General features: G+C 37.0%; 3 protein-coding genes and 1 non-coding gene across 19 annotated transcripts; 1 reads left to right on the forward strand and 3 right to left on the reverse strand.

Moving 5' to 3' along the window:
• The first annotated feature begins 4,490 nt into the window (after positions 1–4,490).
• LOC112781393 (small nucleolar RNA R71) lies at positions 4,491–4,598 on the forward strand. The gene has a single exon (XR_003192171.1). It is a non-coding gene; the product is annotated as a small nucleolar RNA R71 (small nucleolar RNA).
• Positions 4,599–32,792: 28,194 nt separating this feature from the next.
• LOC112779254 (protein TIC 22-like, chloroplastic) lies at positions 32,793–36,286 on the reverse strand. Its single transcript, XM_025823504.3, has 3 exons — positions 35,913–36,286; positions 35,745–35,819; positions 32,793–35,605 (listed from the first exon to the last, which is right to left on the reverse strand). Exons 1-3 carry the CDS (start codon positions 35,952–35,954, stop codon positions 35,486–35,488), a joined length of 237 nt encoding a protein of 78 aa, XP_025679289.1. The 5' UTR covers positions 35,955–36,286; the 3' UTR covers positions 32,793–35,485.
• A 714-nt stretch (positions 36,287–37,000) lies between these two features.
• LOC112776242 (uncharacterized) lies at positions 37,001–41,993 on the reverse strand. Of its 16 annotated transcripts, none has more exons than XM_072227487.1 (5): positions 41,527–41,959; positions 40,253–40,774; positions 39,262–39,315; positions 37,684–39,138; positions 37,001–37,569 (listed from the first exon to the last, which is right to left on the reverse strand). In XM_072227487.1, exons 4-5 carry the CDS (start codon positions 39,101–39,103, stop codon positions 37,157–37,159), a joined length of 1,833 nt encoding a protein of 610 aa, XP_072083588.1. In that variant the 5' UTR covers positions 39,104–39,138; positions 39,262–39,315; positions 40,253–40,774; positions 41,527–41,959; the 3' UTR covers positions 37,001–37,156. The 16 variants fall into 16 exon arrangements, with proteins under 16 accessions (XP_072083588.1, XP_072083586.1, XP_072083589.1 ...); XM_072227485.1 differs by having other exon boundaries at positions 40,253–40,780; positions 41,527–41,950; XM_072227488.1 differs by having other exon boundaries at positions 40,253–40,780; positions 41,435–41,935.
• Positions 41,994–65,739: 23,746 nt separating this feature from the next.
• On the reverse strand, positions 65,740–67,011 carry LOC112778656 (uncharacterized). Its single transcript, XM_025822955.1, has 2 exons — positions 65,919–67,011; positions 65,740–65,798 (listed from the first exon to the last, which is right to left on the reverse strand). Exons 1-2 carry the CDS (start codon positions 67,009–67,011, stop codon positions 65,740–65,742), a joined length of 1,152 nt encoding a protein of 383 aa, XP_025678740.1.
• Positions 67,012–72,089: the final 5,078 nt, after the last annotated feature.

Consider the following 72,089-nt stretch of genomic DNA (forward strand, 5'->3'; position numbering starts at 1 on the left):
GGGCTGAGCTTTAGCTTTCCACGTGCAGAGGCTTCTTTTGGAGTTGAACGCCAAGTTGTAACGTGTTTTTGGTGTTCAACTCTGGTTCGTGACGTGTTTCTGGCGTTTAACTCCAGACTGCAGCGTAGAACTGGCGTTCAACTCCCTTTTGCATCGTCTAAACTCGAGCAAAGTATAGACTATTATATATTTCTGGAAAGCTCTGGATGTCTACTTTCCAACGAAATTGGAAGCGCACCATTTTGAGTTCTGTAGCTCCAGAAAATCCACTTTGAGTACAGGGAGGTCAGAATCCAACAACATCAGCAGTCCTTCTTCAACCTCTAAATCTGATTTTTGCTCAAGTCCCTCAATTTCAGCCAGAAAATACCTGAAATCATAGAAAAATACACAAACTCATAGTAAAGTCCAGAAATGTGAATTTAACATAAAAACTAATGAAAACATCCCTAAAAGTAACTAGATCCTACTAAAAACATACTAAAAACAATGCCAAAAAGCGTATAAATTATCCACTCATCACAACACCAAACTTAAATTGTTGCTTGTCCCCAAGCAATTGAAAATCAAATAGGATAAAAAGAAGAGAATATACTATAAATTCCAAACTATCAATGAAACATAGCTCCAATCAGATGAGCGGGACTTGTAACTTTTTGCCTCTTGAATAGTTTTGGCATCTCACTTTATCCATTGAGGATCAGAATGATTGGCATCTATTAGGAACTCAGAGTTCAGATAGTGTTATTGATTCTCCTAGTTCAGTATGTTGATTCTTGAACACAGCTACTTTATGAGTCTTGGTCGTGGCCCTAACCACTTTGTTTTCCAGTATTACCACCGGATACATAAATGCCACAGACACATAACTGGGTGAACCTTTTCAGATTGTGACTCAGCTTTGCTAAAGTTCCCAATTAGAGGTGTCTAGGGTTCTTAAGCACACTCTTCTTTTGCTTTGGACCTTGACTTTAACCACTCAGTCTCAAGTTTTCACTTGACACCTTCACGCCACTAGCACATGGTTAGGGACAGCTTGGTTTAGCCACTTAGGCCAGGATTTTATTCCTTTTTGGCCCTCCTATCCACTGATGCTCAAAGCCTTGGATCCTTTTTATTATCCTTGCCTTTTGGTTTTAAGGGCTATTGGCTTTTTGCTCTTGCCTTTTGATTTTAAGAGCTTTGGCTTTTTCTGCTTGCTTTTTCTCTTTTTTTTTTCGCTATATATATATATATATATATATATATATATATATATATATATATATATATATATATATATATATATATTTTCTGCAAGCTTTGTTCTTTGCTGCTTTTTCTTGCTTCAAGAATCATTTTTATGATTTTTCAGATTATCAAATAACATGTCTCCTTGTCATCATTCTTTCAAGAGCCAACATATTTAACATTCTTAAACAACAACTTCAAAAGACATACGCACTGTTCAAGCATTCATTCAGAAAACAAAAAGTATTGTCACCACATCAATATAATTAGACTAAGTTCAAGGATAAATTCGAAACTCATGTACTTCTTGTTCTTTTGAATTAAAATATATTTTTATTTAAGAGAGGTGATGGATTCATAGGACATTCATAACTTTAAGACATAGTTACTAAATACTAATGATCATGTAATAAGACACAAACATAGATAAGCATTTAACATAAAGAAAACAAAAAACAGAGAAAGTAAGAACAAGGAATGAGTCCACCTTAGTGATGGTGGCGTTTCCTTCTTGAGGAACCAATGATGTCCTTGAGCTCTTCTATGTCTCTTCCTTGCCTTTGTGGCTTGATCCCTAGTGATTTTTGGTATTCCTATCCTCAGTTGCTTCCAATAATTATGTGGAGGGAAGTGCATCCCCTGAGGTATCTTAGGGATCTCTTGATTTGCAGCCACATGTTCTACCACTGAGCTATAGACCCTTGAGATGAATCTTTCCATCTCCGATGACTCGGAGGTGGAAGCCTTGGTCTTCCCTTCCCCTTTTCTAGAGATTTCTCCGGTCTTAGGTGCCATCAATGGTAATGGAAAAAACAAAAAGCTTATGCTTTTACCACACAAAACTTAGAATGTTGCTCGCCCTCGAGCAAAAGAAGAAAGAATAGAAGAAGAAGAAGAAGATATGGAGGAGATGGAGGGATGTGTGTATGGATGTGAGTGGTGAATGGAAAACAGAAGGGATGACCATAAATGGAGAGAGAGAGAGGGTGAGGTGGGTGGGGATCCTGTGAGATTCACAGATCCTGAGATGATCCTGTGGTGTCCACAGACCTGAGGTGTCAAAGATTTACATCCCTACACCCATTAGGCATGTAAAACGCCTTTGCATACAATTCTGGAATTTAAACGCCGAATTGATGCTTGTTCTGGGTGTTCAGCGCCCAGATGCAGCATATTTCTGGCGTTGAACGCCAGCCAGATGCTTGTTTCTGGCGTTCAGCGCCAGCTTTTCTCACTGTGCATTTCTGGCGTCTGAACGCCAGGATGCTGCTTGTTTTTGGCGTTCAACGCCAGAAACATGCTCTGTTATGGCGTTGAGCGCCAGACAGATGCTCCTTACTGGCGTTTAAACGCCAGTAAGATCCTTCTCCAGGGTGTGATTTTTCTTCTGCTGTTTTTGATTCTGTTTTCAATTTTTCTATTTATTTTGTGACTCCACATGATCATGAACCTAATAAAACATGAAAGAACAACAAGAATGAAAATAAATTAGATAAATAAAAATTGAGTTGCCTCCCAACAAGCACTTCTTTAATGTCAATAGCTTGACAGTTGGCTCTCATGGAGCCTCACAGATGTTCAGAGCTTTGTTGAGACTTCCCAACACCAAACTTAGAGTTTGGATATGGGAGTTCAACACCAAACTTAGAGTTTGGTTGTGGCCTCCCAATACCAAACTTAAAGTTTGACTGTGGGGGCTCTGGTTGACTCTGTTTTGAGAGAAGCTTACTGTGCCTCTTTTCCATATTCACAGAAGGATAACCTTGAGTTTGAAATACAAGGGAGTCCTCATTCACTTGAAGGACTAGTTCACCTCTGTCAAAATCAATCACAGCTCTTGCTGTGGCTAGGAAGGGTCTTCCAAGGATGATGGATTCATCCTCATCCTTCCCAGTATCTAGGATTATGAAATCAGGAGGGATGTAAAGGCCTTCAACCTTTACTAACATGTCCTCTACTTGTCCATAAGCCTGTTTTCTAGAATTGTCTGCCATCTCTAATGAGATTTTAGCAGCTTGTACCTCAAAGATTTCCAGTTTCTCCATTACAGAGAGTGGCATGAGGTTTATTCCTGACCCAAGGTCACATAGAGCCTTCTCAAAGGTCATGGTGCCTATGGTACAAGGTACTAGGAACTTTCCAGGATCCTGTTTCTTCTGAGGCAATCTCAGTTGATCCAATGCATTTAGTTCATTGGTGAACAGGGGAGGTTCATCTCCCCAAGTCTCATTACCAAACAAATTGGCATTCAGCTTCATGATTGCACCAAGGAACTTGGCAACTTGTTCTTCAGTGACATCCTCATTCTCTTTAGAAGAAGAATACTCATCAGAACTCATGAAGGGCATAAGGAGGTTCAATGGAATCTCTATGGTCTCTAGATGAACCTCAGAGTCCTTTGGTTCCTCAGAGGGAAACTCCTTATTGATCACTGGACGTTCCAGGAGGTCTTCCTCCTTGGGATTCACGTCCTCCTCCTCTCTTGTGGGTTCGGCCATGATAGTCAATTCAATGGCCTTGCACTCTCCTTTTGGATTTTCTTCTGTATTACTTGGGAGAGCACTAGGAGGAGTTTCAATGATCTTCTTACTCAGCTGGCCCACTTGTGCCTCTAAATTTCTAATTGAGGACCTTGTTTCATTCATGAAACTTACAGTGGCCTTGGACAGATCATAGACTAAGTTTGCTAAATTAGAGGTATTTTGTTCAGAATTCTCTGTCTGTTGCTGAGTGGATGATGGAAAAGGCTTGCTATTGCTAAACCTGTTTCTTCCACCATTATTAAAGCCTTGTTGAGGCTTTTGTTGATCCTTCCATGAGAGATTTGGGTGATTTCTCCATGAGGGATTATAGGTGTTTCCATATGGTTCACCCATGTAATTCACCTCTGCTATTGCAGGGTTCTCAGGATCATAAGCTTCTTCTTCAGAAGATGCCTCTTGAGTACTGTTGGATGCAGCTTGCATTCCATTCAGACTCTGAGAAATCATATTGACTTGCTGAGTCAATATTTTATTCTGAGCCAATATGGCATTCAGAGTATCAATTTCAAGAACTCCCTTCTTCTGAGGCGTCCCATTACTCACAGGATTCCTCTCATAAGTGTACATGAACTGGTTATTAGCAACCATGTCAATGAGTTCTTGAGCTTCTGCAGGCGTTTTCTTTAGGTGAATGGATCCACCTGCAGAAGTATCCAATGACATCTTAGCTAATTCAGATAGACCATCATAGAATATATCCAGGATGGTCTATTCTGAAAGCATGTCAGAAGGACACTTTTTGGTCAGTTCCTTGTATCTCTCCCAAGCTTCATAGAGGGATTCACCTTCTTTCTGTCTGAAGGTTTGAACATCTACTCTAAGCTTACTCAGCTTTTGAAGAGGAAAAAACTTGGCTAAGAAAGCCTTGACCAGTTTATCCCAAGAGTTCAGGCTATCTTTAGGTTGAGAATCCAACCATATTCTAGCTCTGTCTCTCACAGCAAAAGGGAAAAGCATGAGCCTGTAGACTTCAGGATCTACTCCATTAGTCTTAACAGTATCACAGATCTGCAAAAATTCAGTTAAGAACTGAAAAGGATCTTCAGATGGAAGTCCATGGAACTTGCAATTCTGCTGCATCAGAGAAACTAATTGAGGTTTCAGCTCAAAATTGTTTGCTCGAATGGTGGGGATGGAGATGCTTCTTCCATGTAAATTGGAATTAGGTGCAGTAAAGTCACCAAGCATCCTCCTTGCATTATTATTATTTTCGGCTGCCATCTCCTCTTCCTGTTCGAAAATGTCTGAAAGGTGCTTGCTGGATTGTTGTAATTTAGCTTCTTTTAGTTTCCTCTTCAGAGTCCTTTCAGGTTCAAGGTCTGCTTCAACAAGAATGTTCTTGTCCTTGCTCCTGCTCATATGAAAAAGAGGGAACAGAAAAATAATAATAATAGGGATCCTTTTTACCCAGGTATAGAGGTTCCCCTGTGTGAGTAGAAAAAGAAAAGAATGTAATGTAAAGAAGAGAAGAGGAAAAACTCGAACACAGAGAGGGAGGTAGTGTTCGAATTTTTGGATGGGAGATAAGTGTTAGTAGATGAATAAATAAATAGAAGGAGATGAGAGAGAAGGATTTTCGAAAATTATTTTTGAAAAATGGTTAGTGATTTTCGAAAATTAAAAAAGAAATAAATTAAAATTGAATTTTGAAACAATTAGTTAATTAAAAAGAATTTTTGAAAAAGAGGGAGATATTTTCGAAAATTAGAGAGAGAGAGAGTTAGTTTGGTAGTTTTGAAAAAGATAAGAAACAAACAAAAAGTTAGTTAGTTAGTTGAAACAAATTTTGAAAATCAATTTTTGAGAAGATAAGAAGTTAGAAAAGATATTTTAAAATCAAATTTTTGAAAAAGATATGTTTTAAAAAGATATGATTAAAGAGATATGATTTTGAAAAAAGATAAAAAGATATTTTTGAAAAGATATGATTGAAATTAGTTTTGAAAAAGATTTGATTTTTAAAATCACAATTAATGACTTGATTCACAAGAAATCACAAGATATTATTCTAGAACTTAAAGTTTGAATCTTTCTTAACAAGTAAGTAACAAACTTGAAATTTTTTAATCAAAACATTAATTGTTGATGATATTTTCGAAAATTATGAGATAGAATGAAGAAAAATATTTTTGAAAAATATTTTTATAATTTTCGAAAATAAATAAGAAAAATGAAAAAGATTTGATTTTTGAAAAAGATTTTGAAAAATATAAGATTTTTAAATTGAAAATTTGATTTGACTCATAAAAGCAACTAGATTTTTAAAATTTTTTTGAAAAAGTCAATCAAATTTTCGAAATTTATGAGAGAAAAAAGGAAAGATATTTTTTTGATTTTTTGAATTTTTATGATGAGAGAGAAAAATACTAAAAATGTTCAATGCATGGAAATTTTAGATCAAAACAATGAATGCATGCAAGAATGCTATGAATGTCAAGATGAACACCAAGAACACTTTGAAGATCATGATGAACATCAAGAACATATTTTTGAAAATTTTTATATGCAAAGAAAACATGCAAGACACCAAACTTAGAAATCTTTCATGTTCAGACACTATGAATGCAAAAATGCACATGAAAAACAAGAAAAGATGCAAAACAATAAAATATGAAGATCAATCAAGAAGGTTTATCAAGAACAACTTGAAGATCATGATGAATGCAATGCATGAATGCAATTTTCGAAAAATGCAAGATGAGTATGCAATTGACACCAAACTTAAAAATTGACTCAAGACTCAAACAAGAAACATGAAATATTTTTTTTATTTTTATGATTTTCTAATTTTTTTGGATTTTTTGAAAATTATTTATGAAAAAGAAAAATAAGGATTCTAAAAAATTTTTTTAATATGATTTCCAGGAATCTTGCACTCTTAGTCTAAAGCTCCAATCTGAGGGTTAAACATGGCTTAATAGCCAGTCAGCTTTAGGATGTAAATCAGGTGGATCTGGAACAGCAGCAGGTGGATTAGCAACAACTAGCTTGCTCTTGATAATGTTGGGTTGGAAGCCCAGTCCAAATGAATTTAGACATGGCTTTACAGCCAGTCAGGCTTCAACATGCTTCATGAAACACTAGAATTCATTCTTAAAAATTTAGAATAATTTTCGAAAACAGATGAGAAATTTTTTTGAAAGATTTTTGAAAAATTTTGAAAAATTTTTGGAAATAAAACAAAAAGAAAATTACCTAATCTGAGCAACAAGATGAACCGTCAGTTGTCCAAACTCGAACAATCCCCGGCAACGGCGCCAAAAACTTGGTGCACGAAATTGTGATCTCAGGCAACGGCGCCAAAAACTCTGTACGCGCGTCTTAATAAATCGTTTTTCATTCACAACTTCGATACAACTAACCAGCAAGTGCACTGGGTTGTCCAAGTAATAAACCTTACGTGAGTAAGGGTCGATCCCACGGAGATTGTTGGTATGAAGCAAGCTATGGTCATCTTGTAGATCTCAGTCAGGCAGATATCAAATGGTTATGGAGTTTTCGAAAATAATAATAAATAAACAGATAATAAAGATAGAAATACTTATGTATATCATTGGTGAGAATTTCAGATAAACGTATAGAGATGCTTTCGTCCCTCTGAACTTCTGCTTTCCTGCTGTCTTCATCCAATCAGTCTTACTCCTTTCCATGGCTGGCTTTATGTAAGGATATCACCATTGTCAATGGCTACTTTTCATCCTCTCTGTGAAAATGGTCCGATGCGCTGTCACTGCATGGCTAATCATCTGGAGGCATCACCGTGGTCAATGGCTGCATCCTATCCTCTTGTGAAAATGGTCCAAATGCTCTGTCACAGCACGGCTAATCATCTGAGGTTCTCGATCATACTGGAATAGGATTAACCCTCCTTTTGCGTTTGTCACTACGCCCAGCACTCGCGAGTTTGAAGTTCGTCACAGTCATTCAATCCCAGAGTCCTACTCGGAATACCACAGACAAGGTTTAGACTTTCCGAACTCTCATGAATGCCGCCATCAATCTAGCTTATACCATGAAGATTCTGATTAAGAGATCCAAGAGATACGCATTCAATCGAAGGTAGAACGGAAGTGGTTGTCAGGCACGCGTTCATAGGGAATGATGATGATTGTCACGTTCATCACATTCATGTTGAAGTGCGAATGAATATCTTAGAAGCGAAATAAGTTAAATTGAATATAAAACAGTAGTACTTTGCATTAAATCATGAGGAACAGCAGAGCTCCACACCTTAATCTATGGAGTGTAGAAACTCTACCGTTAAAAATACATAAGTGGAAGGTTCAGGCATGGCCGAGAGGCCAGCCCCCAAAACGTGATCAATATGATTCAAAGATGAACTAAAAATCATAAAATGTCTAATACAATAGTAAAAAGTCCTATTTATACTAAACTAGTTACTAGGGTTTACAGAAGTAAGTAATTGATGCATAAATCCACTTCCGGGGCCCACTTGGTGTGTGCTTGGACTGAACTTTAGCTTTCCACGTGCAGAGGCTTCTTTTGGAGTTGAACGCCAAGTTGTAACGTGTTTTTGGCGTTCAACTCTGGTTCGTGACGTGTTTCTGGCGTTTAACTCCAGACTGCAGCGTAGAACTGGCGTTCAACGCCCTTTTGCATCATCTAAACTCGAGCAAAGTATAGACTATTATATATTTCTGGAAAGCTCTAGATGTCTACTTTCCAACGAAATTGGAAGCGCACCATTTTGAGTTCTTTAGCTCCAGAAAATTCACTTTGAGTGCAGGGAGGTCAGAATCCAACAGCATCAGCAGTCCTTCTTCAACCTCTGAATCTGATTTTTGCTCAAGTCCCTCAATTTCAGCCAGAAAATACCTGAAATCATAGAAAAACACACAAACTCATAGTAAAGTCCAGAAATGTGAATTTAACATAAAAACTAATGAAAACATCCCTAAAAGTAACTAGATCCTACTAAAAACATACTAAAAACAATGCCAAAAAGCATATAAATTATCCGCTCATCAGGTGATCTCTCTTTTTTTTATATATGCAATTATGCAGTATGCAATATGAAGTGCTAATGTAGATGCTATGAATACTTCCAGGTTCAATGAAAATAAAATAAAATAAAAACAAACAACATGAAATAAAATTGAAAAAGAAACTATCGTACTATGGTGGGTTGTCTCCCACCTAGCACTTTTAGTTAAAGTCCTTAAGTTGGACATTTGATGAGCTTCCTGTTATGGTGGCTTGTGCTTCAATTCATCCAGAAATCTCCACCAATGTTTGGAATATCAGCAGCCTCCGGGGTCCCAAACTAGGCATGTAAAGCTTTTGAGCAGCTTCAAACAGATTCTCAGGCTCCCGGGGTGACGAATGTCAGAATAGATTCTAGGATCCCAAACTTTGCTTTTAAATCCGCCTTTGTCTTGATCTATATTCTTCCATCCAGGCGGTTTAGAAATTGTATTCTCACCAAGATGACCAAATGTCTTCCGAGACCCATTCAATTGGACTTGATACCAATCCTTGCACTTCGAATTGAAGCGTGGAACCTTATTGAATCTTGCACACCAGCTCTGAGTACGAGCCATTTCCCTCTTACTCTTAAAGCCGCAGAGAGCTCTAAGCTGGCCATCTGTTTCAAGCAAACCATATTCAAGTGGAAAAGTATAGATAAAGGTTAAATATTGTACCCACTTGAAGCTTGTATTAGGTGGTACTGGCCTTGGGATACGTGTTTCCAGTGGTTCTGTAAGCTCTACTCCCTTGTATTCTTCTGTGAATTCCTCCACTTCTTTGCAAAATTCTTCAACTGCAATTGCGTCTTGATCAAAGTCTTCTATGTCTTCCTCGTTACTCAAGTCATAAGCTGGAGGTTGAGAGAAATCTACTTCGACATCATCTTCGTATTCACTTGGATAAAGTTCTTTAGGCTCAAGGAGTTCAGTTGCAGATGCAAGTTCATGACTAGGAGAGGTTGATTCATGATCATCACTGCTTAAGAAATCAATTTCTTGGTCTGTTCCGTCCAATTTTTCACAAGGTATATGCTTTGGAGGTTGTGCACTATCCTCCTTGGCATCAAATTCGAACTTCTCGACGGAATCCTTTACAGTTCTCGATTCCCATGGACGTTCATCATCTCCTAAATCTTCAACCACTTCTTCCTCTATAATTATTATGGCTTCCTCCACTTGCTCCAATACAAAGCCATGCTCCTCATTGTCCATCGAAGTTTCTAGTGTCTCCTTCATGCTACACTCTTCTTTTGATTCTCCACATGTAGCCATGGGAGTACTCTGAGTGCTCAGATGTTGGGAAGCTAATTTCTTTACCACCTCGGTTAAGGCAGTAGTGAGTTCCACTACGTCCCTTTGCATCTTCGCTTGCCCTTGAAGAAGAACACGAAGTTTGTCATCCATTGGAGGTTGGAATGGATATGAGGGTTCATTGGTTGGGAGGGTTCATAATAAGAATGTGGTGGTTCTTGGGAGTAATTGGATTGGAATTATGGTGCATAAGGGTCATATGGTGGTGAATGGTGAAAAGGAACTTGTGAGTGGGGTGGTTCAAAGCTATGTTGACAGGGTAGTTCATAAGCACAAGGTGGAACTCGTTGGTAACTACAACGGGATCCACCGTATCTATTTCCTTGGCATGCATTGTAGAATGGTCGTCGTCTGTGATACTGTGGAGGGTGTTGTTGCCTAAAGGGTTGATCAAGTCCTCGTGGCTATATCCATCCTTGACTGCTCTGACCTTGATGCATCCCTTCAACAATATTAGAACCAAACTCAAAGCGAGAGGGGTGAGAACTCATGGTAGCTAATAAGAATTAAAAATAAAAACAGAAACAAATAAACAAGCAGAAAAAAAATATTTACAATAACCAATAATAAGACACACGTTTGCAATTCCCCGGCAACGGTGCCATTTTGACGATCTGATTTTCCTATCGGTAAAGAAATTCACAAATATATTATCGCGTTGCACGTATAGCTTCTAAACCAACAGAAAATCCTTTCGTACAAATGTTTTGGTTGTCACAAGTAACAAAACCCAAATAAATTTATAAACCGAAGTATTCAAATGACGGGTCGTCTTCCCAAGGAATTGCAGGGAGGTGTTCTTACTATTAGCTATGGAAAAGGTAGAATTTTGGGTTTTTAAAATAAAGAACAAGTAATTTAAATGGCAGGGAAAATAAATTAATAATTAATAAAACTCTTGGCAAGGTTCGAAAATTTGGAAGTCCTATCCTAGTTATCCTTATCGATGGTGATGAGAATTTGAGTTTTAATCCCACTTAGTTAACCTTTACCAGGAAAAAGGAAAGTCAAGTGGACTAATTAGTTTGTTCCTCAAGTCCTAATCAATTCCTAAGAAAGGACTAGAGTTAGTGGGATTCAATTCAATTAGCAAAAATAACAATTCTCAATTATGTTGAGTTTGATAACTCAAGAGTCTCCAATTAATCAATTAAAGCCAAGAATATAAAAAGGCTAAAGATAAATCTGAAATAGCTCAATTGCATTAATAAAAGAAAATCAATCTAAATATAAAGAGTTCATGAGCCAAATTGGTAACATAAGTCAGATACGAATAAAAGCACTAGAATAAATAAAAATATAAAAGGAATATTGAACCTGAGAGGAAGTTGAAATCCTAAATCCTTTAAGAGGAATCCTAATCCTAAAACCTAAGAGAGATGAGAGAACCTCTCTCTCTAAAAACTACATCTAATCCTAAAAATTATGAATGTCTGATCTCTCCTTTTGATTCCTCCATTCTCTGGCTTATATTTTGTGTTTCTGGATTCAGAATTGGGCCGAAAAGGGTCTAGAAATTGCTGGGGGTGTTTTCTGCAGATTCTCCACGTAACGTCTGTCACGCGTCCGCGTGGATCACGCGGTCGCATCATCTGGAGTTCTGCTCTTCCACGCGGTCGCGTTGGTCACGCGTACGCGTAATTTGCGTTCTGCTCAACGCACGCGTCCGCGTCAGTCACGCGTTCGCGTCGCTGCCTTTTCGCGCTAGGCACGCGGCTGCGTCGTCCATGCGTTCGCGTCGCTGTCTTTTTCTTCAAGACTCCATTTTTGTACTTTCCTTCCATTTTTTAATGTTTCCTTTCTGTCCTCTAAGCTATTCCTGCCTTAGGAGATCTGAAAAATGTTTAACACACAAATCACAGCATCGAATGGTAATAAAGGGTAATTAAAATTAATATTTTTAAAGCATAGGAAACACGTTTTTCACATATATCACATAATAAGGAAGGAAAAGTGAAACCATGCAATTTACATGAATAAGTGGGTGAGGGATTAAATAAATCACTTGAATTGGGCACAAAATACATCATAAAATATGGGTTTATCACATATAGTGGTAAGTATTTCCGCCTGTCACGCGGACGACCCGGGTTCGATCCCCGGCAACGGCGCCATTTTGACGATCCGGTTTTCCTATCGGTAAAGAAGTTCACAAATATATTATCGCGTTGCAAGTATAGCTTCTAAACCAACAGAAAATCTTTTCGTACAAACGTTTTGGTTGTCACAAGTAACAAAACCCAAATAAATTTATAAACCGAAGTATTCAAACCTCGGGTCGTCTTCTCAAGTAATTGCAGGGAGGTGTTCTTATTATTAGCTATGGAAAAGATAGAATTTTGGGTTTTTAAAATAAAGAACAAGTAATTTAAATGGCAGGGAAAATAAATTAATAATTAATAAAACTCTTGGCAAGGTTCGAAAATTCGGAAGTCCTATCCTAGTTATCCTTATCGATGGTGATGAGAATTTGAGTTTTAATCCCACTTAGTTAACCTTTACTAGAACAAAGGAAAGTCAAGTGGACTAATTAGTTTGATCCTCAAGTCCTAATCAATTCCTAAGAAAGGACTAGAGTTAGTGGGATTCAATTCAATTAGCAAAAATAACAATTCTCAATCACGATGAGTTTGATAACTCAAGAGTCTCTAATTAATCAATTAAAGCCAAGAATATAAAAAGGCTAAAGATAAATCTGAAATACCTCAATTGCATTAATAAAAGAAAATCAATCTAAATATAAAGAGTTCATGAGCCAAATTGGTAACATAAGTCAGAGACGAATAAAAGCACTAGAATAAATAAAAATATAAAAGGAATATTAAACCTGAGAGGAAGTTGAAATCCTAAATCCTTTACGAGGAATCCTAATCCTAAAACCTAAGAGAGAGGAGAGAACCTCTCTCTCTCTAAAAACTACATCTAATCCTAAAATTATGAATGTCTGATCTCCCCTTTTGATTCCTCCATTCTCTGGCTTATATTCTGTGTTTCTGGATTCAGAATTAGGCCAAAAAAGCGTCCAAAAATCGCTGGGGGCATTTTCTGCAGATTCTGCACGTGGCGTCTGTCACACGTCTGCGTGGGTCACGCGGTCGCGTCATCTGGAGTTATGCTCTTCCACGCAGTCGCGTTGGTCACACGTACGCGTCATTTGCGTTCTGCTCAAGGCACGCGTTCGCGTCGGTCACGCGTTCGCGTCGCTGCCTTTTCGCGCTAGGCACGCGGCTACGTCTTCCATGCGTTCGCGTCGCTGCCTTTTTCTTCAAGACTCTATTTTTGTGCTTTCCTTCCATTTTTGTATGTTTCCTTTCTGTTCTTTAAGCCATTGCTGCCTTAGGAGATATGAAAAATGCTTAACACATAAATCACGGCATCGAATGGTAATAAAGGGTAATTAAAATTAATATTTTTAAAGCATAGGAAACACGTTTTTCACATATATCACATAATAAGGAAGGGAAAGTGAAACCATGCAATATACATGAATAAGTGGGTGAGGGATTGAATAAATCACTTGAATTGGGCACAAAATACATCATAAAATATGGGTTTATCAACCTCTCTCTCTAGAAAAACTACATCTAAAACCTAACTAATGTGAATGAATGTTGTGAATCATTCATTCTCCCTTCCAGCTCCACTCTGCAGCCTCTAATCTTCACTTTTAGGCTTGAAACTGGGTCAAAAGCAACCCAGAAATTGCCCCTAGCATTTTCTGTTTAATGCAGCATGTGACGCTCTATGACGCATACGCGTCAGCCACGCGTACGTGTCGCCGAACAAATTCCTGGTCTCGCGTATGCATCATCCACTTTTGCATGCTTCCTTTCCATCCTCTAAGCCATTCCTGCCCTATAAACCCTGTAAACACTTAACAAACCTATTACGGCATCAAATGGTAATAAGAGAGAATTAAAATTAGCAAATTTAAGGCCAAAGAAGCATGTTTTCAATCTTAGCACAGAATTAGGAAGGGAAATGTAAAAAATGCGATTTATATGAATAAGTATGAGAATAATGGATAAAATCCACTCAATTAAATACAAAATAAATCGTAAAATAGTGGTTTATCAACTCCCCTCTTTGGAGTTGTGTGCCTCTCTGAAGAGTAGAAATATTGATTATTTGCCACTATGTCAATAAGGTCTTGTGCTTCTTAAGGAGTTTTCAACATCTGAAGTGAGCCTCCTGAGGAATAATCTAGTGCTTTTCTTGCTTTTGGAGAGAGACCTTCATAGAAGTTTTGAAGTTGTACACACTCACTGAACATATCTGGTGGGCACCCCCTTATTAATGCTTTGTATCTCTCCCAAGCCTCATAAAGGGACTCTCCCTCCATTTGCCTGAAGGTTTGCACCTCTGTTTTCAACTTGATAATTCTTTGAGGTGGGAAAAATTTAGCTAAAAACTTGTTAACCAAATCATCCCAATTGGTGATGCTTTCCTTGGGAAAGGTTTCTAGCCATTGAGATGCCTTGTCTCTTAGAGAAAAGGAGAATAGAAGCAACTTGTATATGTCTAGATGCACCCCATTTTCCTTGACCGTATCACATATTCTCAAAAAAATAGACAAGTGTTGATTGGGATCTTCCAAGGGACCTCCTCCATATTGGCAATTGTTCTGGACTAGAGTGATGAACTGAGGTTTAAGTTCAAAGTTTTTTGCACGCACACTAGGAGTGAGTATGCTGCTCCCACAATTTCTGGGGTTGGGAATAGTGTAAGAGCCTAACACCCTTCTAGCAGGTTGACCATTATTGTTGGCAACCTCTTCATGCTGATGGTGCATCTCATCCTCCATGACTTGATCTTGATCTTCTTCCAATTCCTTTTCACCAATAACCCTCTTACCTCTTGCTTCTCTTCTCAATCTCAAAAATGTTCTTTCTGGGTTAGGGTCAAAAGAAGTGGATTCACCATTTTTTCTTCCTGGCATACACAAAACACAAACAAACCAAAAAAAAACTAAAAAATATGGTCACTCTAGTGAAAGAGTGAAGCTAGAATTGGGTTAAACCAAATATCAAACAGTTAGTGTGCTAAACAAAATAAGAAAAAAAAATGCTTAATCTAGGTATCCACCAACTTAATCATTGTCAATCTATATCAATCCTCGGCAACGGCACCAAAAACTTGATACGAAAAAAAGTACCACCTATTTATACTAATTCTCAAGCACTTTAGATGGTTTTAAATCATGCTTTCAGGATGGGCTTCGTTGGACTTGAAGCTCTGAGAGCTCTGGCACTAACAAATTCCTTCCATGCGTACCAATGTTCACTCGTGCGTACTCATAATTGCAACAAATCCCCCTGTGCGTACGCTTTCTGCCTCTTGCGTATGCATGCGTGCCTGATTTCTCATTGTGTGTACCCATGATAGGGTGTGCATACGCACAAATTCAGAATTTCCAACTCTACTTATCGTGAACGTAATCGAGGATAATGCCTTCATAAGCCTGGCATTGCCAACGCTAGGATTTTCCTTCCAGTAGCTAGAGTTGGCGTTGTTGGGGAAACGCCTTTGGGATGTGGCATTGCCAACTCCTTTGTAAAGCTTCCAGGAGTTAAAGTTAATGGAGCATAAGATGGCATTGCTAACATAAATTTCAAGTTGGCAACACCCTTGATGCTGAGAGAAGGGAAGGCGTTGTTAACGCAAACTTCAAGTTGGAAATGCCCTTGATGCTGAGAGAAGGGAAGGTGTTGTTAACTCTCAGGGTTAAGTTTCCAATGCCATTTGTCATCCTTCAAGGTTGCAGTTGCTAAAGGAGAGAATGAAGGCGTTTTTAATGCTAGGATCCAGTTGCCAATGCCTTTATTATGCTTGCTCTTTAGCCTTGACGTTGAGAGAAGGAAGGCATTGATACCTCAAAAATCAAGTTGCCAATGCCTTATTTATGCTTGATTTTCAATCTTCATGTTGGGAAAAAAAAGGCGTTGCTAACACCACAATCAAGTTGCCAATTCCTTCGTTTTCTTTGTTGAGTGTTTTTAGGGCTTAAAGATGCCTATTGTCTGAGCTACAATTTCGTTCTCACCATAGACTATTATTAATCGTTAGAAAGCTCTAAATGTCAAATTTCTAACGCAACTAGAAGCACATCGTTTGAACCTCTGTAGCTCAAGTTATGCTCCTTTAAAGAGGACAAGGTCAGGCTGCCAGGGGTCGCTGGCGTTATTGTGAACAACGCCTTTGATTATGGGCGTTCCCAACGCCAGCTTGCTTTTGGGGTTTCAAAGATGCCTGTTGTTTGTACTCAACTTTCATGCCCACTATAGACTATTATATATGGTTGGAAAGCTCTAGATGTCTACTTTCCAATGCACTTAAAAGCGCATCATTTGAAGCTTTACACCTCGAGTTATACTCCATGGAATGTGAAGAGGTCTGCTGGCCTTACTACATGTTGATACTATGTTCATCTTTGCACTTTCGGGGTAAGTTTTCTCCCACAGATTTAGTGTCCATCATGTAGTACCATATATGGTTGGAAATCTCTTGATTCCTACTTTCCAATGCCACTGGAATCACTTCATTTGAAGCTTTGTAGCTCAAGTTATCATTGATGGAGTATGAGGGGTCAAGGTTGCAAATTCTTTTGAATTCTTCTTTGTAGTTGGCGTTGGCCAAGGCAACGCCTTTATATCTTGACGTTGCCAACGCCCTTGCTTCTTCACCTGTCATCAACCACAACAATTGCATCAAAGTTTGCCATTCCATGAATGATCAGAAGACATTTCATTCATTTAAAAGCAATATCATCTTCTTATATTATTTTCATGAAATGACCATTATTCAACTAGTACTTGATGCATCAAAGCATCTAGAAATAAATCATTCAATTGTTTGTTTATTGATAATGAAAATACAAAAAAACAAATTAAAAGCTACTAAAAATAATATGTAAAACTACCAATGATGCATCTGCATGATAATCTCACTTAGTCAATCCTTAACATCAAGAGTAAGTCAAGTGAGTATAATTGTCCTTAATCCACAACTATGGCAATTAGAAGGAGCTGCTGGCTCTGTTGGTGTGTTTTCAGCAGGTTTATGGGGTTGTGGAGTGCTGCAGAATTACAGAAAAGGAATTAAAATTAAAAAAAAATAATTGCACTTCAATTCACAAGAAACACACCGAAATAAGAACCAAATACACCTCTATATAAAAGACATGTAACCTATTAAACCATGCACAATACACCCAAAGACAAACCAAATGCATCAAAAGTATTATTCCTTACACATTAATTGTTTCTTCTTTAAATTCCTCTCTGGGAGACTTTGCAGGCGTTGGTTGATTTTGTAGAGGGCTTGATGTTGTTGTCTCTGATGGAGGTGCACATATTTGAAGTGGAAGTCTAACGAAGACAAAAATAAAAACTTAATAAACATTCATAAAATAGAAGAATAGAAGATTGAAAGTAAATTGGAAAACTCACATGTCTAGCGGTTCGGATTTGAATGGGTCTCTTTCTGAAGAACAATTTTTTTTCTTGAGCTGGTTCATTGAACGGTTCTTCTTATTCCCCCAACCTGAAATACACTAAAATCATCTCAGAATACACATCAAGCATTGAATAGAAATACAACCTCTGTTTTATGAAAACTTACATAGTTGCAGTTTTTTCTTTTTTTTTTTTTTCTCTTTTTGTTCTTGAATAAATCATTAAAAGGCTTTCTTTCTAATATATATATACACATACATATAGAATCAAAAGCAGAACATGGTAACATAAGAATTAAGAAAATGGCAATAGAAACAGAAATTACATGTTATCACTTGGCTTATTTACACTGCTCTGATCTGTTTGTGTTTGAAAGACAGGATCATTTTCACTTGCCAAGTTCACATCTGGCATTCTAAGGACAAAATAAATGTTATTCAGTAAAACTAGAGTAATTAATTACATCAGGATTTAGAAAATTTTATCAAATAAAGGATCTTAGGTTTGCGAAGAATCATAGTGAGTTTCTGTGGGGCGGAGCCAACCTTCTGGTATATCTGTTCTTTTTTCCTGCATCCTGAGAAAGCAAATAATCATTAGCCAATAAAAACACAAAAAAATTGTCAAAATACACCAAAAAGCGACATACCTTTCTACAGGCTTGTCATTTGTTTTCTTTTTTTTTTTTGCTTCTCTTAAAAATTCTTGTCTTTGTTCAGTTCTGACAGTACATGCAAAAGATTATGTTAACAAACAAAATTTTGATGAAAAAGAAAAGATAGCTTTATCATGTATCTTACTCATCATCGGATTCAATTTCTTTTTTAGAAGAAAATTCCTCAATAATGTGATATTTTTTTTTTTTGGATTGCATCTTAATAAGCAAAAAATTATCAAGCAAACAAACACAACAAAATTGATAAAATACTCCTGAAAGTAATGCATACTTTTTTGTAGGACTGTAAACTTTTTTCTTCAATTTTCCTTTTTATTATTCGCTCCAATTCTTTACTTCTAACAATAAATTAGAAACATTCTGTTAATACATAAAATTTTGATATAAAAAGAAAACATAGCATTCCAATGATAATTTCAAAATCTTACTCATCATTAGATTCAGTTTGGCTTTTCGAAGATGAATCCTGAACAATGTGCTTCCTCTTTTTGAATTCCATCCTGGACAGCAAACAATCATGAGGCAATAAACACAGTAAAAATGACAAAATGCACTGAAAAATAATACTTATTTTTTTACTTTTTTTGTTAGTTGTTTTCTTGTTTTTGGTGCCTCCTTTTAGTCTTGTTCAGAATCAGACTCGGAGTCAGTACCACTATTACTTTCTGAAAAAGTGTCCTTCTTCTTTTGTGTCTTCTTCTTTTTCTCCTTCTTTTCTTCTTCTTTCATTCTCGTCAATTTCTCTTTCAGCTGTGTCCTCTTGACGATGTCCTAAAATAGGTAAAACATTAGTTTACATCATATATTTAAAACAAATACACCAAAATTAAAGAAAAAATTTTGTTGAGTTACCATATTACCCTTAATTTCAGCTTCTATCCTCTCAAGCAGCAATTCCTTAGTCAAGTGCTACAACCACGGTAGTCCATAGATTGTATCCGCCGGCTTGTTTTTGTGTTTGGATTCATGAAAGTATACAATCGTTAGAGCATAGAGGCAGCCATCAACGAATTTTTTCTTTTTCAATATGTGCTCACTTATGCCCTTGATGAGGAAGTCGAGGATATGATCACCCTAATTCCACTCACGTATGGTGTCCACACGAAAAATCAGTGGCATGTGGACGGGAGAAACCTTGTTTATTATTGTCGGCAACAAAAACAGCATTTGAATGTAGAGTATGAACGTCCTCTTGAACCTAAGCTGATCTTTGTCACCGTCAACACCGGTCTCCATCGTGGAGTCTGTCAATTGCTTTAATATTTTTTCTTGGAAGTTTCTATAAACTTCCTTGTCTTCTTCACTGAGCTCTTTAAAATTAACTTTTCCTAGAAAGAGCGCCCCTGTAAAAATAGCAAAATAACATCACCAATTACACTCCAGTTCACTTCAAATACACCAAAATACCAGCTATATACACCTCTATTATTTTTTTTATTACATGACATAATATGAGTTCGAAAGAATATATTACAAAGAATGCAAGTATAACAGTTTATATAATAAGTTAATTACCAGATGCATTCAAGCCAAGGGCAGCTCTTATATTTTCCTGGTTGATTCTCAATACACCATACCGGGTGTCCAATGTGTTTCTTATCAAATCAAAAGAATATGCCAACTCATTCAGGAGCTTATGCAGCACATTCATTGGAGGGATGTGCATCAAACCATCAAATCCCAATTCCTGGACGATGACCTTTTTTCCGTTGCTCATGTTTTGGAATTTATCATGTAGGAGTCTTGTCGAACATCTCAAATCATGAGTTTTCTGTAAGCAAATAAGAATCATTTAAATAAACTATATTTATACAAGAAAAAATTGAGTTGGTCTAAGATATATGTGCTTATATTATATTTTGGTGCAGTAGGGTTCTTGCTTGCCATTTTTACTGTAAAGAATAAAAAATAAGGTTAATAGATAACAACATCACCAATTACACTCGAATTTACTTGAAATACACCGAAATATCAGCCATATACACCTCTATTATTTTTTAGATTACATGACATAATATGAGCTCAAAATGATATTCAGGTCAACCAAACATGCATAAAATAACACAAGAAGCACAAGGATATATTCTTTTACTAGTTACACTAGGGATAGGACAACAGCACCAGTTATACTCGAATTCACTTGAAATACACTGAAATACCAGCCATATACATCTCTATTATTTTTTAGATTACATGACATAATATAAGTTCAAAATGATATTGAAGTTAACCAAACATTCATAAAATGACACAAGAAGTACAAGAACAATATTCAAAAATAACAGCATCAATTACACGCGAATTTACTTGAAATACAGCAAAAGTTTCTATTTATACAAACTCAGTTCCTAGAGACAAACCCAGTTCAAGAACAATATAAAACAGTTATCACCGATTGAACAGTATAATGAGAACAGTAATATGTATTTTAAACCAAGAATACATAATGAATCTACTTAATAAATAGAAATATGACTATCTAGTATTTCGCGATCAAAATGAGAAAGAGAAAAGTGAAAAAACTGGACGATTAGTGAAACAGTACCTTGAATAATCTTTTGTTTTTTATTTCTGTGTTTTTTTATGTAGATTTTGAACTTCTCTTGTAGATTTTCTTGAGTTTTTGCGACGATTTTGGCAGTTTCTTGAGAGATTTCAAGCGTCGTTTGAATCTTCAGGGTTAGTGTTTTGATCGAGGAAGAAGAGGAAGCGTCTTTCATAATCTGAGCGCGATATTGAAACGGTTGAGTGAGTGCGTGTTTACACGCTCGTAATGTGAGGGTTGTTTTTGTTGGACTTGGACCAACTTGAATGAACTTATAAGTCAAAAAGACTTGTATGTGTAGCAGTTCTCAAGCATTATGTATTTGTTTCTTCGTAACAATATGTTGGCGAATGTGTTGTTTGTCATTGCTTTTATCTCTTAAGATATTGGAAACTAAGAACTCTATTGGTTCATACTTGTAACTTTGAATGCTTAATTAATTTATAGGGAGTGTATTGCATCTTTTAAGATATTCCAAGGATTCCATAGAGCGAATTGATCTTTTCGTGCAGCTGGTTCTAATGTTGTCAGCATAAAATGCAACCCTGATTGATGCGTGAGCATTTTTTCTATCTTTTCCTAGTGAATTTGCATCTAATTTATTGAGTTTAATTAAGAATTAATTACATTTTAGCCACTATGGATGCTATTTTGAGTTTTGTGCAATTTTATTTATTTTAGGTAGCATTCGGATGGATTTGATGAAGTTTCTGTAGAGAAAGAGAAGAAACCAAGGAGATGACCAGCGAATACCAACGCCGACGCATGGCTCACGCGACCGCGCGGAATGGAGGAAATCGCAATGACGCGATCGCGTGCCTGACGCGAACGCGTGAACTGGAATCTGCACAAATGACGCCAACGCGTCACATACGCCACGTGCAGAAAAATACAAAAAACGCTGGGGCGATTTCTGGGCTGTTTTGACCCAGTTTTCAGCCCAGAAAACACAGATTAGAAGCTGCAGAATGACGAAACAAGTGGTCCCCATCCATCCATTGAAGACTTGATTATTTAAATTAATTCAAATTTAAATTCAAATCTTAAAATTAGGAAAAGATATTATTTTAATTTTAATTTTAGATATTTTATTTTTAAAATTATTAGGATTAGTTATAAAAGGGATTCCAACAGGGTGGTTCTAGAACAACATATTCCACAACATTATTCCATACAAATTTACATTTCATATTCCATGAGAACTAATCCTCCATTGTTAAGGTTAGGAGCTCTGTCTATTGTATGGATTGATAATATTATTTTTCTATTTTAATTCATGTTTTGATTTATATTTCAATAATTGTTTTTGTTCTTTATTTTATGAATTTGGGTGGAACGAAAGTATGACCCATGTTCTATTTGAGTTCTTGTAAAACTTGGAAAAGCTCTTTACTTGAACAATAGCTTGAAAACATATTATCCTGAATTTCTAATTGTTTGTATTTAACGGGATACGTGACATATAATCCCTTTATTTTTGGACAATTAGAATTCTTGTGGCATATAAACTGGAATTTAATCATCACCCTCTAATTGGAATTAATTGACCAAGGAATTGGCAGTTGATGAATTTTAGAGGAGACTAGGAAGGTCTAAGAAATTAAGGTCTAGTCACAGATAGTTTGCCATAAATTAAATCTTGCATGATTAGAATAGTTAATAAGAAAAGTCAATCCAGAAAATAGATAACTCTAAAGCCTTAACTGTTTTCCCCATATATATTTCACAACTCATTTGCTGCTTGTTTTCGGAAATTCTTGAATTTACTTTTTAATGCTTTTTGAACTTCCAACACTATTTTCTGTTTGTCTAACTAATCCTATCAAACGCTATTGTTGTTTAATCCATCAATCCTCGTGGGATCGACCCTTACTCACGTAAAGTATTACTTGGTACGACCCGGTGCACTTGCCGGTTAGTAGTGTGGTTACAAAATTCGCACCAAGTTTTTGGCGCCGTTACCGGGGATTGAAAGTGATTAACAACTATTCGTTGTTTGATAGCTTAGATTAGATAATTTTTTTAAATTTTTTATTATTAATTTTTTTTATTTTGCATTTTTTTTACGTTACTTTTTTCCTTTTTTCTTTACGTTAATTCTTTTTTTTTCCTTTTCTTTTTCGTTTACCCCCTCTTTTTTTATACCGTAACCTTTTCTTTTTTATTTTTATTTTACTTTTATTATTTGAAAAAAAAATTTAAAAAAATAAAATTAAATAAAATTAAATTAAAAAAAATATTTAAATAAATAAAATTGCACTAAAATTTATTTTTTTTATTTTATTTCTAAATTTAAGTTTGGTGTTATCCAGATAATTTTTTTTTTGTTTATTTTTTCTTTTAAATTTTCAAATTTTTATTTATTTATTTATTTATTTAGTATTTTTATTTTATCATTTTACACAGGTTACCTCATAGGGACTTCTCTGCACTCTGACGTAGAGAGTCCCATTTTTTCTTGTTTTCTGCTTGTGTATGCGCAGGAACAGAGACAAAGAACATCTCTTAGACTTTGATCCTGAACTTGAAAGAACTTTCAGGCGACGTTTACAACAAGCAAGATTTTGCGAGACTGCAGAATCCACTATGACAAATAATAACGCTAATGCCAATGTGGTAAATCCGAATGGGGATGATCAACAGAGGAGAGTGCTTGGCTCTTATTCTGCCCCTACTGCGGATCTTTATGGAAAAAGTATTGTGGTGCCTCCTATAACTGCAAACAACTTTGAGTTGAAGCCACAATTGGTCACCCTGGTGCAACAGAACTGCCAGTATCATAGGCTTCCTCATGAAGATCCAAATCAGTTTATATCTGATTTTCTGCAGATATGTGATACTGTGAAGACAAATGGAGTGAACCCAGAGGTGTACAAACTCATGCTTTTCCCGTTTGTTCTGAGGGATAAAGCAAAGCTATGGCTAGATTCACAATCAAAGGAGAGTCTGAATACTTGGGACAAGGTTGTTACAGAGTTTCTCACTAAATTTTTTCCACCAAAGAAGCTGACTAAGCTTAGGTTAGAGGTTCAGACTTTCAGACAGAAGGAGGATAAAACTCTTTATGAAGCTTGGGAGAGATACAAGCTACTGACTAGGCAATGCCCTCCGGACATGTTCTCCAAATGGACCCAACAGGATATCTTTTATGAAGGCTTGGGTGAGATGTCCAAGATGAGCTTAGATACTTCTGCAGGCGGTTCATTGCACAAGAAGAAGACACCAGAGGAGACTATTGAGCTGATTGAATTAGTTGCAAGCAACCAATATCTCTACTCATCTAACAAGAATCATGTGAACTCTGAGACCTCTCAAAAGAGAGGTGTGTTGGAAGTAGAAGCTGTTAATGCTCTTCTTGCTCAGAACAAGCTTATGTCTCAGCAGATAAATCTACTTACTCAACAGATGGGTGGCATGCAAGTCTCAGCTATCAACACTCAAAATTCACCCCAAGATACCTCATATGACATGGCAGGTAACTTTGTGCAAAATGATAATTATGATTATGCTCAACCTTCTTCTGAACAGGTGAATTACATGGGGAGTGGTCCTAGGAATCCCAACAATGATCCATATTCTAAGACATACAACCAGGGATGGAGAAATCACCCAAATTTTGGGTGGAGAGATCAACCTCAGAGACCTCAAAACTTCAACAATAGTTCTCAGGGTGGTTTTCAACAGAACAACTATAATAACCGCCAATTTCAGTCTCAGCAACAACAATCACCTCAGCAAGCAAATTCTAAATCCCAAGAAGATTCTAAGTGGGAGATGATGATGAGTTTCGTGCAAGAAACCAGAGCCTCCATTAGAAACTTAGAGGTTCAAATGGGTCAAATGAGCAAGCAATTACCTGAAAGGTCTTCAAATACATTTCCTGGTGATACAGTAGTGAACCCAAGAGAATATTGCAAGGCTATTCAATTGAGGAGTGGTAAGGTAGCTGGTTCTGAGACTAAGGTCAATGAAGATCTAGTTGAAAAGGAAGCTCCAGAGGAGAAGAAGGAAGAAGTAGAGCACGCCCCTCCTAAACGTGCAGACAACCCATTTCCTGACTCTCTTGACACTTATCCCACCTTACCAAAGGCCCCTGAATACAAGCCAAAAATGCCATATCTTCAGAGGCTTCAGAAGGCGTCCAAAGAAAAGCAATTCTCTAAATTTTTAGATGTCTTCAAGAAGCTGCAGATCAACATCCCTTTTGCAGAGGCTCTGGAGCAAATGCCTCTCTATGCTAAATTTATGAAAGAATTGTTGAACCACAAGAGGAATTGGAAGGAACAAGAAACAGTGGTGCTAACCAAGGAATGCAGTGCTATTATTCAACACACCCTTCCTGAGAAGATGCCAGACCCAGGGAGCTTTGTCATTCCTTGCACCATTGGAGAAGTCGGCATTCAGAGAGCTTTATGTGATCTTGGAGCTAGCATCAACCTCATGCCACTTTCAGTGATGAAAAAGCTTCAAATTGAGGAGGTAAAACCCACTCGTATTTCTCTTCAACTTGCTGATCTTTCTATTAAATTACCTGTGGGTGTAGTTGAAGATTTACTTGTTAAAGTAGGACCATTTATTTTCCCTGTTGATTTTGTTATATTAGACATGGAAGAGGAGGTAAAATCCTCTATTATACTTGGTAGACCCTTTTTAGCTATAGGTAGAGCTCTGATTGATGTGCAAAAGGGTGAATTAACCCTGAGGGTCAATGAAGAACAGGTGGTCCTAAATGTTTTTGAAGCCCTCAAGCACCCCAATGATTCTGAGGGGTGTATGAAAATAGATGTTATTGAACAACTTGTTCAAGAAGTACTGGAAACTGAGGTACTTGATGATGTTTTGGATCCTAATTCTGAGTGTGAATTAGTTGAAGTTGACGATTCACCACCCCAAAAGGAGATTATGAACACGCCAATCAAGGAGGAGGAAGCCCCCAAGCTTGAGCTCAAACCTTTACCCCCTTCTCTGAAATATGTGTTCTTGGGTGGAAATGATTCATATCCAGTAATTATTAGCTCTTCCCTGAAGCCTGAAGAGGAAGAGGCGCTTGTTTCAGTGCTCAAGAGCCATAAAACAGCTCTTGGGTAGACCATTAGTGACTTAAAAGGGATTAGTCCAACCAAGTGTATGCACAAGATCCTCCTTGAAGATGATGCCAAACCAATTGTGCAACCACAAAGGAGAATCAATCCAACTATGAAAGAGGTGGTCCAAAAAGAGGTAATGAAGTTATGGGAAGCAGGTATTATTTACCCTATTTCTGACAGTCCTTGGGTAAGTCCTGTGCAGGTAGTTCCCAAGAAAGGAGGGATGACAGTGATCAAGAATGAAAAGATGAGCTTATTCCTATAAGAACAGTCACAGGATGGAGAATGTGCATAGATTACAGGAGACTCAACACTGCTACAAGGAAGGATCATTTCTCCCTCCCTTTCATTGATCAGATGCTTGAGAGGTTAGCTGGTCATGCTTTTTATTATTTTCTAGATGGATATTCTGGATATAATCAAATTGCAGTGGACCCTCAAGATCAAGAGAAGACAGCATTCACATGCCCCTTTGGAGTATTTGCCTATAGGAGAATGCCATTTGGACTTTGCAATGCTCCAGCAACTTTTCAGAGGTGTATGCTTTCAATTTTTTCTGATATGGTTGAAAAGTTTATTGAGATATTTATGGATGACTTTTCTGTTTTTGATAATTCTTTTGAATCCTGTCTTAAACATTTATCTCTTGTCTTGAAACGGTGTCAAGAATCAAACCTTGTTTTAAATTGGGAAAAATACCATTTTATGGTTACAAAAGCCATTGTTCTTGGACACCGGATTTCAAGTAAGGGGATTGAGGTTGACAGAGCAAAAGTGGAGGTAATTGAAAAATTACCACCACCAACCAATGTTAAGGCAATCAGGAGTTTCTTGGGTCATGCAGAATTTTATAGAAGATTTATAAAGGATTTTTCTAAAATTGCTAAACCATTGAGCAACCTGTTGGTTGTTGATATTCCTTTTGTCTTTGATTCTGATTGTCTGCATGCTTTTGAAACTCTGAAAGCAAACCTTACCTCTGCTCCTATTATAGCTCCCCCTGACTGGGATTTACCATTTGAATTAATGTGTGATGCTAGTGATTTTGCTATAGGAGCTGTTTTAGGACAGAGGCATGGTAAGCTTGTACATGTTATTTATTATGCCAGTCGTGTGTTAAATGATGCTCAAAAGAATTACACAACTACAGAAAAGGAATTATTAGCTGTTGTGTATGCTGTTGATAAGTTTAGGTCCTATTTGCTTGGTTCTAAGGTTATTGTTTATACTGACCATGCTGCTTTGAAGTACCTTCTAACCAAGCAGGATTCTAAACCAAGATTAATTAGATGGGTGTTGCTCCTTCAGGAGTTTGATATTGAGATAAAAGATAGAAAAGGGTCAGAAAATCAAGTAGCTGACCATCTCTCCAGAATTGAGCCTGAAGCAGGAGTACAACCACCCACAGTTGTAACTGAGACATTTCCGGATGAGCAATTATTCCTCATTCAGCAGGCTCCATGGTTTGCAGACATTGAAAATTATAAGGCCATGAATTTTATCCCAAGGGAGTACAGTAGGCAACAAGTGAAGAAGCTATTGACTGATGCAAAGTACTACATTTGGGAGGAACCATACCTTTTTAAAAGGTGTTCAGATGGAATTATCCGGAGGTGTGTCCCAGATGAAGAAAAACAGCAGATTCTTTGGCACTGTCATGGTTCTGAGTATGGAGGCCACTTTGGTGGTGAAAGGACAGCTACAAAGGTCCTTCAGAGCGGATTCTACTGGCCTACTCTCTTCAGAGATTCAAGAAAATTTGTGAAGCACTGTGACAGATGTGCAAAAGCCACAAATCTCCCTATCAATCACAAAATGCCACAGTAGGGGATTCTTGAGGTTGAGTTGTTTGATGTGTGGGGTATTGATTTCATGGGACCTTTCCCACCCTCACATTCAAACAACTATATTCTAGTGGCAGTCGACTATATGTCCAAGTGGGTGGAAGCTGTGGCTTTGCCCACCAATGATGCCAAGGTGGTAATGAGCTTTCTTCAGAGATATATCTTCAGCCGGTTTGGTGTCCTAAGGACACTCATTAGTGATGGAGGAAGTCACTTCTGTAACAGACAGATGGACTCTCTTCTGCATAGATATGGAGTCCGTCATAAGGTGGCAACTCCCTATCATCCTCAGACAAGTGGACAGGTTGAAGTTTCCAACAGGGAACTTAAGAGGATTCTAGAGAAGACCGTCAGTGTTTCAAGAAAGGACTGGTCAAGGAAGCTTAATGATGCTCTCTGGGCATACCGGACAGCGTACAAGACTCCTATTGGCATGTCCCCTTATCAGTTGGTCTATGGCAAAGCCTGTCACTTGCCAGTCGAACTGGAGCATAAAGCTTACTGGGAAATCAGGTACCTGAACCTTAATTCAGAAGCTGCAGGAATTAAGCGAATGCTTCAGTTGAATGAGCTTGATGAATTCAGATACTCAGCCCATGAGAATGCCAAGCTCTATAAGGAGAGAACTAAGCTATTGCATGACAAGAAGATAGCCATCAGAGTCTTTGAGCCAGGACAGAGAGTGCTTCTATACAATTCAAGGCTCAAATTCTTTCTTGGGAAGCTGAAATCCCGGTGGTCAGGACCATTTGTGGTTACCAGAGCTTCACCGTACGGTCATGTGGAAATACAGGAAGAGAATTCTGACAGGAAGTTTACAGTGAATGGCCAGAGGCTGAAGCACTACCTTGGAGGCGAGATCGATCGCCAGAGGTCCACTCATCTGCTGAACTAGCAGAACTGACCGTCAAGCCAGTGACGTTAAAGAAGCGCTTGTCGGGAGGCAACCCGATAATTTCATATCCTTAGTTATTTTTCGTAGTAGTAGTTTTCTTACTTGTTTGGTTTTTATTAAATTCTTACTAATTTTCTGATCATGCAGCTATTCTATCACAGGAACTGAACACCTCAAGCTATTTGAAAAAAAAAAAGCGCACACGACGCGCACGCGTCGCTGACGCGTCCGCGTCAGATGGGTGTGTGTGAAAAAATAAATTTGACAGAGATTTGTGAGGGAGTGGCGCTGGAATAGTGCCTTTGGCACAAATTGTCCACACGACCGCGTCGATGACGCACCCGCGTCATGTGGAAAAACGGCCTCCCACACGTCCGCGTCACTCACGCGAACGCGTGACCTGCAGAATTGACGTAAAAGAGTGTTTGGACAGAGAGTTGTGCTGGCTTGGGGCAAGAAGTGTGCTAAAAGCACAATTTTGGTCACGCGAACGCGTACCCCACACGTTCGCGTCAGTTGCACATATCGGTCATCCACGCGATCGCGTCCCCCACGCGTTCGCGTCACTTCAATAGCGCGCTAAGCGCTCGATTGCGTGACTCACGCGTCCGCGCCGCTTGCGCCGCACACCTCCACCAGTTCACCGCCAGTTTTTAATTTTTTTTTTACTCCCTCTCCCAATCCTAATTCTCTCTTGTTCTTTTATCCTTTTATTTCTTTTTCTTTCTACATAATAATTTATCTCTTTCTATTTTCAGTTCTTCTTTGCTTGAGGACAAGCAAACCTTTAAGTTTGGTGTTGACGCTTCGCTTAGAAGTTTTCTTTTTATTCCTATAGCACCAAAAGGGAGGCAAATCATCATCACGGAGGAGCACAACCTGAAGAATAAAGCGACCGCTAGGATAATTAAGGTGGTTGAGTTCCTTTCATTTTTTCCTCCCTCTTTTTCTATGTTATGTTCCGGTTTTCTGCTATTTTGCTATGTTTGTTGCATGATCCTTTATTAGTTAGAATCCTAGGACTAGTTTAGTTTTCTCTTACTTGCCTTAATTCTGAAAAGATGTCTCATGTATTACTCACTAAGCTTGAATTCAAATAAAAAAATACAGAAGTGATATATTGCATGAGAAATTGAGTAAATTTTAAGGGTAGCCTTATTCACTTAGATGTGGTGGTATTTTCTGTGACTCTGAATGCATGACATGAACAGTGCATATTTTTTATAGTGAAGTTTATGAATGTTAAAATTGTTGGCTCTTGAAAGAATGATGAAAAAAGAGAAATGTTATTGATAATCTGAAAAATCATAAAATTGATTCTTGAAGCAAGAGAAAGCAGTGAAAAACACGAAGCTTGCGAAAAAAATAAAAATAAAAATAAAAATAAAAATCCAAGGCTTTGAGCATTAATGGATAGGAGGGCCCAAAGGAATAAAATCCTGGCCTAAGCGGCTAAAATCAAGCTGTCCCTAACCATATGCTTGTGGCGTGAAGGTGTCAAGTGAAAAGCTTGAGACTGAGCGGTTAAAGTCGTGGTCCAAAGCAAAAAGAGTGTGCTTAAGAGCTCTGGGCACCTCTAACTGGGGACTCTAGCAAAGCTGAGTCACAATCTGAAAAGGTTCACCCAGTTATGTGTCTATGGCATTTATGTATCCGGTGGTAATACTGGAAAACAAAATGCTTAGGGTCACGGCCAAGACTCATAAAGTAACTGTGTTCAAGAATCAACATACTGAACTAGGAGAATCAATAACACTATCTGAATTCTGAGTTTCTATGGATGCCAATCATTCTGAATTTCAAAGGATAAAGTGAGATGCCAAAACTATTCCGGATTACAATTGTAAACCCCACTATAAGAAGAGACATGAGCTTAATCGAATTCTCATTCTCATGCAAATTTACATCCTAAGCTTATATTAGTTTTTGGTTGCTTGAGGACAAGCAACAGTTTAAGTTTGGTGTTGTGATGCGTGAGCATCTTTTCTATCTTTTCCTAGTGAATTTGCATCTAATTTATTGAGTTTAATTAAGAATTAATTACATTTTAGCCACTATGGATGCTATTTTGAGTTTTGTACAATTTTATTTATTTTAGGTAGCATTCAGATGGATTTGATGAAGTTTCTGCAGAGAAAGAGAAGAAACCAAGGAGATTACCAGCGAATACCGACGCGGACGCATGGCTCACGCGACCGCGTGGAATGGAGGAAATCGCAATGACGCGATCGCGTGCCTAACGCGAACGCGTGAACTGGAATCTGCACAAATGACGCGAACGCGTCACATGCGCCACGTGCAGAAAAATGCAGAAAACGTTGAGGGCGATTTCTGGGCTGTTTTGACCCAGTTTTCAGCCCAGAAAACACAGATTAGAAGCTGCAGAATGGATGAAACAAGTGGTCTCCATCCATCCATTGAAGACTTGATTATTTAAATTAATTCAAATTTAAATTCAAATCTTAAAATTAGGAAAAGATATTATTTTAATTTTAATTTTAGATATTTGATTTTTAAAATTATTAGGATTAGTTATAAAAGGGATCCCAACAGGGTAGTTCCAGAACAACATATTCCACAACATTATTCCATACAAATTTACATTTCATATTCCATGAGAACTAATCCTCCATTGTTAAGGTTAGGAGCTCTGTCTATTGTATGGATTGATAATATTATTTTTCTATTTTAATTCATGTTTTGATTTATATTTCAATAATTGTTTTCGTTCTTTATTTTATGAATTTGGGTGGAACGGAAGTATGACCCATATTCTATTTGAGTTCTTGTAAAACTTGGAAAAGCTCTTTACTTGAACAATAGCTTGAAAACATATTATCCTGAATTTCTAATTGTTTGTATTTAACGGGATACGTGACATATAATCCCTTTATTTTTGGACAATTAGGTTTCTTGTGGCATATAAACTGGAATTTAATCATCACCCTCTAATTGGAATTAATTGACCAAGGAATTGGCAGTTGATGAATTTTAGAGGAGACTAGGAAGGTCTAAGGAATTAGGGTCTAGTCACAGATAGTTTGCCATAAATTAAATCTTGCATGATTAGAATAGTTAATAAGAAAAGTCAATCCAGAAAATAGATAACTCTAAAGCCTTAACTGTTTTCCCCATATATATTTCACAACTCATTTGCTGCTTGTTTTCTGAAATTCTTGAATTTACTTTTTAATGCTTTTTGAACTTCCAACACTATTTTCTGTTTGTCTAACTAATCCTATCAAATGCTATTGTTGTTTAATCCATCAATCCTCGTGGGATCGACCCTTACTCACGTAAGGTATTACTTGGTACGACCCGGTGCACTTGCCGGTTAGTAGTGTGGTTACAAAATCCGCACCACTGATCGTGTTGATGGTGGCTACGTACTTAATGGAAACAAGATGTGGTGTACTAATGGTCCAGTCGCTCAAACATTGGTATGTGTCTTCAATCGTTTTTGCATTTTCCCATCCTTTTTGGATTGACTTTGCGCTTGTTTAATTTGCCTTTATAAACGTAGAAGGGCAATGTTTCCTCAAATTGTCAATGAAAATGCTAATTATAGCACATTTGATTAATAGTCTACACAGATGCTGAGAATGTATAGCACATTTGATATATTGAACTGAATCAAGTTGTCTATGCAAAGACAGACATAACAGCTGGGTCAAAAGGAATCACTACATTCATCATCGATAAGGGAATGCCGGGGTACTTATAGTGAACCTAGTCAAATTTAAAGTGTACTAAAGTGTCTGCATTTCAAGCTTAAAGTTCAGTTATTTCTTGAAAATAAATATTAAAGCAGTAATTTTATCAAATATAAAAGGCTGGTTACTGGCTTCTTGTCGCAACTTCGCTGTTTTCTGTGTTATTATGCTTATAATTAGCCTTCAAAATTTGTAGGCAAAACAATGTTTGGGAGGAAATGGATATATGAATGAGTATCCAACTGATCGTCTTCTGAGAGATACCAAACTATATGAGATTGGTGCAGGAACTAGTGAGATCAGAAGAATGATTATTGGACGTGAACTCTTCAAGGAGCAGTAGTGAAATGTTCATTATGTAACAGTAAATGTTCATTCATCAAAGGGAATAAAATTAGTAATGAGAATCCATCATTAATAAAGGAAAGCTATTTTTACCAAAAATGTTTCATTTGTTATTTGTAGTTAATTTCTGAAGCTGAAAAATGATCACACCACCAAACACATTCATAACAATACCAAGTAAATATATTGCACAACACGGAACCATGGCATGAAATTTAGAAATGATCACCATCATTTCATAAAGTATGTAACTCAAGCAGTTACAGGTTAGACAATGCTAATAGTATAGTTCAGATTTTTCTGTGCTTAGGAAGAGTTCATAAGATAAATTATCATAACACAAATAGCATCAAAGTGCATGCAGTTAATAAGATAGAAACAAGGCTAACATAACATAAATGATTCATCTCAATTACAGCCCTGAAACTTTAGACTTTGAGAACTGTAGGAGAAAAATAATTTGGTTGACCCACTGAGGAGGACTTTGAAGGCTCCATAATCATTGATGCCTCTTCCAAACTGCTATTAGTTTCATCGTTGATTATCCCAATTGTCATCTTCTCCACTTCTTCTTGGGAATATATATGGATCTTGCACACCACATTGCAAAACTCACCGCAGCCAAAGATAACATCGCAACTTTTTAGCTTTCATAAAATATAATGCGAGAGATTATAACATGAAATCAATTATGAAGAAAACTTACTGTCATGGATCATCCTTGCACAACCTTAAAATTATATATATATATATATATATCATTTGAAACCGAAATTAATAATTTGATCATTTGAGATTCCGTATCAAACACCAATCCTCGTATGTCTTCGATGGTTAAATCAGTTATCAACTTTTCAAAATCATCAATATTAATTGTATCTGCCTCTACCATATCTACCGTTACATCCACGATATCATCACTTTCATCGGAACTACACTCGTACTCAAAATATAAATCCTTAGTGTGATCACCATCCTTATACGACTCTGTCATCATCATCCATGACTGAACTTAGAAATTTAACAACATTGATACTGTAAACTACTAAATAAATGCTAGAAGAATGAAATAATCAAAATGAATTCCGTTTTTTATGACTAAATAATTAGTCAATCAAATTCTATGAAAGCTAAGAGTTATTAGTGCATAAGAATGTTATTATTTTGGCAACCAAGAGTTACAGGGAAAAAATTATCTGACTTATTAGCTTTCTACATTCTTTTTTTTGAAAACAAGAATACAACGCATTCAGATAAAAATGATCTTATTAGCTAGGAGCATAACAATGTGAAGATATATATGCCTAATAAAGATCTAGTATATCAGAATATACATGAATGTGTGATCTTAATGTACATAATACTAACCTGCTGATAAGAAAGAGAGTGTATTACTACCACACTTAAATGAAATAATCAGGAATAATAAAGTAAAAATCTTGCACCTGAGATGAACATTAAAAAGGGAAAAAATTAGCACATAATTAAGCAATAAATTGACTTGAACCAATTCAAAATGTCAGCTAAATCACAAGCATCAATTAATTACTAAGTACTTTAATTTGAGAATTTCATAGAAATTGACCTCAGCTCAATCACCCAATTCTGCATACATATGCTTTCGAAGAAGCTATCCACAGTTCCACACACTACTGCACATATTTCGGCCAAAATGGGAACTTGTAATTTCTTAGCTTCTTCTTAGTTATTAAAAAGTTCCATTTAATTTGCTTCTCCATTTTTTTAATACAAAGGACATTGAAAATTTTAGTGTTTTCATATACACAAATTTAGTCCTTAAAAAAATGCTTATTCTAAACGAATTCGTAGAGACAGAGAATATGTGCAAAACTCCTTAACACATCCATTTATACTTTGCTTTATTCAATCATCCAAATTTTTTGGTACTGTAGTCTGCATATATAGTACCAACTTTTTATATATCTGTTTCATTATTATTTTATTATAATGATTTCCTTAATGATAAATATATATATATATATACAACTTGCAGGACATGGAGCTGCTGCTTATCAGGTTTGGCAAGAAAGCTGAGTGGAACTTTCTTGAATCAAAAAGATAGAAAGCAATAAACTATAGAAAAAAGGAATTAAGTTTTGTGATTTGTCATTGATCATAAAAGAAGAAATCAGAATCATAGCTTTCTCTCTACAATGAGTTACACTATACATCACTCTTCCTTAACCAGCTGTTGCAATTTGCAAAGAGACTATTTCGGTAATTCTAACTACCTAACTATCACTCCTTTCCTTTTTTTGTTAACAATGAAACAATAATGTAATTAAAAATTGCATAATCAAGCAAGAAAGTGATTCAGATTGCAGAACTTGGAAAATCAAGATTAATCAAAGCTATCTTTTGAAAGACAGCTACAAACTAAAAAGTAAACTCTCTATAGATTAACTAAGCATTCAAAGTTACAAGTAAGAACCAACAGAATTCTTAGTTTCCAGATCTTAAGAGATAAAGTAATGACAAACAAGTTATGCTAACAATCTTATATGCATCATCATTCTAAGTACATTTCTAAAAAAGTTGAACAAATCTAGTTCAAAAGGTCTCTAACTTTATATATGACATCAACCTTTTTTTTTCGACTTCATAAATCATAAACAAAAAAGATAAATCAACTGACTATTATTACATATTTAAATATTTAGAATAGTTTTTAAGTCCTTTAAACTTCCAACATTGATGAGTATTACCACCATTTTCATTGTAGACGCATACAACTACTACTCATCTCTAATTACTGTCTGGTTTTTCTATGTGCACTTCGCTATTCCTCAACTTTTGCCTAAAATCCATACAGTGAATTGTTGTTGTAACTTTCTTACAACACTCTAAACAAAAACTCAAATGAGATATCCAGATTTAAGGCAACTGAGAGGAGAACCTGGAAAACAGGAACACCAGGAAAGCTATTGGCAGCAGAGCCAGATTTCTCCCTCACCTATGTAATGCACAAAGCATAAATCATTACTTCATAACTTGAACCACAAGTAACAGCCCAAACAGGGCTATTAAAAAGTTATATCAACGTAAGGAAATTGAACATCAATACATAATACTGAGAACAAAATAGAACTCACTCGCAGGTTATTCTTTACTTGAGATTGCTCAGGTATCAATCTAAATGCCATGCCATTCACCTTCAGCTGAAAAACCTGTCAGAAACAGTAATTTTAAGATAAATACCAGAATGGATGAAATTGAAATTCAACGACAGGAACGAGAATGCAATGAAAAAATTAGGGAACCTTGTTGAGCGCAACGGGAACAACTTTGGAGCCGCCACGCATGCGAGGGTCGACCGTGAAAACTTTGCGGAGCTGGGCTTGGGCGTCATCTTCCTTGGAGCAGAAGAGGCCGAGACTCTTGCCGGTGAAGGCTCCGGCAACCAGCAAGAACTCCTCCGATGGGTAGCAGAGCACATACACCGGGACATCTTCGATTTTCTCTTATCCTATATTAATTCAGAAATTTTGACAGGGTATCGTGGAGAAACTGGAAGAGAGCTTCTTCTTCTTTGCCAGAGAGAGCAGAAGAAGAACACTGAATCCTAGAGAAGATAAATAACTTTTCTTATTTTTTTTATTTTTTAGATGTTTTTTTGTTTTTTTTTAAATTGTTTAAAATTTAAAAATATAAAACTAGGATTAATTAAATTTTAAATTTTGACCAAATTAAGAGTAGTTTTTATCCAACATAAAAAGAGAAAAGCTATTTAAATCTTTTTGTAAAACTAAATAAAAAATATTTTTTATTTTTATTAAATTATACGGATGTTTTAATAAGATAATGATATGATATATATTTAAAAAAAGAAAAATCAATTATTTACGTAATAATCTATGTATCGTGTTTTAATTTATCCATGTTTTTGTTATACCAGTACATCTAAATTTATCATCATACGAATTTATCATCGTGTTTTAATTTATCCATGTTTTTGTTATACCAGTACATCTGAATTTATCATCATACGAATTTATCATCGTGTTTTAATTTATCCATGTTTTTGTACCGAAGCAAACATCTATATTTTTTCCACAGAAAGTAAAGTGGCTCATAATCCTCTAGTTGAGCGCATAAATATAGAAAGTTCTTTATATTAATGAATGGCTAAAACCAAAAGTTATGATGTTATTCAAGAATCAAAATCCAGCAATAAGAGTTTCGTTACCTCAATTGGTTTATTAAGGCTATTCAAAAAATATATTCTTATTTATAAATCATGCAAAATAGGTCAAGCTGCATATCAATTTGTGTACAAAAAATAAGCAAAATGCACTTCCAGTGTACAATATATAATTAAGAAAAGATAAGCTAATGTACGATATCAAAATTAAAATAAAGTAATTTGAATTGACAGGAATATGATTGGTACACTAAAGACTGAATGGTATGATCTGTTAGTATTAAAGAAAAAAATAGAAAAGTGACAAACTGAGACCGGACAACCTTTTAGACTACTATACATGTCGTATTATGACTTTTTCTTTCATCCTTCTTCTAAAAGAAGTGGTGTTACAATGATATCATATGTTTTCTGATCAGGGACTACTCCCTTTAGAATCATGTAGTCATGCAATGCAATCACCTCATCAGGACTACATTTCTTGAAGTGAGTAACAAGTGTAGTGTATGTTACAAAATCAGGACAAATACCCTGGACAATCATCATCTTCATCAATTCTTTTGCTTCCTCCTCGCAACCACACTTGCAGAGAAGGTTTATCAGTGTATTATATGTTACTCTATTCGCAGAAATTCCCAAGCTCTTCATTTCCATCGTCAAATTAAACACTTTATCAATCTGTCCACCAGTGCAATATCCACTAATCAAGGTATTAAAGGTCGTTGCATCAAATAATCTTCTCTTTCGTAATTCATCAACTATGTATTCTGCAGCATCTGTTGAAGCCATTTTACACAGACCATTAATGACAGAATTGTATATTGTCAAGTTGGGCTTCTCACCCATCTTTATCATCCAATCAAAAACTTGGAGAGCGTCGTTAGTGTTACCTAGTTTACAGTATCCATCAATCATAGTTCCGTATGTATGAACATCAAAAGCAAGGCCACGGGTAATCATGTTGCCCAATAGTCGCTTAGCTACTGCCATGTTTTTCCTTTTGCATATATAGTTAAGAAGTATGTTGTGAGAAAAAGAATCATGTATTAGATTATGTTCTAAAATCTGGCTATGAAGCTTAAGAGCTTCAGTCAGATTTCCATTTCTGCAAAGGCCTTTGGTAAGGATTGCATATGAGTACTGATCAGGCCATATATGCTTATCAATCATGTCAGATAGCAGCAAAGAAGCTTCCTCAATCCCTCCTTCACGATAAAGCCAGTATAAAATCGAATTGTAAACAACATTATTAAGGACCAATCCCCTTTCCACCATTACATCACAGAGCCTCAGTGCCTCCTCCAGACTTCCCCACCTAGCATACCCATCTATCAAAGTAGCATATGCCCGAACACTCGGCTTTTTACCTGCCTTGGCCATTTTATGAAGCATTTCTTCTGCAAGTAATAATTTCCCAGTCTTGCAGAACCCATTGATTATGCAGTTGTAAGTAACAGAATTGGGCCAAACAAAATCCCCTGATATCATAGTCATCCTTTTAAAAAGTTTCAAGGAAAGACCCAAGTTGCCAATCCTGCACGCCGCGTCTATGATTATGTTAAACGAGACTACATTGGGGAAAATTCCACCCTTCATCATCCTATATAACACTGAAATAGCTTCCACTAGTCGGCACTCCTTACACAGAGCATAGATAACCAAATTAAAAGTATTCACATTTTCTATGTAACCAAAAGAACCCATTCCTCTATACAAATTCCAAAACCTATCAATTTCATTCAATTGCAACAAGTGATTTAGGAAATTATTCCAAGCATGAATAGTAATGAAACAACCCCGGCTCCTTAAATTATAGATGACATCATAAGCACCTTCAGTAGCCCCAACCTGAGTACAAGCCCTCACCAATGAATCAAAAGCCGCAATACTAGAGCAACATCTTTGATAACTCTCTATCAATACTTCCAACACAACCAATGGAGAAGTACCATCTTCAGCAATCAAGTTTCTCAGAAGAAACAGGGCCTCATGAAATCTTCTTGACTTCACTAGCACATGAACCAAAGTGCAACAGGAATCTAATGAGTGAGGGAACAACCCTCCAACCCAGTTATAAAAATCTAAAGCCAACTGTGGCGAGTTTTGGAACTCGCAAACAACTTGGCTCACCAAGGAGCTGGTGAGCTTAGGGGATAGTCGCTCCAACACACTCCATCTCTTACGCTTTAAGTTAACACAAATAGCTTTGAAAACAATATCTCCAGAACTTGGGTTTAAGAAACGCTTACCAGCATGAAAAGCTCGAGCCAAAAGGTTACGACTTTTGGATGAAAAGAAGCTCAAATTCATACCATCATCGAATAGCCAACCAAGTTCTACGCACACTGTACTAAAAAAAATACACCCTTTACCCCTTTACAGCGAAAATGCATCATGGATGAAACTAAGGAACATAAGAATATAAAATAGGAAAGAAGTAAAAGTTCAAATTTTAGCTGAGAAATTACCTTGAAAAGCTCCTTCTGCCACCAAAAAAGAGTGAGCTTTTCTTCTCTTAAGAACTGCCAAAGAAAGAGAAGAAGCAATTTTGTTATAGTGAAACATAACCTGAGAAACAATTTCAAAACATCGTTATTGACAGTTGATTAGGGTCTAGAATTTATCCTTTTTATTGGACCTTGAACAGTGAAGCCCATAACTCAAGCCTAATAAAAAAGACAGACTCTAGACTCTAGTCAACTGTCAACAACAACATTCTGAAATTATTTCTCAGGTTATGGTTCACTACAACAAAATTGTTTGTTTTTTCTTTGGCATGTCTTAAGAGAAAAAAGCTCACTCTTTTCTGGGAGCAGGAAGAGCTTCTCAAGATAATTCCTCAGATAAAAAAAAGTGAGTTTTTCTTTCTTAAGAACTATGTGAAGTACAAACATTCAAACAATTTAGATTCTAGTATGTCAACAAGGCATAAATGCACAAACTTGGTAATCAAAGCAATAATCTATATGAACAAGTATCACCAAGTAATAAATACATCATTCTTAATTAATCACCTAAACATGAATCATTAATTCAAATCACATGGTAGCTACAATATGCAATTTAAAATCCAAATTAGTCATAGAGACATATTATCGAACACTTGACGTGCAAAGACATAAACAACACAAAATAACACTAACAAACATTCTTTCAACATCAATTCACAAAATTCAGCATCAATGACACAAATCAGCAACATATTGCACTGGTTCAGCAGAATATCAATCAATCAATCCAAACAAATTGAAATTCAAACTCAAGGAGCATAATAGCATAATTAATTACCTATGAACCGAGACAAATCCTAATAAGATAATCCTGATTTAATCTAAATCAACCTTACAGCAGCAAATCATCCTAACCAAATCCACTTACTAATGAGAAATTAAAATACTACTATTCCTAAATTAACCAAAACAGAAAACAAATTTAAAGAGAATTGACTTAAGAACCTACTTGAAGACGGAGAAAGAAAATGCAGGGACAGGGGAGGCAGTGATGTTGCAGCGGCACTGCTAGTGGTAGCGCCGGCAGCTCTGATGGATGGAAGTGGTTGCCGGCGGCTGGTTCTCGCCGGAAGAAGAAGCAATGCTGCTCTGTTCTGATTCTGCGAACTGTAGGTTCTGTGTTTTGGGAGAGAGACAGAGGGAGGTTGGGTTAGGGAGAGAAGACGAGAGAGGGGAAGAAAAGGGGAGAGAGAGGCGCGGCGGAGCTAGGGCTGCCGGCGGCAGAAACAGCGAAGGAGGGAGTTTGAAAAAGAACGCTTCAGTTGAAGTGGTTCACAGTGATGGGTGGCGTGGAAAAGAAATGAAAGAGGGGGGTCAGAGGTGGTGGCCAGTGAGGGTGGTGCAGCGGTTCGACGATGATGGTGATGGATATGGTGGTGAGGCCGAAGAACAGAGAAGAAGATGAAGAAGAAAAAGGGCGAGGAAGAAGAAGAAGGCAGCCAGTGGTGGTTCTGTGGTGATGACACTAAACCTGCAACTAGCAATTACAAAACAGCAACAAACATTAGTACATTATAAAACATTCCAAAACAATGATGACACTAAACCTGCATAGTAAATAATCTCAAAGACAATGATCACCAATATCCAGCAAATAAACAATAAATACACAACAACAATTTAGCAAATAAACAAGAATAAGACCTAAATAGAAAATCCAACAAATTAAGTTGCAGCAAGCTAACAATTTGGCAAATTAAAACAACAGCAGCCCAACAATTTAGCAAATTATCAACTTAACAAGTACAAGAACAATTAGCAAATTAACAAGTTCCCAATAATAGTTAAAATTTACCAGAAGAACACTAATGCAAGTGGAATAATCATGCTAATATGTTTTCTGCAAAGATGCTATTTGTGCAGCTAAAATTTCCTAATTACTATGATCCAATTATTAGAATTTCACATGCAATCAACTTACTAAGTTTCTAAAAGCTAGAAATTATAAAACCAACCAAAAATATGGTTAAAGCATTTCATCAAACATGGTGAGTGCGGTAAAATTAAAACGAAATAAGAGAATTCAAAGCTTAATTTCAATGTGATAGAGAAGAGAACATAACTATCGTAAGTTTGTAACTTAAATTCAGTCTATGAAAAAATCCAAACCACTACCAAATCAAATAATTACTTATTGTAATAGAAATCAGAAGTTGCAGAGTTTGAAGCAGAGTATTGGTGTTGTGTGAGTGTATCGTCTGGTGGCGGGTTTAGGGAACTCACGGCGGCGAAAAAAGAGAGCAGTTCGACGGCTGGATGGAGCGCACGGGTTGGTCGCAGAGTTTGAAGCAGAGCAACGTGGCTTCCAAATGAACGCGAACCCGAACGGTGAACAGCGATTGAACGCGAACGGTGAACGCCAAGCGAACGTGAACGGCGAAGAACGCGAACGTGAACGGCAAACAAGCAGCGACGGAAGCGCAGCTGAGCAGACAAAGACGACGGACGCCGAGCTCGAGGAACCAGCCGCGATCGGTGACAGCGAACAGGGGTTGAAGACTTGGAGCACGAGGGAAGCTAGATGACGGATGGCGAACTTTGAGTGCGACGGACAGACGGCGGCATGCCACTCCTTGCGGCGGTGGTGTAGGCTTACAGGGTTTTGTGGTTGGGTTTGTGTGATTTCTCTGAATGAAAGAAAGAAAGGGAGAAAGGGAGAAAGAAACGAAGGAGCTTCTTTTTTGTGTAAACCGGCCGGGTTTCAGTTCGGTCCAACCGGCCGGTTCTCTTCGGTTCAATAATTTTTTCCGGTTTTTACCGGTTTACATACTTGACCGGACCGTTAATGTTGCTGGTTCACGGTTGAATTTGTTCGACCGGCTGATCCGGTCCGGTTTTTAGAACATTGCATATAACTCATTTTTTCGATACAAGTTCATATAAGTCTCTTTAATTTAATTTACTTCGCGTGTTACTTTCTAACCAACTTTTCAGTTAACATGCGAATATATAACTGCTTTTTTCGAAAGAATTTCGTTTCCATTTTCAAATTTTTTTTCAGCATTTTCGATCAACATTCTCTTTCATCTCTGCGTTCTCTAATTTCTCTGCGTTCTCTTTTTTCGTTTTTTGCGATCTTCTTCGTTCTCTATGTCTTTTAAATCAACCTCTGAAATCATTTTTGAACAATTATCTCGTTGTTGAAGATAATGCATGACTCAAGTTCAGATTGTTAATTGAGCAAGAGTGAAGTGGATTATTGTTTTGAATCTAATCCAATGACTGAGTTGTGGTTCGATTCTAGTTAATATTTTCGTTATTTGTTTATGATTCTGCAGGTGAAATAATATTATTTTTGTTTGTGAAAATTGATATTCATCATTGACGGTTTAAATTAAATGTAATGTAAGAGTTCTGCATTAAAGAAAACATTATTGTGTATTTGCAGCGACAAATATTCTCCATATACAAGTCAATTTTTTATACAAGTTCATACAAGTCTCTTTAACCTAATTTCACCTCACGCGTCACTATCTAACCAACTTTTCAATCAACACACGAATATATAACTGCTTTTTTCGAAAGGATTTCATTTTTATTTTTTAATTTTTTTCAGCGTTTTCTATCTACGTTCTCTTCCATCTCTGTGTTCTCTCGTTTCTCTTCGTTCATTCTCTGCGTTCTGTTTTTTCGTTTTTCACAATTTTCTTTGTTCTTTGTGTTTTTAAAATCAAGCTCTGAAATCAGTTTTAAACAATTATCTCGTTGTTGAAGATAATGAATGATTCAAGTTCAGATTGTCAATTGAACCAGAGCAAAGTGGATTATTGTTTTGAATCCAATCCTGTGGCTGAAATGTGGTTCGATTCTAGTTAATATTTTCGTTAGTAGTTTATGATTCTGTAGGTGAATAATATTATTTTTGTTTGTAAAAATTGCTATTCATCGTTGATAGTTTGAATTGAATGTAATGTAGGAGTTCTGCATTAAAGAAAATATTTTTGTGTATTTACAGCAAATTTCGATATAAAACTAAGATATTTATGTTTATTATTTAAGAATTTTCAGTCTATGTGTGCTGATAAGTTCTGGATAATTCAAAACTCTTCTTCTCCTCCTTCTCATCTTCTGCTACTTTTTCTTCTTCTTTTTTATCATTATCATTTTTTTATTCATCTTTTTCTTCTTGTTTTACCTTCTCAAGTTTCTTCTTGTTTTACTCTCTTAACAAGAACAAAAACAAAAAAAATCAAACAAAGAAGAAGAAGAAACACATAATGCTGCAAAACTACTTTGAAGATGATGAACTTACATTCATTCAACTAAAAGAAAGAAAGAAATAAGAAAAAAAGAAGAAGGAAAAAATGTAGCATTAAAAGAAATATTTTTGTGTATTTACAACAAATTTCGGTGTAAAACTAAGATATTTATGTATATTGTTTAAGAATTTTCGGTGTATGTATACTGATAAGTACTACATAATTCAAAACTCTTCTTCTCTCTCCTCTTCATCTTTTGCTGCTTCTTCTTCTTCTTTTTCATCATCATCATCTTCTTCATCTTTTTTTTCTTATACATCTTTTTCTTCTTGTTTTACCTTCTCAAGTTTCTTCTTGTTTTATTCTTTTATCAAGAATAAAAACAAAAAAATCAAATAAAGAAGAAGAAACACATAATGTTGTAAAATTACTTGGAAGAGGAGAAAAAGAAAGAAAGAAATAAGGAAAAAAAGAAGAAAAAATGCAACATTAAAAGAAATATTTTTGTGTACTTGCAGCCAATTTCAGTGTAAAACTAAGATATTTATGTGCATTGTTTAAGAATTTTTGGTGTTTTTATATTGATAAGTTCTGCATAATTCAAAACTCTTCTTCTTCCTCCTCCTCATCTTCTGCTGCTGCTTTTTCTTTTTTCACCATCATCACCATCTTCTTCTTCTTCTTTTTTTCTTATTCATTTTTTCCTTCTTGTTTTACCTTCTCAAATTTCTTCTTGTTTTACTCTCTTAACAAGAATAAAAACAAAAAAATCAAACAAAGAAAAAGAAGAAATACATAATGCTACAAAATTACTTGAAAGAGGGTGAATTTACATTCAGTCAAATAAAAGAAAGAAAGAAATAAAAAGAAGAAGAAGAAGAAAAAATGCAGTATTAAAGGAAACATTGTTGTGTATTTGTAGCAAATTTCGGTGTAAAACTAAGATATTTATGTGTATTGTTTAAGAATTTTCAGTATTTTTGTACTGATAAGTTTTGCATAATTTAAAACTCTTCCTCTTCCTCTTCCTCCTCTTCTGCTGCTTTTTCTTCCTCATCTTCTTATTTCATTTTCTCATAATTCTTTTTGAATTCAGTTTCAAAACTTCCTTCACTTTTCGCGACGATTTTTGAGAGATTTTGATCCTTGTTTGAATTTTGAGTGTTGCAGTTTTGATTGAGGGAGAAGAACCGTTTGTCATAGTGATTTTTGCACTATTCAAGAGTTGGGAAAGCATGTGTTTACACGCAATCTAAACTGAGGGTTATTTTTGTTAGATTTGGGCTAACTTGTATAAACTTGTATGTCAAAAAAAACTTGTATGTGTAGCAAGCCTGTTAGTTAAATCGGTTGATTCAATCTACCTAAATAAAAAATATAAAATATAAAATATAAAATATAAAATAATAAAAATTTAAAATATATTTTTTTACTAATATTTAAGAATAATCAAATCTCAAATTCTAAAAATAACTTATACAAAAATAAACATAAAATTTGTCAGTACTATTATAATAATATCTTAATTGACACAATAAGAATAACAATTACATTAATACATCGCTTAATTAATTTACAAATCCAATTATCTAACCATAATATCAATAAATTTTAAAACTAGCATTAAAATAGAATAATAGATCACTTTAATCACAATACTACAGTGTAGATCAAGATGATTAATAAATTTTTAGCAAAGTTTATATTTTTATTAATAATGGTACATAATTAAAAATATAATTAATTTGAAAAATAGAGAATACAAAATTAAAAATTAAATTAGATATCCATAAAATTATTTAATTTAAGGTTTACTATGTAATTAGTTTTTATCATACATAATATTCAAAAGCATGATGGCAGAATGGTAATTAGAAGGTGCTGCAATCATGATGTTCCTTGTTTGAATCCTATCTCTATTCAAAATTTTAAAATAACACATGCTGATCACAAGTCGAGCGCTGGAGGCTGGAGGCTGGAGGCTGGAGGCTGGAGGCTGGATCACCATAGCGCGCACATTCTGCATTGGATCAAAGGTGAATAAGCAGAGTTATAAGCACTATAGAGTACTCGGTGTTACCAAACCAGTTCGATTGGATCAATTTTTGTCGGTTCTCATCAAATTTGACCGATTTTTATCGGTTCTCATTTCTAAACGATCCAAAAAATGAATCAAACCAATTTAGGGTCTAGTTCACAGCTCAACGTGTGCATACAAATCAGGGAAATGGATCCTCTCCATTTTTTTTGTCACTGGAGAGAATAAAGTGTAATCTCCCACCTTTAATTCTACAAGTGGGATCGAAAATAAATAAGAGAGAGAATGCAATGAAGGGTGAGATCTTCCACTGGATACCATCCAGTTTTTTTTCCACTGGAGAGGATCCACTCCCTACAAATCAGGGGCAAGAATGCTTGTGTTGTGTGCATACATAGCGTTATGCGCAGACCAAATCTTTTTTCTTTAAGGTTCCTAAGCATAAAAAGGTTCTTTAAGCTATATTTTTATATTCTAAAGTCAAATTTCAACTCCAAATTAGATAAAGTAACCAAAAACTCAAACAAATTCAATGGAAAAAAATATCCAAATATGAAAAAACGATTAACAAAAGAATTTTTTTCAATAAGTTTGACCTCTAACAAGGTTTTTATCCTCAAACTATAAATTTAATTTTAATACATTGTCAGTGTAAAGTAGTTTTATACGTGCATTCAATTACATAATACCATATCAGTAAAAATAACTACATTTCACATTAACCGCATGAATAGTCATCCAAAACAACAGATGTGATTACACAACTGTGTAAAATGCTTTACACTGTTAATGCATCAAAATTAAACTGCATAAACTATTGATATCATTCAAACATGCAATTAACATTAAAAATCTATAAATTAAGCTAGCAAAGAAGAGAAGTATTTATAAGAATGATAAAAAAAGAAGTGAGGTTTGGATGGTTTTACCATGGTGGGGTGTCTCTTGTAATATCTTGCATTTTTTAAAATTTAAATATGAATAAATTGTGATTTTATCTTATTAAGTTTAAACTTTATAATTTTAGAAATTCTTCTATTAGGAATAATTAAATAAATTTGGAGATAATTTTATTCTAAATCAATTGAGATTCTTAAGTAATTTTATTATAATTGAATATTTTGCATAATTTTAGTAATTTAAAATTAAGAAAGAATTGTATAGTTTAATTTAAGTAACTTTTATTATGAATAAGTTATGACTTATTATTAATTTGAACTCTTTATTTTATAAACTAATCTATTAAGAGTAATTAAATTAGTTTTATGAATATTTGGAGTTAAGTTAATTAATATTCTTGTATAATTTTTATAATTGATTATTCTATATATTTAAAAATTTAAAAAATTCAGTAATGGAAGCATTATATAATTTAATTCAAGTAATTTCCATTATGAATAAATTATGGTGTATTTTATTAAATTGAGCTCTTAGAGATTAATTTATTAGGAATAATTAAATTGATTTTTATAAATACTTTAAGTTTAAGTTAATTAATGTTTAAGTACAATTTTTATTATAATTGGTTATTTTATACGAATTGAAATTAAAGTTTTGGTAATAGAAAAACAATGAAAAGTTATATCATATAATCTGAATAATTGATACTTTCGAGTTTAAACTGTATTTTATAAGTTGTGATTAATACGTTCATTTTATAATTTAAATTACAAAATAATTATTTGAACTCATTGATAAATTAGTAAATAAAATTATACGTGTTCCAGAATTAATGTTTACAGTATTATATTTGAATTCTAAATTGTTATTCTATCACAAATATTTTATAAAATTATTATATTACTCGTATATATTTGAACTTCAAACTCACGAGTGCTGGGCGTAGTGACAGCCGCAAAGGGATAGTAAATCCTATTCATGTACGATTGAGAACCTGCAGATGATTAGCCGTGTGGTGACAGCGCATTTGGACCCTTTTCACTGGAAGGATGGATGGTAGCCATTGACAACGGTGATCCACCTACACACAGCTTGCCATAGGAGGACGTGCGTGCGTGAATCAGAAAACAGAGGAAAGCAGAATTTCAGAAGACAAATCATCTCCAAAACTCCAACATATTCTCTATTATTGCATACAAGTATAATTTATGTTCTGCCCTTTTTCTCCTTGCAATCATATTTGATAAGTGAATTATTTTATTGTCTTTCTGACTAAGATGTATAAGATAACCATAGATTTCTTCAAGCCAACAATCTCCGTGGGATCGACCCTTACTCACGTAAGGTATTACTTGGACGACCCAGTGCACTTGCTGGTTAGTTGTGCGAAATTACATTGTGAAGTAATTTTCGTGCACCAAGTTTATAGGAGGGCCTAAAGGAATAAAATCCTGGCCTAAGCGGCTAAACCAGGCTGTCCCTAGCCATGTGCTTGTGGCGTGAAGGTGTCAAGTGAAAACTTGAGACTGAGCGGTTAAAGTCAAGGTCCAAAGCAAAAAGAAGAGTGTGCTTAAGAACCCTGGACACCTCTAATTGGGGATTTTAGCAAAGCTGAGTCACAATCTATAAGGGTTCACCCAATTATGTGTCTGTGGCATTTATGTATCCGGTGGTAATACTGGAAAACAAAGTGCTTAGGGTCACGGCCAAGACACATAAAGTAGCTGTGTTCAAGAATCATCATACTAAAATAGGAGAATCAATAACACTATCTGAATTCTAAGTTCCTATAGATGCCAATCACTCTGAGCTTCAATGGATAAAGTGAGATGCCAAAACTGTTCGGAAGCAAAAAGTTACTAGTCCCGCTCATCTAATTAGAATCTGAGCTTCACTCAAAAACTCTGAGATATTATTGCTTCTTGACTTATTAGTCTTCTATTTTATTTGTCTAGTTGCTTGAGGACAAGCAACAGTTCAAGTTTGGTGTTGTGATGAGCGGATATTTTATACGCTTTTTGGGGTCAATTTCATATAGATTTTAGTATGTTTTAGTTGGTTTTTAGTTTATTTTCATTAGTTTCTAGGCAAAATTCATATTTCTGGACTTTACTATGAGTTTTTGTATTTTTATGTAATCTCAGGTATTTTCTGGCTGAAATTGAGTGAGCTGAGCAAAAATCTGATTCAGGCTGAAAAAGGACTGCTGATGCTGTTGGATTCTAACCTCCCTGCACTCAAAATGGATTTTCTGGAGCTACAGAACTCCAAATAGCGTGCTTCCAATTGCGTTGGAAAGTAGACATCCAGGGCTTTCCAGCAATATATAATAATCCATACTTTGCTCAAGGATAGACGACATAAACTGGCATTCAACGCCAGCTCTCTGCCCAATTCTGGCGTCCAGCGCCAGAAACAAGTTGCAAGTTGGAGTTCAACGCCAGAAAAGCATCCAAAGCTGGCGTTGAACACCCAAAACAGCCCTAGGCACGTGAAAGCTTTAGTCTCAGCCCCAGCACACACCAAGTGGGCCCCATAAGTATATTTCTGCACTATCTGTTATAGTTTATTCATTTTCTGTAAACCTAGGTTACTAGTTTAGTATAAAAACAACTTTTAGGGACTTACTTTGTATCTCATGACATTTTAGATCTGAATTTTGTACTCTTTGACGGCATGAGTCTCTAAACTCCATTGTTGGGGGTGAGGAGCTCTGCTGTGTCCTGATGAATTAATGCAAGTAATTCTGTTTTCTATTCAAACATGCGTGTTCCTATCTAAGATATCCATTCGCGCCTAACTATGGAGAAGGTGATGATCAGTGACACTCATCACCTTCCTCACTCCATGAACGTGTGTCTGACAATCACCTGTGTTCTACATCAGATTGAATGAATATCTCTTAGATTCCTTAATCAGAATCTCCGTGGTATAAGCTAGATTGATGGCAGCATTCATGAGAATCCGAAAAGTCTAAACCTTGTCTGTGGTATTCCGAGTAGGATTCTGGGATTGAATGGCTGTGACGAACTTCAAACTCACGAGTGCTGGGCGTAGTGACAGCCGCAAAAGGATAGTAAATCCTATTCCGGTACGATTGAGAACCTGCAGATGATTAGTCGTGCGGTGACAGCGCATTTGGACCCTTTTCACTGGAAGGATGGATGGTAGCCATTGACAACGGTGATCCACCTACACACAGCTTGCCATAGGAGGACGTGCATGCGTGAATCAGAAAACAGAGGAAAGCAGAATTTCAGAAGACAAAGCATCTCCAAAACTCCAACATATTCTCCATTATTGCATACAAGTATAATTTGTGTTCTGCCCTTTTTCTCCTTGCAATCATATTTGATAAGTGAATTATTTTATTGTCTTCCTGACTAAGAGGTATAAGATAACCATAGATTGCTTCAAGCCAACAATCTCCGTGGGATCGACCCTTACTCACGTAAGGTATTACTTGGAGATACAGGTTGGCCAGCTAAGCAAAAGGATCCGAGATATCCTATCTAACACTCTTCCAAGCAACACAGATGTGAATCCAAAGGAAGAGTGCAAGGCCCTCATGGTAGAGGTTGTGACTGAACCTAAAGAGGAGCCTGTTGTTGATGAGCTCAAGAAAATCAGAGCTCATAAGGAGACAGATAATGTCACCATACACGTTCCTTTGCTGGGAGAGAAATCTAAAGAATAATCTTCTTCAGAAGATGATAAGGAGTCCAAGGAAGAGCAATTGCTTGGTATCTGGCAATCCTCAGGAAACTGAAAGCCAACTCCTCTCACACAGAGGAGTTAGAGGAGGAAGATGAGCCTGTGGTACTGGCCAAGAAATGCAGTGCCTTAGTTTAGAAGAAGCTCCCTCAAAAGATGCAGCTTCCTGATTTCCTGTACTATAGGGACCATGATTCCCTGTACTATAGGGACCATCACTTTTGAGAATGCACTATGTGACCTTGGCTCAAGTATCAATTTGATGCCTCTGTCTGTGATGAGGAAGCTAGGAATTCTAGAGGTGTAGAGTGCCAAAATCTCATTAGAGATGGTAGACAAGACCCTAAAAAGGGCGTATGGTATGGTGGAGGATGTCCTAGTAAAGGTTGAGGACTTTTACATCCCTGTAGATTTCATGATCCTAGATACTAGAGAGGACAGAGATGAATCCATCATCCTTGGAAGGCCTTTCCTAGCCACTGCTAAGGCCATTATTGATGTGGAAAGAGGAGAGCTAGTCATAAGACTATATGAGGATTGTATCTTGTTCAAGATATCCAATCCTCAGTCTCCTTCTGACAAAGTTGGTGTTGGGCAACTATCATCAAGCACTGAGAAGGAATGTACTAAGAAGAAGGTACCTAAAGGCTGGAGGGATAAGAAGATCCCCACTGAAGGCCTCTCACCTGGCATGGGAGTTGTCCTCACCAAAAGTCCAGTCCTTTCACACACAGTGAGTAGAATCCTATCTCTAGAACATGTAGAGCTCGTCCATGAGAGCACAGGATGAAAATTCACTGTAAAGGGTGAAGATCTGAGCCCATACTTACCTCCGTAATAGAGCTGTCTGTCAAGCTAATAACGGTAAAGAAGAGCTTGTCGGGAGGCAACCCAACCATGGTTAGAGTAATGTTGTTTTCTTTATTCTCATTTGATTTTGTTTTAGTTTATTCCGTTTCATTTTTCTCTTGCCTTTTTATATTTGTGATTATGTACAACACTTAGAACAGTAACAGAAGCATGCAAAACTAAAAACAGAACACCCTGGGGAAACCCCCTTGCTGGTGTTGAACACCAGACAAGGAGGAAGATGCGCATTCAACGCCCCTTATGGAGTATGGAGCTGGCGTTGAACGCCAGGAAGGGAGCATCCTGGGTGTTCAACCCCCAAAAGGGAGCATGTCTTGGCGTTGAACGCCAGCTAGAGAGTAAGGCTGGGGGTTCAATGCCCTACAGGGGGCAGCCAGCCCTAACCATTTACCCCCATATGGGAGTTCAACGCCCATTCCTGGCGTTAAATGCTAGGTAGGGGGCAGGCAGCTTGAGTTCTACAACTTTCTCAGCTAAGTGGGTCCCACAGAATCTCTACCTACCCCACCTTTTCTTTCTCTCTCCTACTTTCTAAACCTTGAAACTCACACCCCACTTTCCCTTTTTCCTATACAAACTCACCAATCACATCCACATCACCTTTTTCTTTTCCCAAAACCCCTCATCATAATTTCCATCATTCAATTCCCATCAACCCCACTCATTTCAAATTCAAACCATTCCCACCCATTTTTCCCTCCCATCCAACCGAACCCTGTAACACCCTAATTAGCCTAAGCTTTACCTCGCATTGTAAAGCAAGGGTTAACCAAAGGTTACGATAGTTCTAAGCTCATACATATAATATATATAGAAAGAATTAATATAATCTAAAAGCCCGATGAAGAATATAGCTCAAAAACAAGATTTAAAAAGCGCAAAACGTACTAACGAAGCTACCACTTAAAGCACAAGAAATAGATACAAATATATCAAAATGTAATAGTATAGTTTCATAAGAATCAAGCCACGGCTCGCGGAGTTTAAGCCAGCTAGCCATATACAGATATACAGAACCAGACAGTAAAAACAGCTTATACAAGTTTTGTTCTCTCAATATATGCCTCTAGGCCAAAGCAAAATACAAAATGAGAGGTGTATAAACAAAATAAACAAAAAAGACTCCAAAAGGTATCCGGATCCTCCGCTTCTATCACCATCCAAGCAACTCACCAAGGTGGGTTGCGACCTGCATCTGAAAAACACAACAGAAATATGGTATGAGAACCAGAGGTAGGATATAAGACCCCGAGACGCCAAAGGCAATCCTAGAATTCATATCCATCACAAGATTCAATCTTAAGGCATACTAAAATAGATAAGCATGATTATATAAATATTAATATAAATAAACATGGTATTCTATCTTAAGGGATTTCTATTCTAGCCAAACACTGCTGTCCCACAGCCTTCACCAACCTACCCTCCATGCGATCTCATTGCCACCGCCTTCCGAACCTCCTCAATCCCAGTAGAAATCACAGTTATATACAATGCAAGTAAATCACAAGTAGAAGCATATAAAGCAAGTAACTCAAGTAGCAATTAGACATGTTATACAAATAGGTATACAATTACAAGTCGGCAAAGCAAACAAACAGATAAAAAAATGCATATGATGAATGCGTGCCCTATTGGCTGTGATATCACATTGTTGGTTCAACTGCCAACCCGACACATCTCCATGGAGACGTTTCCCTTTGGAATCATCAATGGGAACCCCTGAGATATAGTGCTCGGATCACTGTCCAGGGTTTTGCGCATGCACGCTCTATTGATCCGAAGAGATGCGAGCGGGATACTCTTGCCTCAGACCTCACATCTCAACGTAAGCGGGATTTAACCATCGTCCTTACGCCGTTGCCGCTGCCGCTACCTCGACATGCAGGATCTAACCACCGTTCCTGCCGGGCGCATAGCGTCTCATAATCTCAATTTAAAATAGTAGTTCAGTGGTTTTTCATAAAACATTTTCAATACAACAATGATTCATCATTGCACATTCGAGTCCTCGACTCATCTCAACCACTGTCACATTAATATTTCCATTTCCGAGTCCTCGACTCATCACAACTACTGTCAATTCACATTTCCAATTCCAAGTCCTCGACTCATCAGTTCTCATCTCATATATCAATCATTCTTCACATACCGTCACACATCCTTCGTACACCCGAAATCTAAACCTCCGTTTTTCTAATTTTTCATAATAATCATCAACTAAATTCCTTAGGTTATTTCCCATGTTCTCATGCCCAAAATTTAGCCCAAAAGTCTCAAAATTGTGTCATAGAAGCTTATAACCTTGTTGGGAAGGTGAAATAGTTGAAAACAATTTTAAATTTGAGAAACAGGGCGTGTGCGTACACACAGGGGTGTGCGTGCGCATGCCTAGGAAGATTTTTAAAAGTGTGCGTACGCATAAGGGTGTGCGTACGCACAGGTACCAAAATTTACAAGGTCTGTTCACTCGCACAGGGTGTGCTAACGCCCTCAACAAACTCCACTTTCCTACTTGTGCGCGCGCACAGGGCTGTGCGTACGAACAGGTTGCAATTCCTCCTTGGGTATGTGCGCGCACAAGTTGTGCTAATGCTGTGAGCAGACTGCCTGCCTCTGCGTGTGCGTGCGCACAGGTTAAAATTTTTGCAGAGTTGTGCGTGCGCACATACCAGAAATCACAAAATTCTGCAACTTTGCAGAATTTCAGATTTTTACACCAATCTTTGAATGATCATAACTTCCTCTATAAAAATCCAAATCTTACAATCTTTATATCGATTTGAAGAGTTTTCAATAAGCTTTAATTTCATACAATTTTTGACCAATTTTGAAAACCGATGCATAAGTTATGATCACACAAAGTTCACCAAAAACTAACTTTTACCAAAAATTACAATTTACCAAATTTTCCAAAATTCTCAAACCACATCCAACCAAAACAATAGCAAACTCCCATTTTCAACACAGTCTACCCTCTTGGGTTACAATTTACCATTCATATCAAATTTTTCACCACACTTCATCATTTTCAATCTCAGTTATCAAACATATATATCACAAATAATTTTCCCACCATCACATGCATCCACCCTCATTATATCACTATCAATCTCCATCATCAAATTCATTCATGCTTTATATTAATACTCAATAATATTTATTCATCCAAACTCATAATACATCATATCTCAACATCATTAATTAACAACATTACCAATATTAATTCATCAAATCTCATTCAACCAATCAACATCAACAACCACATCAAATCAAACCTATCTTATAGGTCACTAGCCTAAGTGTCCATGAATATTATATACTACATAGAGGAAACCAAAACCATACCTTGGCCGATTCCCAATATGTCCTTAACCCAAATTGAGCACACAATAATCGCCAACAAGCTTTCCAACACAATCCAAGTTTCCAAAGTAACTCCAACAAGCTCTAACAATCACCAAAAGCCTTCAAACTCATAATAATCAAGCTATATATGCATAAATCATCACAAATCAACCTATGGCTCATAAAAATTGAAATTTCACAAGGGTTCAAGAGTAACTTACCTTAACCAAAAGTTTTGGAAGCCAAAACCACAAGCAATCAAGTGCTAGAATGTACCTAAACATCCAAAACACAAGATTTCACTCAAAACCAAACCCTCAAACTTGAATTTCTCAAAGGCACGAAAACTAGGTAGGGAAACTTCTTCACTTACCACAATACTTAGATAGAAAGGACGGCCTCGGCGAGAGCTTCGCGTAACCACTGACGGCACGCAAATCGGAGCACCGTAACTCGAGATATCGTAGATTGAAGTGAATAGTGAATAGTGTTTCTCTCTTCTCCTTTCCCTCTTCTTCTTTTCTGCTGGGTGTGTGTTTATGAGGTGAAGGGTTCATTAATGAACCTTTATATATGTTGAGCTTGGGTCCAACTTGAGCCCGGTCCAACCCGTTAGCGTTTTTAGCCCGTTTGGCCTAACTTCGCGCCAAATCTTTAAAATTAACTCCTAGTTTTCCATTTCTAACATTTTTCTAAGGTTTTTGACAGTTTTCACTTTTTCTCGCACAACACCGAGCAGACTTGAACCGGTTCGACTATCGGTTCGCAATTTTTTACGGTTTTTCGCAGAAAACACATTTTTTGACTCAGAAAGACCTACTGAGTGCAAAAATCATATTTAAATCCTCTTATTCTTGTTCTAACTTTTTGGATTCTAATTTGGGCAATATTAATTACTTAATTAACCGGTTGATTAGTTGCAGTTCTTACAAACCCTACCCCCCAACAAAGCTCGGGATAATCCTTCCGCATCTCAGACTCCAATTCCTAAGTATGCTCTTCAACTCCTGCTCGCTTCCGAGCAATTTTAACCAGCTGAACTTCTTTTCCTCATAGCTTCTTCACACTAGTGTCATCGATTCTCACTGATGTTACTTGAAATGTTAAGTTCTCTCTCAACTCGACTGACTCAGGCTCTAACACATGAGTCGCATCCGACGTGTACTTGTGGAACTGTGACACGTGGAATGTCATGCAAGTTAGACAAGTGAGGTGGCAAAGCCACTTGATACGCCACCGGCTCGAATCGCCTCAGAATCTCAAACAGTCCTATATACCTCGGATTCAACTTCTTGGTCTTAATCGCTCTTCCAATCCCAGTTGTTGGTGTAACTCTCAAAAATATATGTTCTCCCACTTCAAACTCTAACGATTTTCTTCTCTGATCTGCGTAACTTTTCTGTCGACTCTGAGCAATTAAAATTCTCTCCCAAATCTTCTTGATCTTCTCAGTAGTCTCGGCTATCAAATCAGGACCCAAAACACTTACTTCACCCGATTCATACAAGGCCTCATACGGAGCCATCCCAATGCTCGTATGGAAGCTATTGTTGTACGCAAACTCCACCAGTGGCATGTAGCGATCCCAGCTTCCGGGTTGATCCAACACACATGCCCTTAGCATATCTTCTAACGTCTGAATAGTCCTTTTTGACTGTCCATCCGTTTGTGGATGATATACGGTACTAAGACACAGCTTCGTACCGAAGGCTCTTTGGAAAGCTCGCCAAAACCTTGATGTGAATCAGGGATCTTAGTCCGACACTATGCTCGATGACACACCGTGCAACCTTACATCTCCTTTATGTACAACCTTGCTAACTCCTCCATAGAACAATTCACTCGAATAGGCAGAAAATGAGTGAATTTGGTTAAACGATCCACGATCACCCAAATCGCATCAAATCTCGACCTAGTCCTCGGTAAACCAGTCACAAAGTCCATCGCAATTCCTTCCCACTTCCACTGAGGAATTTTGAGTGGCTGTAGCATTCCCGACGGTTTCTAATGCTCTATCTTCACCTTCTGACATGTCAGGCACTTGGATACTACTGTACACCTTTCATCCCGGGCCACCAGAACATCTTCTTTAAGTCATAGTACATCTTTGTACTTTTGAGATGAATAGAAAACCTACTGTGATGAGCTTCCGATAATAAGTCTTGTCTCAAACTCCCAACATCCGATATACAAATTCTCCCCTTATACCTCCACAATCCTTCATCATCTTTAGTGAATTCTTCACGCTTCTTATCACCAACTAGTTGAAACAATTGCTGAAGCTTCTGCTCATCTTGCTGAGCCTTCTAAATTTCTGTTTTAAAGGTACTCGAGATCTGCAACTGATTCAAGCAAGCTCTTCTGGCAACTTCACTAATATCTAGCTTAAGATCCACAAACTTATCCACTAGCTCTTCTTCCTTAATCCTCATCTAAGCTATTGTCAAGGACTTCCGACTCAAAGCATCTGCTACCACATTTGCCTTTCCAGGGTGATAACTCGGTTCAAAATCGTAGTCCTTAAGCAACTCCATCCATCTCCTCTGATGCATATTAAGCTCTTTCTGATCAAAGATGTACTTATGACTCTTATGATCAGAAAAGATGCTAAACCTCACTCTGTACAAGTGGTGTCTCTAAATCTTCAGGACAAACACAATTGCCGCTAATTCCAAGTCATAAGTTGGGTAACTTACCTCATGCGGTCTCAACTGACACAATGCGTAAGCCACCACATTCCGGTGTTGCATCAACACGCAACCTAAACCCTTCAGTGACGCATCACAATATACTTCAAACGGTTCATGAGGTTCCAATAAGATTAGAACATGTGCTGAAGTTAACTTTTGCTTCAAATTTTGAAAACTCTCTTCACACTGCGACATCCACACAAACGGCACCTTTTTCCTTGTTAATTTCATCATCGGTAGCGCAATCTGGGAAAATTCTTCAATAAATCTCCGGTAATATCCGTCTAAACCCAAGAAACTTCGGACTTCCGTCACCGTCGTTGGTCTTTTCCATTCCATCACCGCTTCTACTTTAGAAGGATCTACCGCTATTCCTCCCTTGCTCACCACGTGACCTAGGAACTTTACTTCCTCCTTCCAGAACTCACACTTCAACAACTTAGTGTACAACTTCCGCTCCTTTAAGATTTGCAACAAAATCCTCAAGTGTTCCTCATGCTCCTCCACCGTCTTAGAGTAGACCAAGATGTCGTCTATGAAAACCACCATGAATTTGTCCAAAAAGGGACGAAAGACTCTGTTCATGTAATCCATGAAAATAGCAGGTACATTCGTTAACCCAAAGGACATCACCGCAAACTCGTAGTGTCCATAGCGCGTCCTAAATGTAGTTTTAGGGATATCATCCTCTTCCACCCTTATTTGATGGTAACCGGATCTCAAATCGATCTTGGAAAATACTCCAGCTCCTTGTAGTTAATCCATCAAGTCATCTATCCTTGGCAGCGGGTACTTATTCTTCATAGTCACTTTGTTCAACTGTCGGTAATCCACACACAATCGCATTCCTCCATCCTTCTTCTTTACCAATAAAATTGGCGCTCCCCACGGTGATACACTCAGTCGAATGAACCTCTTGTTCAGAAGCTCCTCCAACTGAGCCTTTAATTCAGCCAGCTCTATCGGAGCCATCCTATACGGCACAATCGACACTGGTCCGGCTCCCGGCACCAATTCAATTGCAAATTCAATCTCCCTTTGAGGTGGAAACTCAGGGATATCTTCTGGGAATACCTCCGAAAAGTCTCTAACCACCGGAATCTGATCTAAGTTCTGGGCATCGCCCAACGCATTAGCATTAGCAGTTAACAAGATATAACCCTGACACTCCTCCCCACTACAGTGCACCATTACAGAGTTCAGGTAATACCCCTCAGCTATCACTGCTCCATTTTCTCCTTCTAGCATAAACTGAATCGACCGTTCAAAACAATCCAACAAAACATAAGGCAATATTAATTCAATTGAATACCTCAATAGGAGAGCTGAGCTCAAACGTGGAGCAACTGAGGGAGGAACACACTGAGCACGCCACCACCCTCCTTGGAATGAGAGAAGATCAGAGAAGGATGATAAAGGAGCAGCTGAGGTAAGGGCGTGATATAGAGGAGCTCAAATGGTCCATTGGATTCTCAAGGAGAAGCAGCAGTCGCCATCATTGAGGTTGTTGAGTCCCATTATCCCCATCTCTGTTTTATTCTATTTTCACGGTACTTTTAAGTTGTTGTCTATTTTCTTTTCTAAGTTCATGATCACAAGTAGTCCTTTGCCTTTTTCTAGTTTTATGTCTTGTTTTAATTTGGTTATAAGATATCCATTATATCATCACCATGCTTAAAAGAAAAAGAAACAGTGAGACACATAAGTTTTAAGTACATCATGAGTTATTCCAATTATTTTGATGTGCTGGCCTTGCATTTACTTTCTCAATGTATGAAATTAACAGTGCATAATTGACATTAGAATTGAGAATATTGGCTCTTCAAAGAACAAAGGATTTAGAAAAGTATTATTGACTCTCTAAAAAATTAAAAATATTGATTCTTGAAGCAAGAAAAAGCAACAGAAAAAGAAAAAAAAAAGAATGCTCTTAAAAAAAGCGAAGAAAAAATCAAAAGAGCAAGGATCCAAGGCTTTGAGCATCAATGGTTAGGAGGGCCAAAAATCAGCCTAAAAGGCTCAAATGAGTTGCTATCCTAACTAAATGCTTGTGGTGTGAAGGTGTCAAGTGAAAAGCTTGAAACTGAGCAGTTAAAGTCGTGATCCAAAGCAAAAGAGTATACTTAAGAACTCTGGGCACCACTAACTGGGAATTTAAGCAAAGCTAAATTTGAATCCAAAGGATTTCCCCAGTTAAGTGCATGTGGCATTTGTGTATCCGGTGGTAATACGGGAAAAAAACGCTTAGAGTCACAGCTAGGCTCAAAAAGGTGCAAAGCACCAAAAGAAGCTGTGTTCAAGAATCAAGAAGAACTAAACTAAGAAAATCAATAATATCATCCGGATTCTAGTTCCAAGAGATGTCAATATTTCTGAACTTCAAGGGAAAGTGAGATGCCAAAACTGTTCAGAAGTAAAGAGCTTTTAGCCCCGCTCATCATTTGGAACTAAGCTTCATTGAAAACTTTAAGACTTATTGCATCTTTCTCTTCTTTTTAGTCCTACTTGTTTTTGGTTGCTTGAGGACAAGCAACAGTTTAAATTTGGTGTTCTGATGAGCGGATATTTTATACGCTTTTTTATGCTATTTTCTTAGTGTTTTCAGTATGTTTTGTTAAGTTTTATTATGTTTTAGTAGGTTTTAATGAAAAATTTACTTTTGGATGCTACTTTAAGCTTTTGTGTTTTTCTTATGATTTTAGGTGAATTTTGGGTGAATTTGGCAAGTTTTGGCAAAGTCTGATTCAGAGGCAAGAAAAGCATAACAGATGCTGTCAGATTCTGACCTCCGTGCATTCAAAAGAGCATTTCTGGAGCTACAATGATCCAAATGACGGGTTCTCAACGGTGTTGGAAATCTAACTTCCAGAGATTTCTAGCAATATATAATGGTTTATACTTTTCTTTGGATTGGACAGCCCAAAACGGGTGTTGAACTCCCAAACTACCCTCTAGTGGGGGCTTCAACGCTCCAAGAGGACTGAAGCCAGCATTGAACGCCCAAACATGGCGTTCAAAGCCACCAATGGAGCACGGAAGCAGCATGGACACTCCCTAGTGGGCGTCCAATGCTCACTCCTTCAAGTCAGAAGCCAAGCTCAGCCCAAACACTCACCAAGTGGGCCCAGAAGTAGATTTTTGCACCTTTCTGCTTAGTTCATTTCACTTTTGTAATTCTTATTATTATTCTAGTTTTAGAATTAGTATATATAGAAGGAATATCACTCATGTTAGGATCTCCTTCACCACATTCGAACATTACACTTTATTCTCTGTACAGTATGAGCAACTAAACCTCCTAGGTTAAGGTTAGGAGCTCTGTTGATTCCTATGGATTAATACAATTACTTTTCTACTTCAATCTATGTTTGATTCTATTCTATGATGCATTGTCATTCTTCATCCATATGAATCTCGATTCTACATGAGTTTCTTATGAGTCCTGACCCAGATAGTATTGAGCTACAGCTTGAGAATGCATCACAGGTTCCAACAAGTTATCTGGGCTAATTGTGGTATGTAACATAAAACCTCGTTAGTCAAGGGTAATTGAGGTTCCTGTGTCTCTAAGGGCTAGAACCATAAGAGCATCAGTCTCTGATCCGAAAGATTTGACCTTATTTGTAGCGTTTTGAGTAGGATCATCAAAGAGATTGAATTGCGCGCGCTTCACCCTCTTCCAGATTGATCTAGTCCGTTCGGATATTTGGTCTGGACCTGAGGAGATTAATAACCACGACCAATGGCTTAATCACTTACAGCTTTGCCATTGAAGGAATCATTCATCATTGAAGTAGTGAGTATGACGTGTTAATCTAGAAGAAGAAGCATCTTCGAAGCCTTAACTAACTTCTCATTAGGGGTGGCAAAACTCTTCGAACCTGTTGGGCCGATCCGCTTAACCCACTAAAAAGGGCGGGTCAGGCTAGGATTTGGAGTCCGCCAAATTAAAAAAATTCGCCAAACCCGCACTGTCAAATTGGCGGGGTGGGGCGGGCCGATCTGCCAGGTCAAAGGTTTTTATTTTTCTTTTTTTATTAAATAAAAGAGTGATTACTATTATAAAATTAATAATTATAGAATTTTCAAATATTTTCTTTTCATTTTTTGTTTTTATTCTTCTTTTAGTTATTAACTTTATTTATTTTATTTTATAATTTCGTATATATACTCAAATTATTTTACTTATTTTTTAAAATAAACATGGTTCTATACTTTTCTTGACAAATATTATTTTGAACAATTTTATTGAAGTTAAAAATTAAAAAAATAATAAAAAAACTAGATTATAATTTGACTATTTTTTATTTGTATTTAATTTTTTAATTATTATTTTTTGGTTAATTTTAATGAATTTTATTTTCAAAAAAAAAAAAAAGAGTTAAGCGCCGCTAACCCGCCGACCCGCTAATCCGCCATAAAGCGGGGAGGGCTAGCATTTTGAACCCATCTTAGTTGGCAGGGCGGACCGGCCCGCCCCATTTATGGAGCGGGCCTAGGCGGGGCGGGGCGGGTTGGGGCGGACCGGCCCGCTTTGCCACCCCTACTTCTCGTTACTATCTCTATCTTAATTATTTATCGCTTTTGTTATTGCTTGTTTATGCGCCTACAACAAACAATTAACTTTCTATTCGCCTGACTAAGACCTGCAGGATAACCACAGCTTGCACAATCCAGCAATCCTTGTGAGATTCGACCCTTACTCACCTGAAGCGGGGAGGGCTAGCATTTTGAACCCATCTTAGTTGGCAGGGCGGACCGGCCCGCCCCATTTATGGAGCGGGCCTAGGCGGGGCGGGGCGGGTTGGGGCGGACCGGCCCGCTTTGCCACCCCTACTTCTCGTTACTATCTCTATCTTAATTATTTATCGCTTTTGTTATTGCTTGTTTATGCGCCTACAACAAACAATTAACTTTCTATTCGCCTGACTAAGACCTGCAGGATAACCACAGCTTGCACAATCCAGCAATCCTTGTGAGATTCGACCCTTACTCACCTGAAGTATTACTTAGACGACTCGGTGCACTTGCCAGTTCAGTTGTGCGAGTACTAAATTCTCGCACCAATGGTGATTTGATTTGAGTTGGGCCGAAGGCCGTATTGTGACTATTTATAATTTGGTCTGGAGGCCGAGTTGATTTAATTTGGGCCAAAAATCGTAACGAGATTTGATTATATGTTGAGTCGAAGTTTGAAATTGATTATGTTATGAAATATTAATTGATTTTTGAAATTCTTTTAACTAAAGAAGTGAATTTTAAATTTTTGGATTATTAATTATTAACGTTTTGAATAGATTCATAAGATGAGCTATAATCACTGTAGTGAAATAAATTCTTTTCTTATACGTATCCTCTTATGACCATTTTTAAAAACCTTGTACTGAGAATCAGCGAGGACGATATTTTCACCCCTACAGAATTATCTTTTCAGGATGGACGACGAGTTTAATGAGTTCTTTAGAGCATTTGACTGTATTCTATATTATTGTATATACAGTTATAGTTTTTCTTTGCCTTTATTATTATATTTGTAAGAGGGATAGGAGTTGTAATGATATGTATGTATGTATATTTGTAAGTTACTTGTATAAGAATAGTTTTGTATATATATGAGAATGGTGATTTAAATTGGGTTATATATGCTTGTTTGATTGAAAGAAAAAGTATTTTTGATTTTTCAAAGAGAACAGCGATACGATTTTAATTTAAAGGCTCATATCTTATTATTATTATATATATGAGAGTCGTTGTAACATTCTCACTATTAGAGTGGTGCAGCCGAAAGCGTGGCATTCTGATAGTAAGATTATTACACAGCCTCCCTCAAATATGGGACGATGGCATCCGGTGGTTAGGGATGGCAATACCACCCGAACCCGCGGGTACCCACCCCTCCCCTACCCACTCAGGGCGGGTTCTTGGGGGGGCGGGGCGGGTCGGGTTTAGGTAATACCTGCCCCTACCCGCCCCGCTATATATATAATATATATAATTTTAATATATAATATGTATAATATATGTAAAATAATTAGTAAATGATTAATAATTTTGTATCATATTTAAATTTTTACTTTAATTTATATTATGTATGTGATGATGGTTATATAAATTTTGAAATTTTATTTTATTTATTGGATTTTAATAATTATAGGGGGAGTAGGGGCGAGGCGGGTTAGGGTTCAACGTTTTACTACTCGCAGGTAGAAGCGGGGCCGGTTCTATGCGGGTTGTTGTACGGCGGGGCAGGGTCGGGTAGAGCAAAAATCTGACCTTACCCGCCCCGTTGCCACCCCTACCGGTGGTGGAAGTGTGTGCCTTACTCGTCGAGGCAGAAGTAAGCAAGACCTCTGACAAAAAAAATAAATGATCACAATTAAAAAAATATTGTATACGTGCATTGACATAACAAACTGAATTAACTGTTATATATATTTATTTAACAGGAATTTACACATATGTACTAACTGAATTTATGTAAATAAAACTTTCTACGTTAATATTTACTTCGTTAATTAATAAAAATTTTCTTAATACGTTACTTAAAATAAAAATATTGACTAAAGTAATTAATAATCTAATTAATAAATTTTTACTTAATAATTTAATTTAGGTAAACACAAAATTATATAATTGTTCACTTAACTTGGATAATTAATAACTAAATTAATAAATTAAGAAATATAAAACTAACAAATTAACTGCAAGGGATGAAAAACATCTATTCTGACATTTAATATCTAAATTAATAATTATGTATTTAAAAATTTAATTACAAAAAAATCAGAACTACATTCTTGAAATTATACCCTATCAGTAATCTGTTACTAACGATACATTTAGCCACCTAAACCATAAATTATATTCTAGTTCTTCACAAGTATCTTAACTATGGTTATAGATATATGAGATAACATAAACATCAAGATAACAAAACTAACCGTAAAGTTAGCTGTTCCGACAACATGCCATGTCGCGTTCAATCAATTAATTTTCGGATTACGTACATCTACGCGCGCCATCTTCATCTTATTCAATAATATGGTTAGAAAAGGATAGAAGAGAGAAAAATGTGGTGAAAATGTTAGAAATGGAACCAAATATATATATATATATATATATATATATATATATATATATATATATATATATATATATATATATATCTCACCTAATCTTATCTTGTTTACAGTGTAAATAAAATAAGTTTACACGTATCTCGTTTACACACACATGTCACTTGCATTGTTTTATCTCGTTTATAGTATAAACAAAATATGTATAAATTTATCTCGTTTATATAAGTTATCCTACATTTTTTGTAATAATTTTTAAAAATATTTATTTAAATAAAAAATTCCCAAATCCATTCTAAGAAAATTATAAAAATAGAGCATCACATCCAGGCATCCAGCTAAGTAAATATTTTCAATACCTGGCTTCATTAACTAATCCATAGTTATCAATTCCGGCTCGATCTGGCTGGTTTGACCGAAAATCCGGTCACCCGGTCACCTGGCCAGGCCGAGCCACACATTGAACCGGCCATGCAATGGACCCGGTGGAACCCGGTTCAATCCGACGGGTTTTGATGAAAATCAGTGACCCAGCCGGGTGATTTGACTCGGTCCGGGTAGTGCAATTTTTTTTTAATCCTATACGGCGTCATTCTAATCATTCCCCACCCCTTCGTTGAAAATGAAATGTAACCCTAGCCTATCCCCCCTTCCTCTATTGCCTCACATCTCCCTAATGGCATCTGAGATAGATCTCTTGAGAGTTGAGTGTCTCAGACTCTGAGTTCATCAATCGGCCTCACCAGTCACCGTCGAACCCTCACCAGTCACCGCCGATACCCCGCCCCCCAGCCAACCTTGTCTCTCTGTCGGTAGTCCCTCACCCTCACCCTCACGGCCTCACCATCGTCACTCTATTGTCACCCAATCTCAGCCTCACGTCGTCGTCTCGGCCTCACCTCGTCGTCACTCTCAGTCTCAGGTGGTCCTCGTCAGCGGCAGAAAGTGTTCATCAAAAAGCTCAGAAAGCTCATAACGCTTCTGCGGCCTCACCTCTCCGTCACTCTCAGTCTCTGTTCCCTCGGGTCATTTGGGTGGAAGTGGTGGTCGTTAGAAAGCTCAGAAAGCACTCATCTTCTGCCTCAGTGCCTCTGCTCCCTCAGGTTAGTGCCTCATCTGTTGATAAATTTGATTTTTTAGAGTAGTTGTTGAAGCTGGTCGAATTTTAGTTAAAATTGTTCTTGAATTGTATTGTTGCTAGTAGCTGGTTGGTATATTAGTTAAAATCTGTTGTATTGTTGCTAGTTAAAATCTGTTGAATTGTTGCTGGTTGCTGTATTTTCCCTGTTTGTTGCTGGTTGCTGCTATTGCTGGTTGCTGTGTTGGTAATTTGGTATATAATTTTTTAGTTGTTGGTTGCTGCTATTGTATTTTACTGTGGTTTTTTTAGAGTTGTTGTTGTTTATTGCTGGTTTGTTTAGAGTTGTTGTTAGCTGAATTAGGAAACTTTGGTGAAATGGTGGTGGTTGTTGTGTTGCTTAAAAACTGATTTAAGAAAATCCTTTGTTGTTGAAAATATTTTTATTTTCTTTGCTAGAATTTTAAAAATGGCTTCATCTTAAACACCATCAGAAAGGTCACCATCTCAAGAACAAGCATCATCAGTGATGCCAAGTAAAGAGAATATATTCTAATGCTGAAGATGATTTTGGAAGACAATCTGCATTGTGTGAACAAAGCACAGTGATGCCAGGTAAATATTTTATTTAGTTTTATCTTTCTTTATTCGTTTATTTATTTAAAAAAGCTAAAGAAAGATAAAACTAAATAAAATATTTACCTGGCATCACTATGCTTCGTTCACGCAGTGCATATTGTCTTCCAAAATCATCTTCAGCATTAGAATATATTCTCTTCTCACTTGTCAACTTAGTATTCAATTCTGGATCATCATATGAATATTTCTCAATTACATCTAGTAGGCCAGAAGTGGTTTGCTTATGTTTTTCAAATTTAGCAGCGTTGAATCGAAAAGCAAGGTTTAACCAATAGCCAGCAACATGAAGATTTTTTTTAAGTTGTGAATCCCAACGAGTATCCAAAATCTTCAAGTAAGGCTCCACAATCTTCTTTCTTCGTCGAAACCTCTTCACCATCTCTTCTCTAGCCATATTAAAAGCTTGATAAAGAAAACCCATTGCAGCTTTATCTTCACTATCCACAATACGAAGCACACGAACAAGTGGCTCAGTAAGCTTGACAACATCTGTACATTGATTCCAAAACTTAGAGTCTAAAACTTGATCCACAAATGCTTTAGCTTTAGCTTCTTTGGAGTAGGCTGAGATTGTCCATTCTTTAGAAGTTACCATAGCTCTTAATGCATCTTTTTGAGCCAGAATACTCTGTAAAGCTATGAAATTGGTAGCAAAGCAAGTTGGAGCTGGACGAAGTATTTCTCGTCCACTGGTAAACTTCCTCATAAGATACAGTGGATGACAATGATTATATATGTATTTAGTAATCTTTGAAGCATGTGAAACTGTCTCACTGACTTCATTCAACTTTCCAATATCTTGCAACATCAAATTAATACAATGCACAGCACAAGGAGACCAATACAACTTAGGGAATTCAGCTTCCAACAACCTTCCAGCAGCAACATAATTTGCAGCAACATAATTTGCAGCATTGTCCGTCACTATATGAACAACATTTTCAGGACCGACAAAGTTGACAACATCCTTAAAAAGCTTAAACAATAATTCAGTAGTCTTGGAGGCATGAGAAGCATCAACAGACTCTAGGAAGATAGTTCCTTTAGGACAATAAACCAAGAAGTTAATTAAAGTGCGCCTACAACGATCAGTCCATCCATCAGCCATGATAGTACATCCAGTTCGCTTCCGAATTTCACGATACTGTTCAATCATCTTTTTCACATCCTCCACCAACTTACTCAACAAATACCCACGAACTCTACCAAAGTTTGGACCTTTATATCATGCACCCAAGTTTGCAATAGCATCAATCATTGGTTGGTAATATGCTGAATTAACTGCATTAAATGGCACAGAAGCATCAACCATCCACTTTGCAATGGCAATGTCACATTTTTTCACAATTTCTTTACTTTGTAATACACTTTTTATCGTTGGTTGGGCTCCAGGTGTTGTTGAAGATGGGAAAAAAGTCTCTATTCCAGTAGTTTTTTTCCCTTTCCTAGTTTTTTGTTGCTGTCGTGCTTCAAGCTCTTCCATTCTATCAAATTCTCTTTCAACATCATCACATGCTCCATAACTTTCTACATAATTTTCTTGAGTTTTCCTTTTCTTATTCATAAATTCTTCAATATTTTGCCCAAATTGATGGGCAACAGCAGGTGGAACCTTTTTGCACTTCTCAACATCTCCTCCTTTTCCAGCCAAGTGATACTTAAATCGATTAATCCACCTCTCCTAACAGGTTTGTCACAATATATGCACATCATAGTAATTTTTCCTGTTTTTTCCAAAATTTGTTTACAATGACCCTAAGCTGGATCAATCTTTCCTCTATTATTATAAACTCTTTTAGTGGTAAGATCAGGGGTAGGAGTTGCTGATGATGCTTGTTCTTGAGATGGTGGCGTTTCTGATGGTGTTTGAGATGAAGCCATTTTTAAAATTCTAGCAAAGAAAACAAAAATATTTTCAGCAACAAAGGATTTGCTTAAATCAGTTTTTAAGCAACACAACAACCACCACCATTTCACCAAAGTTCCCTGATTCAACTAACAGAAACTCTAAACAAACCAGCAATAAACAACAACAGCTCTAAAAAAACCACAGTAAAATACAATAGCAGCAACCAGCAACTAAAAAACTATATACCAAATTACCAACACAGCAACCAGCAATAGCAGCAACTAGCAACAAACAAGGAAAATACAGCAACCAGCAACAATTCAACAGATTTTAACCAGCAACAATACAACAGATTTTAACTAATATACCAACCAGCAACCAGCAACAATACAATTCAAGAACAATTTTAACTAAAATTTGACCAGCTTCAACAACTACTCTAAAAATCAAATTTATCAACAGATTCCATAACAATAGATCAATAGCAAAGGCACTGACCTGAGGGAGCAGAGGCACTGAGGCAGAAGATGAGTACTTTCTGAGCTTTCTGACGATCACCACTTCCACCAAATGACCCGAGGGAGCAGAGACTGAGAGTGACGGAGAGGTGAGGCCGCAGAAGCGTTATGAGCTTTCTGAGCTTTTTGATGAACACTTTCTACCGCTGACGAGGACCACTCGAGACTGAGAGTGACGACGATGTGAGGCCGAGACGACGACGTGAGGCCGAGATTGGGTGACGACAGAGTGACGACGGTGAGGCCGTGAGGGTGAGGGTGAGGGACTACCGACGGAGAGACAAGGTTAGCTGGGGGAGCGGGGTATCGGCAGAGACTGGTGAGGGTTCGGCGGTGACTGGTGAGGCAGATTGATGAACTCAGAGTCTGAGACACTCAACTCTCAAGAGATCTGTCTCAGATGCCATTAGGGAGATGTGAGGCAATGGGGGAAGGGGGGATAGGCTAGGGTTTCATTTCAGTTTCAACGAAGGGGGGAATCATTAGAACGACGCCATATAGGATTAAAAAAAATATTGCACCACCCGGACCGGATCAAATCACCCGGCCGGACCACCGATTTTCATCAAAACCCGTCGGGTTGAACCGGGTTTCACCGGGTCTATTGCATGGCCGGTTCAACGTGTGACTCGGTCCAGCCAGGTGACCGAGTGACTGGGTTTCCGGTCGAACCGGCCGGGTCGAGCCGGGTTTGATAACTATAGTAGTAGCAAATATATGAACGTCACGGTTTGCTGAGGGGGTGGGTGCAGGGCGGCGCACGGTTAGTGATGTGGGGCCTGTGGCTCTTAGCCAATGAGATCATGACATGTAAGACGCAAGAAGTTGAAGATCTGTGATATTGGGACCCACACTGACATATAGGTATGGCGGATCCTCATTGTTGGTCTTGGCCTATAGGCCTATACCGTTTGTCTTAAGATGAATACATCTTCTCAATTTTTTAATTATTTAATAAAATATCATTTTTTATTTTTTATTTTTAAATAAAAAATATATTAAAAATATTAAATAATAAAAAAGTATATTTTATTAAACAATTAAAGAAAAAAGTGAGAAGATTCACTCCCTGTGAGTCAGTTCCTGTCATTTCTTTTGCAGTTTATTTTATTGAGGTTTAAGGAATCTTTAGGCACTTCGGTCTATTAATTACTGTTGCGATCTCAGTATTATCAATGATTACTATGTTTATTCAAAGAAGATTAATTGGTTTGTGATTTATTTATAAGAGAATGAGATTTACAAAATGAGAAAATCTCTACATACAAGTGTTTTGCGATTACAAGCTTTACAAGCATGAAGAAAACGAAACCCATTAAACGTGCTGCTTATGTTACGTGCCTATTTAACAGACTTTTAAATTAATTCAAATCAATTAACGCGCCAATATATAACTTCCATTTTTCAAAAGATTTCATTTCTTTTTTCGAGTTTCTTGTCAAATTTGTTAGATCTCCTTCGTGCGTTCTCTCTTTGCCTTTTCATTCGTTATTTTACCTGCGTTTATCACTGGTTTCTTCTTCGTCATTTACGTGCTTTTTCTCTCTCTATATTCTTGCTTCATTTTTTTATTTTCATGATTTCTGAAATCAAGCTTTGAAATCGTTTTGAAGATAATAGAACTTCAGAAATACACCCAAACGATTACAAAAATACACCCAAATAGTTACAGAAAGGATTACAGAAATACACCCAAACGGTTACAGAAATACACCCAAAGGATTTAAGAAATACACCCAAAATATGGGGGAGACAGTATATTTCTTTTTGAAATCTTTTAATGTTTTGCTGGTTAAGGATGAGGCACATGGCAGAGACAATCTAGCAAAAAAACCTAGAAGAACAGTAAAACAGTACCTTGAATAATGTTTCTTCGTTTTTTCTGGTGATTTTTTATGGAAATTTGTATCTTTTCTTCTTGATTTCTTCTACTCTTCACGAGGAGTTGAAACGTTTCTGCAGAATCGTAGTTTGTTTCAAATATCGCTTGAATCTTGATAGTTTGCGTTTTGATTGAGGAAGAAGAGGAAGAGTGAACGTGTTGTGGAATGGTGATTAAGGCGCGTGTGTTGGACGCTCGATTCTAAAAGAGTGGTGTGCGTGTTTTTTCTTAGACTTGGACCAACTTGTATAGCTTGTAAGCCAAAAAGACTTGTATGTGTAGCAGACCTGTTACAAAATATGTAGAATAAACATTACACAACTAACATGACAGTCAATATTTAATATTAAAATTTTTACATTTTTAAAATTTAGAACATTTAAAATTTAACAAATATTTATTTAACAATTTGTTATAATATTAATTGAAATTGACTATTAAAGTGTTAGCTTTTTAGTATTACTCTAATTTTATTTTTCAATTAAAATAATAATATTTTAAAAAATTGAATTATTAAACACATTTATTACTTATTTCCAAACTCGAAGGAGTTCCTTTATAGTGAAGAAAAAGGTATTAAATTTTAAATATTTTATTATTAATTTATTATTATATGATTATATGTAGGAGTTATAATCATGTAAGATTTTAGTACAATTTACTATAATAAATAAAATACAAATCAATTTTACCAGAATGCACAAAATAAAAAATGGATACCAAAATGCATTTTTTGCATAATTAATATAAATCGCAATAGGGGTCTCGCGGTTTAGAGAATACACGTAATCTGCTATAGGGGTGTCGCAGATTATGTGCAAGCAGAACTGGTCATAAACCGCGATAGAGGTGTCGCGGTTTACGTGTATGCGTGAATTGTGCATAAATCGCAATAGGGGGTGTAGCGGTTTATGCATTACTATAATTATTTATGTTAAACATAAAACAAAGTATGAGGTTAACAAAAAACATACATTACATACACCTAATTCAATAGAAATAAACTAAGTACAAACACATATAATACAAAAGTACATGGTAAATCCGACACACATAGGTATCATCAATGGAAACATAAAATAGTAAGCTACGGCCCCTACCTATCCTCATCCTCATCAGCAGAGTCATATCCAAATGCGCCCAGGAGATGCGACCCTGTCCCATATGCAGATGCAGGCGTCCCACCCATGCCCAACCAACTGTCATACGGGCTGCAGCAGGCTCATTCAGGTCTACATGTAGTTGGGGCTGGAATCCATAAGGGTCAGACATCTGTGGCTAGTACCGCTGCAAATCATCCATGTCTGGGCGGTAGCATTGCACAACGTCCATCTGGGGCTGGGTCTCAGGCACCTGATCCTGTGGGGTCTGCTGATGAAAATCTGGAGGGCCATCATCCTGGATGAGATCTGCAAAGTCAGAATAGAACTGTGAACTCCCAACCTTGTGGTCCATATCCATCGTGAAAGTCGGACCCGCCGGATCATCATACATTTGGCTATCGATGTCGTGGTATATCTGGAAGCTGGAAACATGTGTAAGAGGAACCTCCTGGGACTCCGCCACTGCATGCCCAGTGGGTGTATCACTAGGACCAGCAGATGTGCTCCCTAATGAATGACCCTGATGCTGAGGACGGCCACGGCGGACACGGTGATCGGCATGTCTGCCGCCGTCGCCACCGGATCTGTCATCCTGAATCATGTCATCCAGCCATCGCCATTTCTGGTCTGTAGCACGGGTACCAACGCGTCGTCGACACTCGACGCGCCTGTTATCTGGCACGTCTGGCATGGGTACCCTCGGAGGAGCCTGTGACAACCCTCTCTGAACAACATCCTGTGAGATCGGCTCGGCCCTAGGATCGGTAATCAAGGAATCTGGCGACAGAAACCAAAGAGCCTCTCTGCAGCATGATAGTGCACTCTCCAAAGAGCATATAAAAGGTATGCGTATCAGGAAGCCGCCACTCAATGAAAGCACTG

Source organism: Arachis hypogaea, chromosome 19 (assembly GCF_003086295.3).
Source record: "Arachis hypogaea cultivar Tifrunner chromosome 19, arahy.Tifrunner.gnm2.J5K5, whole genome shotgun sequence".
Classification (NCBI taxonomy): Eukaryota; Viridiplantae; Streptophyta; class Magnoliopsida; order Fabales; family Fabaceae; genus Arachis; species Arachis hypogaea.

Excerpts from the sequence above, each read along its gene's own strand:
- LOC112779254 (XM_025823504.3), bottom strand. The coding sequence starts at position 35,954 with ATGCGTGGCGGCTCCAAAGTTGTTCCCGTTGCGCTCAACAAG. Across the intron at positions 35,820-35,912 it reads TTCCCGTTGCGCTCAACAAG|GTTTTTCAGCTGAAGGTGAA; the intron begins GTTCCCTAATTT and ends TGTTTCTGACAG. Across the intron at positions 35,606-35,744 it reads AAGTAAAGAATAACCTGCGA|GTGAGGGAGAAATCTGGCTC; the intron begins GTGAGTTCTATT and ends TGCATTACATAG.
- LOC112776242 (XM_025820318.3), bottom strand. The coding sequence starts at position 39,358 with ATGTTTCACTATAACAAAATTGCTTCTTCTCTTTCTTTGGCAGTTCTT. Across the intron at positions 39,139-39,261 it reads GGCAGAAGGAGCTTTTCAAG|TGTGCGTAGAACTTGGTTGG; the intron begins GTAATTTCTCAG and ends TTTTTAGTACAG.
- LOC112778656 (XM_025822955.1), bottom strand. The coding sequence starts at position 67,011 with ATGATTGAACAGTATCGTGAAATTCGGAAGCGAACTGGATGTACTATC. Across the intron at positions 65,799-65,918 it reads ACGAAGCATAGTGATGCCAG|ATTGTCTTCCAAAATCATCT; the intron begins GTAAATATTTTA and ends CACACAATGCAG.